The sequence below is a fragment of the Xenopus tropicalis genome, chromosome 1 (assembly GCF_000004195.4).
Source record: "Xenopus tropicalis strain Nigerian chromosome 1, UCB_Xtro_10.0, whole genome shotgun sequence".
NCBI lineage: Eukaryota > Metazoa > Chordata > Amphibia > Anura > Pipidae > Xenopus > Xenopus tropicalis.
Window position 1 is genome coordinate 148768718 of NC_030677.2, and position 72089 is coordinate 148840806.

At 37.1% G+C, this 72089-nt stretch overlaps 3 protein-coding genes across 5 annotated transcripts; 1 reads left to right on the forward strand and 2 right to left on the reverse strand.

The window, feature by feature from the left end:
* Positions 1 to 1872: 1872 nt before the first annotated feature.
* On the reverse strand, positions 1873 to 30411 carry tpst2 (tyrosylprotein sulfotransferase 2). Of its 3 annotated transcripts, XM_012963203.3 has the most exons (8): positions 30247 to 30411; positions 29425 to 29487; positions 16309 to 16397; positions 10103 to 11027; positions 6811 to 7009; positions 5440 to 5490; positions 3822 to 3867; positions 1873 to 2327 (listed from the first exon to the last, which is right to left on the reverse strand). In XM_012963203.3, the coding sequence occupies exons 4-7, from the start codon at positions 10954 to 10956 to the stop codon at positions 3838 to 3840; spliced, it is 1134 nt and encodes a 377-aa protein (XP_012818657.1). In that variant the 5' UTR covers positions 10957 to 11027; positions 16309 to 16397; positions 29425 to 29487; positions 30247 to 30411; the 3' UTR covers positions 1873 to 2327; positions 3822 to 3837.
* Positions 30412 to 36805: 6394 nt separating this feature from the next.
* Positions 36806 to 44885, reverse strand: crybb1 (crystallin beta B1). The gene is made up of 6 exons (NM_001017268.3): positions 44858 to 44885; positions 43781 to 43918; positions 43046 to 43164; positions 40443 to 40575; positions 37739 to 37881; positions 36806 to 37089 (listed from the first exon to the last, which is right to left on the reverse strand). Exons 2-6 carry the CDS (start codon positions 43892 to 43894, stop codon positions 36915 to 36917), a joined length of 684 nt encoding a protein of 227 aa, NP_001017268.1. The 5' UTR covers positions 43895 to 43918; positions 44858 to 44885; the 3' UTR covers positions 36806 to 36914.
* Positions 44886 to 58315: 13430 nt separating this feature from the next.
* cryba4 (crystallin beta A4) lies at positions 58316 to 71410 on the forward strand. Its single transcript, NM_001103017.1, is given in 6 exon segments — positions 58316 to 58342; positions 63405 to 63455; positions 65234 to 65352; positions 66967 to 67108; positions 69446 to 69588; positions 71198 to 71410. Coding segments are annotated over 5 exon segments (591 nt in total). The 5' UTR covers positions 58316 to 58342; positions 63405 to 63416; the 3' UTR covers positions 71346 to 71410.
* Positions 71411 to 72089: the final 679 nt, after the last annotated feature.

A 72089-nucleotide genomic window follows, 5' to 3' on the forward strand; every position in this document is an offset into this window, starting at 1 on the left:
CTGTGCAAAGAACAGTCCCAGGGGCACTGCTGCCATAAAGGGGGTTGAAAAAATTCACCTTAGGTGGCAGCACCCTCAAATTTACCAGGTGCAGCAAAAAGCCACTCCTGATAACTTTAAGGCCACATTTTAGTTTTTTTAAAACAAAAATTTGTCTCTGCTAGTGCAGAGTGCACAATTGCACTCACTACACTAGTGATGAGGCCCCCCCTTGACTCCCTCCGAAGCTGAAAAGGTAAGCATGGGGGGGAGGGGGCACTCAGGGTGGCTCAGCGCCAGAAACGCCCCTGAATAGTCCCCTTTCATAATCATGCTCCCCTAAAGGGGTCATTCACCTTTAAATTAACTTTAAATATGATGTAAACAACCATACCAATTGCAATTGGTTTTCATTTTTTATTATTTGTGTTTTGTTTTTGTTTTTTTATTTAGCTTTTTGTTTGGCAGCTCTCATTTGGAATTTCAGCAGCTGTCTGCTAGGGTATTGTTTAACTTAGCAACCAGCCAGTGGCTTAAAGGAACACCAAAAAATGAAAGTGTATAAAAGTAACTAAAATATAATGTGCTGCTGCCCTGCACTGGTAAAAGTTGTGTGTTTACTTCAGAAAGTCTACTATAATTTATATAAATAAGCTGCTATGTAGCCATGGAGGCAGTCATTCAAAGGAGAAAAGGCACAGGTTACTTAGCAGATAACAGATAATACACTATTGTATGCTACAGAACGTATCTGTTATCTGCTATGTAACCTGTGCCTTTTCTCCTTTTTTCCAGCTTGAATGGCTGCCCCCGTGTTAATGCCTTTAAGAGGGGCCTGGATGAGTTCTTGATCAATCAGAATATCCAAGGCTATTGTGATACTAATATCTACAGTTAGTACTAGTGGTTGTATTTATAGTTTATGTATGTGAGTGTATAGATTGGTAGGTGTGGGTTAGGTGTGCTGGGTTTACTTGGATGGGTTGAACTTGATGGACACAGGTCTTTTTTCAACCCTATGTAACTATGTAATGTAACATAGCAGCTTATTATATAAATTATAGTAGTGTTACTGTAGCAAACACACCAGTTTTACAGTGCATTATATATTTATTACTTTAAAGCTCTTTCATTTTTTAGTGTTACTGTTCCTTTAAATGAAAGATTTGAATATAAATAGGAGGACAGAATAGAAAGATAAAGAATAAAAAGTAACAATAATAATAAAATTATAAGCTCGCAGGGCAGTTTTTTTTTTTTAGCTGCCGGGGTCAGTGATGCCTGTTTGAAAGCTAAAGATGTAAAAGAGGAAGGCAAATAATTAAAAAGACCTTGAAGACCAACGGCAAAGATGCTAGGAATAGGACATTCTCTCATATTAAATGTTAACCAAAAAGTGAATCACCCCTTTAATCTCACTCCTGTTTCTTCAGGATGGGGACAACGGTCATACTGCTTACCATGAGAAGTTCCCCTTGAACACAATCTTTTTTGTCAAATAGGATTGTTTCCCTATTGAGATCAATGGTAAGTGCCAAGGCCAAACAAGCAATTTAGTAGCTGGTTATTCGCAGAGAAGAAGTGTTGTGTTCGGCTCCAGGTCTCACAGGACTTTATAGGCCGGGACATAATTATAACACTGCAGTTGTAATTAGTGGTTATGGCATTTTCATTCATCCACTTTTACTTAATGATGCATAAACTTTATACCAGACACTTGCTTCCTGGAGGGGAGGGTCCTGCTACATTACTGGATAATGAACATATATTTGAAAAAGGTGTATTTTTCTTCTTTTGAGAAGTAATGTCATACATCAATATATTTCTCTTCCCAGTTGTTTTTGGAAAGCGACGGCTCTGTAATCTCTGTAAGGTGAGTAGCACCACTGCCAATACCACTGATAATGTACATTTTAATAGTAAAAACTGGAATATTAGACATGAGACACCAATTTAAAAAAATTGACGCTTACTTTAAAACAATATTAAAAAGGGGGTTTAAAAGGTGGTGTGTCTGTCCATCTGTGCATATGGAAAAGCAATGGGAGTGCTAGTGCTTTGAATGGTGTAAAAATACTTAGAATTCAATAAAAAAAAATGCTTGGTCACACAGTTTCCAAATTGAAGAGCAAGTAAAAAGATCCACAGATAACTTTCACAGTAAATTCAGAGAAGCTGGAGACGTCAGTTTTTACTGTGAGATTGGAAAGATTCCAGCGTACAAACAAGTGCAAATACATTCGCTCTGGGCAGTCACAGTTTGGCAACATCTGACAAGCAATATGCTTGGATATTTAGTTTCCTTTAAGGAGGTTCTTCTTTCTTCTTAAGGAAAAACAATTCACTGTCTAAAAAATAAAATGTATTGATGATTATAAAATAGGCCAGTGCATTCCACCCCCCAGAGAAGTGCAGAAGCAGAGAATGACAGCAATCCTTTACATTACACCATGGAGGATTAGCTTTCATTGCATACAATAAAATTTTTATGCAGCCGACAGTTGAGATTTTGTGTGACAGCTAGGTCCTTTCTGGTCACATTCTCTTGGGAAGTTCAGCCCTTGCTATGGGTCATTTTTTAAGGACAAGGAAAGAAGAATTCTCTGCAGAAGAAAATGCACCAACCCAGGGAATTAGTAAAGCAACGCTGCAGTGCCATCTAACTGTCACTTCCCAAGGATTCCTCGTATAAACTTGCATATTTGCAGTAAATCAAAATTGGAATTGGGCAGTTAATTTAAAAGTTAAAGGGCAGCAGGCTGGAGATTTCCGAGCTAACTACACAAGAAAATATGATTGGATAAATGTATTTGTCCCTACATTAAATTTTGTTGGATGCACATAGCAAGCAAGCGGGGAGACTCGCTCATTATGTATATGCGCTGCCCCAGCTGGGGTGTGAGAAACAATTTCAGGGTGCTAAATGCCCTTTAAGAACAGAATATTCCTATAAACCAGGGATCCCCAACCTTTTATACATGTGAGCCACAATTAAATGGAAAAGGTGTTGGGGAGCAACACAAGTATGAAAAAGGTTCCTAAAGTGCCAATAAGAGCTATAATTGGCTACTTAATAGCCCCTATTTGGACTGACAGCCTACAGAAGGCTCTGTTTGGCATTATACTTGGTTTGTATGCAACCAAAACTTGCCTCCAAACCAGAAATTCAAAAATAAGCCCCTGCTTTAAGGCCAGCTCAAAAGCAGGGAGCAACATCCAAGGGGTTGGGGAGCAACATGTTGCTCATGAGCCACTGGTTGGGGATCACTGCTATAAACCATACCATAATCTAAACATGTTTCAGTTGTCTGAATTTAATTATACACTGAATACCAACATTTGGGCAATCTTGAGTTTGTGAAGTAACAATAAATTAAAATCTTTTCTGATGATATTCTATAAAGCAGGGGTCCTCAAACTACCACCTGCGGGCCAGATCCGGCCCCCCAGGGGAATTTACCCGGCCCCCCACTGCGTCCTCACCCCTGGTAGTGGAGAAGGTGACGGGGGAGCTGAGAGGGAGGACGGACGGCAGGTAGGACTCAGTGGAAACTAAGGGAGCGCTGGGGGGAAGGTTGGGGGGAAATGCAACAAGTTTGGGCCACATTTTGTATCCCCCTGCAAAGCTGGCCATATATGAAAAAAAATGGTTGTTTGGCAAGGTTACCAAATAAGCATATATTTTCTCAATATGCCCACCTTGAGGTGAACAATATCAGGCTGATTTAACGATAACCTGCTGAAACAGGCTAAAGGGGCTGGATCAGCAAATTAAATCTGTCTGTGTGTGGCTCCCTAAGTCTCATAAGTCCTGGAGAATTTCCAGTGATATTTTTAAATACCTGAATTGCTGTAAAATCACCAGTTTGAAGAGTTATTTTGATGAACCTGGAGGAAAAAAAAGGATAGATGTTAATAAAAGCCTGACTTACTATTTTCATATAATGACATTTAACCAACTCTTTAAAGCCATACTTGAATGATTTGAAGCCAAAAAGGCAGTATATAATTAGTAGTGGTTAACCTTCACTAAAACAACTATATTCTAACAATACACCACATATAATGACTAGGTATATTAGACAGGGCACTAACTACAAGGAGTTTGGATGTTCTCCCATGTTTTTGTGGAATTCCTTCTACACTCCAAACACATACAGAATGTTATTTGGCTTTTTATAAAATTGGCTACAGGATTTAAGCAATAGGGACCTTAGACTGTAAGCTCTGTTGGGGAAGGGAATGAAGTAAAGTGCTGTGGAAAATGTCAGTGTTACATAGAGAACAATTAGGACCATGACAGACAGGGGAACTTTAATTTTAACGCGGGAAATTTTCCGTGGGCCACAATGTGCCTGAAAATTAGGGATGCGCTGAATGTTTTATTTTGAGTTCTGCCAAACCCCAAATCCCTCATGGAAGATTTGACTGAATACCGAACCAAATCAGAATCCTCATTTGCATATGTAAATTAGGCCACAGAAGCGTTAAACAGAAGCACACGCATAATTTATTTACTTTTGTAACCAAAAGTCACGTGATTTTAAGGATTCAGTTTGGCCAGACACTTAAGACAAATCCAGATCCTGAAAAAAAGGCAGAATCTTCGGCGAATCCCAAACCGAATCCTGGATTTGATACATCCCTACTGAAAATACCTGCCCGTTTGCACCCACCGAAATTGCTGCATATAGAACACTTTGCATTTCTGAGTAACTTCCTGGGATCACGGCATATAAAGTGTTTTACATGCAGTGATTTCAATGGATGCAGGCTGGTATTTTCAGCTGCTTTATTGCCTGCGGAAGAGAAGAATTCCTAGGAAAATGAAGCGCCTGTCTGTTAGGGCTCTAATAATTTTTTGATAAATATTGTATTACATCACAACTGCAGATAATAGCAAGTCATTTTCTTTTGCATAGCAGGAGTCTCTATTATTCACCTATCAGCATGTAATATATAACTAGCAAACTTAAAAGCTTTCCAGACAAACCTTAAAAAGAAAAATTATACTCGCATGACTATAGCTCTTCTATTAGCTCAGTATAATTTAGACTGAAACTAATGTCTAAAAGACTAAACTCCATCAGTGAGATTAGCTTATGCCATAATGCTGCTGTATGTGCCCAGAGATACCACAGCCCTATAACAGAACAGTTGTCCCCATTTAAACTGCTACTCTGTGTTCATCTTTTTCCTGGGGTAATAATGTAGAGTGTGAGGGGCACGCAGGTACTAGAAAAGTGTTTGCAATAAATACTTGTATGTGCATACAGCCCATCCATGTTGGCCTACAGCTGGCATAGAACATGCCAGTAGCCACCAGCCATAAGATACTGAGCAGAGGCACAGGCTTGATTGTCATAGGGCTGCTGTACCTTGGAGCAGCTACAGATACCACGTAACATGAGCTAATACCTAAACACATATTAACATTAATATATTGATCAAAGGTCAAACCTTCACATATCCCTTTAAGTTGCTAGGAGTTTTAAAATCTCCCTTCATAACCTAGAAAAGATAAAAATAATGTATTAGCGAATGTTCATGTTAATTAAAACATTTCCGATGAACACCATTATTACAGTTATGAATATTAATGCAAAGGAAATGTATTATTTATTTTTTAATAAATGTTTCCCCCATGTAAAGGAATAAGTAAAAAAAAAAAAAAAAACACTTTTCCACCTGACTACGTGAATCTGCAGGCTCAAGGCAAGGTCTGAAATTTATTCTATAAAGGTGTGCCTACACATGGAGTTTGTATGATCTGGATGTGCTTGTATGGGTTTCCTCCACATATACAGGCAAGTTAACTGGTTCCTGATAAATTAACCTTAGTGAATGTGATAGGGACCTTAGACTGTGGGCAGGGACTGATGTGAATGATATATAATCTCTGTAAAGCACTGTATAAAATGTTGGCACTATGTAAATAAATAGTACCCATGGATTGAAGCCTTTACATGCATACTTTATATGTGTTCATTAAACCTTGAACATGCTGTAAGCATCTAAAATATGTACTGTGGTTTGGTACTAAGCAGTAACATGAATGTGGTATGAGCATCTGACACATCTAAACTTAAAATACTGTCAAGAAAAGCCTATAAATTGAACCTCACAACCAATGCAAGCAAAATGGTTACTCCCAAACAAAAGGACAAATAAGGGTAAATACTGTATGCAAGGGATAGTTGATGCGGAAAAGTTTCCCCAGCATTTTTATGCCATACAGCTGCTGTATGTAACAGGATATACATCAGCCTCATGAAAACAATGAAACCTTCTGCAGTGCCTTTTTACCTTGATGTCCTGTGTTGGGCACCACTTAGACAGCATACAACTGAAAATGGCATCATATAAAGGGGCTGTACAATAAGGAAGGTTCCATCATTATAGGGCTCATATGCAGCAGCCATTACAAGTGTGTTAAAAAGTTGGCTCTGCAGTTGCCTATGATCTGATGAATTTCAGCCTGTGCATCAGGGGCAGTCACTATCGGATGTATGTGGTTATCAGTTATCGGTCTGCCCAGTTTTTCATTTTGGCAACTTTTCTACAGTCACACCAGAGGTGGATCTGCTAAAATGTCACAGCCTAAATAACCTTTCAATGACCAGGGTGAAAATGTGCTAACAAAGGGGCAATTTAGTTGTAGCCCATGACTCCCAGTCAAAAGCTATTGCTTATGATTGGTCTAGTGGAAACAGACTAATGAGAGAATGGGAGTGTTTGTACATGTTAATATTTTACACAGTGCTAATTTTAAATCTCTTCCTTGGATAATATGAAGGAGTACATGATAAAATTCTACTCGCATGTACTTACTCTGTGAGTATTGTTGACCACCATGGCATCTGGGTTTCCATACTTTGGTGGGTTTGCAAAGGGGTCGTACCCAAGCCTTGCAAGCATGGGGGCAATACGAGCCATATCATCTACTATATCTGCTGGTAATTTCCCAACCCACTTTATTAGAGCCTCAAGATTCACTGGCTTCATTACTTGGTCTGTTGACTTCTCAGTTCTGAAATGTGAATTAACTTTAGCATTCAGTGTAAAAAATAACGATTCAGACACATATACATCACACATATATACATACATTATATATATATATATATATATATATATATATATATATATATATATATATATATATATATATATATATGGTCTTTTTTACAGTATTGGAATTTTTTTTTTTACCGTGCACCCGAGGTATGTTATATAGCGGTGTGCCATCCTTTGTGTAATTATATATATATATATATATATATATATATATATATATATATATATATATATATATATATATATATATATATATAGGAAGGCACTCACGTATAATGAAGTAATAATTTGCCTGGGTGCAGTATAAAGTGAGCATACAAAATTAGAAAGAATATGCCGCACACTCAGGTCTTAGATGCAAAAAACACAAAAATTTTTTATTTGGATCAAGGACTGACGTTTCGGCCACACAAGCTTGATCCAAATAAAATTTTTTTGTGTTTTTTGCATCTAAGACCTGAGTGTGCGGCATATTCTTTCTAATTTTATATATATATTTTATATATATTTGTATGCCCCTTCGTCAGGCATACAAACTAGTGCAGTGAACTTGATTAAATAGTCTCACACTACATTTGCATACAAAATTGTGCAATTAGCATATTTAACCTTTAAACAGGTTGTGTTATAACTGTTATGTACATCCCAGTTATGTGAGCTTATGTTTGAATAATGAGTTTTTTTTTCCAAAATATGTGCAACTTATGTTTTTTAGTTTGCTACATGAGATAGGGGACACTAAAGCAAATTTGTTGCCCATGTGGCCCCAGGCATGAGTCTGCACTTTTAAATAATGCCATATGTCATTAGATTTTACTACAGATGTAGAGATATCTAAATTGAGCATGTTATTTTACCCTTGCCACTGGATTGGATATTTTATGGCTGCAAACAATACATCTGCTTCGAAAGACAGATTTGTTGGGGGAACGTTAGATATAAATACATAACTGAATACAAATGATGATTTTCTTTGATGGACGGCAGAATAGATAATCCACACTTGCAAAGTAATAGATATGACAATGAAAGATCAGTAGAAAGTAACATATTTGTACCCTGTAGCAAGTTGTAGCTCAGCCAATGTTTTTTTTCAGAAAGGACCATTTATGAAATAATGTATGCAAAGTGTGACATCTAGTGGTTAAGGTACCAAAGTACACAATGCAATGACAAAAATCATATAGTCAAAAGGGAACTATAGACACATAAAACTTTAGTAGGCATACTTTTTAAACAGTACATTAGGCTGCCGTACAATACCCTATTGTATGTAAACCATATATAGTTATGGCCTATTGTAAGTAAACCATATACAGTTAAGGCTGTAGACAAACAATCCCTTCTTTATGCCAACTGGGCCTGCTTTGTTGTAGCTCTCTACAGTATAAAGAGTATCTAGGTGTGGGAGAGATATTAACTAAATTCACAATTTGTAACTATCAATATAGATAATAAAGTCTTTCTATGCTACTACTTTCTACTTCAAACTACAAAACTGGAAAGCTTTATGAAAGTTAGAAATGTTTATGAAAGTTTGAAAAATGACCCCATTCCCAGCTAGCTTCCATTTTACAACCATATTGCCCACACGTGATGCAATAAATCATCATAAATATGAATGCCAGGGGTCTTTCATCACGCTTAGGGTTACCTGTCTATCTATGTGACATGTAGATACCTCAAAATGAAAATACTGCACCAACACCTTTACGGACAAAAAACAAGCAATGAAGAACAATGCAGAATGCAATAAAATCACTAGTTAAAAAAAACGAATAAAAGCAAATAAAACAAACAAAAAAAAAAAAACAATGAAATCCACAGTGCAGTGAATGTTTTTCAGGAACAAGCAAAAAAAATAAAATAAAAAAAAGTAATTTCCCAATGCACTTATGCAAACATAAGCACTAACTTTGACCAGAAGGAGTAACCCATAGCAAACAAGAAGATGTTTGCTTTTAAATAGGTGATTTAAATGCTACCTGCTGATTGATAGCTATGGGTTATTGCTCCTGAGCAAACATAGTACTTAGTGGTACCTAACTCCCTTAGCGCTTGGCTGGCAATAATACACCTTGATACAAATAGCAGTTTGTGTATGTTGTGTCACTGTGTGTCCCATTCCCCACAACAGGTATGTGTGCATGTTAATGTAAACAGAACACATAGGAAAAGGAGACATAACTGTAAAAAAACTATACATGCATAACTGTAAAAACAAGAAGACCCTGTGTCTGCTGGGGGTGGTATAGGAGCCCACTGGAGTACTGACTGAGTTTTTGCAGTATAGAGTTTTTGAAAATAGGTGATAGTCCCCCAATGCCCACTCCCCCCCACCCCCACCCCACTGTGCTCACTGCCTAGAGGTGGGTGAACAATGCAGAAGCCCATAAAAAAGCCAATGATCCTCTGCACCCAGAAGCTCGTAGACTTTAGAATCTGTTTAACTTTATTCCCTGACAGTAGATTCTATGTTGTGTTGAAAGCCAGACTGCTGAGCACTGACAAGCTTTGAATTTTGGATATCAAAAAACACAGAAGGTGCTATTTCCACATCAGGATGCATTCTAAATAGGGAATGGTCACTTTCTTGAAGGAGAAGCTAGGGAACATAACTTTTTTTCTATTTACAAAAAAAAACAAAAAAAAAACCTGTAAATATATTCTACTTTAAAGGTAATATTACAATGAGGGGAATGTTTTTCTCTTTGGTAGTAAACAGTAGCTTACTATGAAATAAGGAAAAGCAAGAAGCTCTCAGGGGAAAGTAAATGCAGAATGTTTTCCTTATGAAGTAAAATATAACAACATATAAATGAATACATAAATACATTTTGTACTCCCTTAGAAACCTTTGAAATGATGGTGCTATTGAATAGGAGAAAGTAAGATAATGTATTTTAGGTAACAATATCTCCCTTCTTGCTGCTACATCCAGTTGCCCCTCATACTATATATATTTTTGCCTTTAAATCTAAATATAGAGAATTAAATTATAAACCCGATCCTACAGCATATGCCACTGGCCCGTTCTTGTACTCACTTTGAAAGTGATACTCCTCCAGGTTTTCCAATCAGCTCCTCGTGATGCAGAACTGCATCATTCCATGAAATACCCAAGAATTCAATAATTGAACGCATGGTTTGCTTAGGGTGCAGAACTAACTGTTCATAATATACTGGAAGGCACTTTCGCTCACCAATTTCCAAGCATTGGGCATACATTATCTCTATTGCTTTGTTCCACTTGGTGAGGCAGTCTCTGTAGCTGTTTAAATCAAACCCTGCAATTGTTATCTTCCTGGTTATCATGGAATGTACAGAGGCACGCCCATCACGTATCATTAAAAGAAACTTTGAATTTGGAAATAATTTTGAAAGATACACGGATGATTTTAAAGTAAACGGGTCCTTGTTGCATAACAATTTGGCAGGTTCTCCATGCTTGGCTATGATTTCTAATATAAATGCTTGGACGGCAGAATCCATCACATGGTCTGTCACACCAGCTTCATCAAGGCGCATTTTTTCACTGCCAGATTTCGACCATGCTTGCCGCATCGCTAAAATACGGGGAATAATACGAGTCTCTTCGCCACAGCGGACATCTGGATGGGCATCGAGCATAGCTCTCATTAATGTTGTACCACTCCGCGGTACTCCACCTATAAATATGAGGGGCATGTCCTTGCTGTATCTGTATTCTATATTATTTGTGTCCACCATGACTAATTCTTCATTCTCTGGCTTCATAACACCCCGGTTTCTTTTGCCATAGCTTTCATCAAGAATTTGTTGGCATTCTAGCATTTGTTGTCCAAGGTGCACTGCTAATGCCACCAGTATTATAGAGGACACAATGAACAGCGCCTTTCTCACTGTGAACCGCATTCTCATTGGTCCACATTCGGGGCAAACATCCAGTCCTTTTTAACTTTTAGCACAATAACTGTTCCACAATTATCAACCTACAGGAAAGAAATATACAGTTATTTAACTGTATAAAAAAAATACAAAGTTACCCTCCAATGGCCATTTGTACATAAAACGTAGAAGATCCAGTACTAAGAATGCATTACACATAAAAAAATTGGCCTAGAGGGCTAGATGAACAATCAGTAATGAAAAAATAAAGGGGGACAATCATAGCTATAAACATGAAGCATGAAGTTTATATGGTTTGTTAACTCCTTCAACCTTTTGCCCTGCTGCAAACTGCTCAACCATTGTGTATAGAAAATGACATTACAACTGCTGGAATTCACTGAATCTCAATGCTTGCACATGTATTGAACCAAAGATGTAGTGATGAATTTCAACAAACTGATTTTGAACCTTTTACTGCTGCAAATAAAGGCTACAATTTTCTGTGCATAGGTGATGCATTGTTAAATGTGTTTAGTTGAATTCATTTTATTTAATATTTGCATGTCCTGTATAATATTTACTGAATTATGTTGAGTCACTTTAAAGGGCAATACACCTTTAAATTAGCCTTACCAACCTTTTAACAATTTATGTATTATTCTAAATTGGTTGTTGAAGCCACTGACTCCAGGAACCTAGAAAACGGATTGCACTGTAAGGTGATATTGTTATTGTTTTTGTTACTTTTTATGGCTTGCCTTTCTATAGAGCCCCTCTCCTACTCATATTCCATTCTGCCTTTCCAATCATGACCTAGTTGCTAGGGTAAAGCCCTAGCTATAGATATTCAAAACTGGTCAGCTACATACAAAACTGTAATCATTTAAAAACCATAAAAAATAACAATGTAGATCAACTACAACATACAAAAAGTTAATATAAGGCAAACTACCCTTTTCAACTAAAATGAGCTTCCTACAATAAGATTAGTATCTTATTAATATTCACCGGACATACACCTTCTGCACAGTGTGCTATACAGAAATTGCTTGATATTCTAGTTTACAAAACCCCCCCAAAAAAAGCCTTTTCTTTTTGCGGGGGAGAAAACCCTATGAAATCGATTATATCTGTCAAATCCAGGTTTTACAGCATGTGTGCAATATAAGAATTAAAATATACACTCTGTGGATCTACTTTCCTATCTCACTTCCCCAAACTAAATCAACCCTTTTCTAGTAATACACAATAATTTTACTCTGACACACAATATAAGAATGGCTATTACAGATGTAGGAGTTATTATCCTTGGGACCTGGGGTTTTTCAGATAAGGGATCCTTCTGTAATTTGGATCACCATATCGCAAATCTGCTAATAATTATTTAACCATGAAATAAACCCAAATTAATGTCTTAGTTAAGATCAAGTACAAGGTACTTTAACCGCAGAGAAAAAAGGGACTCATTTTTAAAAATCACAATTATTTGATTAAAATAGAGACTATGGGAAATAGCCCTCCTGTAATTTGGATAACGGGTGTCTGGATAAGGGATCCCATACCATGGTAAGTGCCATTTTTAAGATAAATCTCTCTACTATACTGCATGCTTATGCCATATTAACTGAATATTGTTTTCGCTTTTGCAGGTTAAATAAGATGTATTGCTGTAAATATATATTTAGAACTTTTTAATGGAGCCTCTTATTTCCCTATATGAGTACAGATGGTAAAATGCTTGCTTTGTTAGACATGGGAAGTAGTAAGAAAAGCATACAGAACAGACAATTTTTTAACCATAGTGAATCAACAATCCTTTTAAATAATGGCCATTAGTGATATATTATATAAGTAGATTTTGTTTTTGAAATTCTGTATTTTGGGTTTACCTATATTCTATAGTATGACATCATCTAAGGAATGATCATCAAGAGACAATTAGAAAATGTCAAAATACAAAATGTGCAGTGGTCTGTGTTAGACTGAAGAAAAACCTTAAGTTTAAATAGAATGACTTATTCCTCAATTCCTACAAGGCAAATCTGCCTTATGTGAAACACATACATGCAAGAAGTGGCTAAAACATGATGAGTATGGAGTGAAGAGGATGTTGCCTAGTGAGAGAACATTGCTTTCCTTGAAGGAAAATCCTTGGTAGCGGTTAGGGAACATTCACTGTTACTTTCCCAACTCCCTGCTATACATGCTGCATAGCCTGACACTTACCACCCTAATGATTTATTTTCTAGTTCTCAGTTATAGCTATCTCATAAAAACATTCTTTCATATGTAGACTTCCAGCATGGTCATCCGAACACATTTATAGTGTACATTGTCTATTTTTAGTGGTTTAAGATACTAGCAGTTTTAGACTCACTGATATGACAGAGAGACAGGGGTTTTAAAACTACTTATATCTTAGAAACTGCCAATATGAGAAAATGATCAGAATATTACAAAAGTTCTCAGAAAAGCTAGCAGCAATGTTTTGAGTTTAGATCCCGGGCCTAGCCTATTTGTTTATAGGGATCTAATTGCCCTTTAAAGCAGAAACCCTCATAAAAAGTATGTATTACTGCAAAATGTAACTTGTGTTATGCTCAAAGAGCAAATTTGAATTTATACTTGTGTTTTTCTTTCAGTGTCTTGACTCGCTATTTAAACATTCTTATTTTATCACAAGTCTGCCATCTGAATATTTAAGAACAAAAAGTTTCTTAGATAATGAATGCAAATCAATAATATATATGTAGACAGCAAATCCACAGAAAAAGACACAAAGCTCTGTTTACTAATCATTTTGCATGTTTCATGTCAAGACTAGATCTAGCAGAGCTGATAGATAGCTCAGAAATGCAAACTTATCTTTCCCCTGCACATCCAATAATATTCTGATACAGTCCCATATCATGTCTAGCAGTAATGCATTCATCAAGTGTCATTGACAATTTAATACAGATTTTCACAACTCTAAGATATCTTTTATCTCCTTTAAACCATATTTTAAACAATGCCGTGCACTGCTCAAAAATTGACCTTTCTTATTTTAATATATCCCATTTCTTCTATTATTGCCTATTTCTGCTACAGCCAAATCTCTTCAAACAACCAATTGCTTCAAATATGTATCTCCTGGTAATGTGTTTAAAAGGAAAAAATCTTATTGGGCGCAAGGGATTACAGCACCCGGGCAAATGCTTAGCCCTTTATTATATATGTGGGCTTGAGTGTTAATGAGTGTTAAAGAGTAAAAAGTATATAAAAAAAAACACATAATATTATATATTTATCAGCTTGCCTTAGTGTATTCAGCTGTGTCCCTGTGTCCATTATGTTCCTACCTGTTTCTTGCCATTATTGCTTTACCAACTACAAATTCATTCACTGACTTAAGGTCTAATAACCCATATGAATAAATGTGCTTTCTGGATTTATATATAAATCAATATACTGGTCTGCGTATATAACTTTGTTTGTACTTTGTTGCAAATTTTGCAGCTAATGTACACCAGGTGGCAGTATATTGGTTTGTTCTTCTTTCATCCTTCCTTTTGGGAAATTCTGTTGCCAGAACAAGAGCCAGAAATCTAATACTCAAACCTTGCAAATAATATATAAATCTGTACTGCGACTGCAGGTCCAATGATACTTTGTGGCAAAAAAACACAACTATTTTGTAATAATCCATGATTCTTTAGAGAAGCCAAAAATAAATAAATAAAACTAGTGTGGTGCAATATCTGGTTCCTTTCCCTTTTAACCAAAGTAAAGGCAGTCAAGAAGCCAACACTGAATAGGGTTCTGCATATGTTCTGGGCACTACGCTTTGTTAGTTTCCTTATTATTCAATGGTATATCCAAACAAAACAACAATGCATCAGGAATGTGCATTACTGATAGAGAAATTAATTCATAAAAACTACATGGAACAGACTGACTATTAACAGGTACTTAAAAAAAATTAAAATGAAAAATAAAACACCCAGTATAGACTGATATTCCTCATTTTAAATCATCTTTTATGAATGCCTGTATACCTGGCGAAAAAAATCTTATACATCAAAAATATCTTATAATTATATTTTTGGAGGATTCAGATTTTGCACTTGTAAATAATAATGTTACAAGGACAGCTAACTGAATTACATTACAAAACTGTAGGCACTGGGCCAATTATTAGTGCATCATAATCACTGCTAAAATCATAGTCCTTGTTGATGATAAACGTGGCTGTAGCAAGCAATGCCGGGCAGCAGCTGCAAGGGCAAACAAGGTTTTGAGCTGTATTGAAAGGGGTATAGATTCACGGGAGGAGGGGGTTATTCTTCCCCTTTACAGAGCGCTGGTAAGGCCCCATCTAGAATATGCTGTTCAGTTTTGGTCTCCAGTGCTCAAACGGGACATTATTGAATTAGAGAGGGTCCAGAGAAGGGCAACTAAGCTGGTAAAGGGTATGGAAAGTCTCAGTTATGAAGAAAGACTGGCCAAGTTAGGGTTGTTGGAGAAAAGGGGCTTAAAGGAGAAGGAAAGGCTAAGTCACTTGGGGGTGCCAAAATGTTAGGCAACCCCCAAGTCACTTTAATCGCTTACCTTGAACCTCAGGCTGGTGCCCCTGTTCAGAGAAAAACCGCACCAGCCCGGGGTACCTGTAGCGAACGCTTCCTCCTTCCGTGTTCGCTCTGCCGGCAAAATCCCTGGGCCGTCGCATGCGCAGTAGAGTGAAAAGCCGACTTTGTTAAAGTACGGCTTTTCACTCTACTGCACATGCACAATCGCGAAGCAGGAAGAAGAAGCGCTCGCTGCAGGTACCCTGGGCTGGTGCGGTTTTCTCCTAACAGGGGCACCAGCCCGGGGTACAAGATAAGCACTTAAAGTCACTTGGGGGGTCACCCCCAAGTGACTTAGCCTTCCCTTCCTTCACCTTTAAGAGGTGACATGATAACTATGTATAAATATATAAGGGGATCATATAATAACCTTTCTAATGTTTTATTTACCAGTAGGTCCTTTCAACACAAGGGCACCCACTTAGTTTAGAAGAAAGGAGGTTCCGTTTAAATATTTAAAAAAAAAAAAAAAAAAATGTACTGTGAGAGCTGTGAAGTTGTGGAATTTTAGCAAGCAAAGCATACATGTACAGATACTGTCATTAGATAATTTGAGTTAGAGATGGGAGATAAATGTCACGGGTGATGTTGCCCAAAGCAACCATTCAGCAATTAGATCTGAACAACCCAAGTTGAAAATCAAAACCAAAGATCTGATTGGTTGCTACAGGCAACATTGCTGGTGTTATTTATCTCCAATCTTAGTAAACACGTCCCCTAAAGCGTAGTGCTCCTGTATTCTACTTCCTGGATACAGAAGTAATGACAAGACTACCTTTTAGGATCAAACATCAGTCAGGTGATCAATGCAGGTGCTGCCATTGGAGAGTTTACAGCCCATTGTTTGGTTCATTTTAAATGAATCTGCAAAAAACAGAAAACACAAAATCCTGAGCAAAGCGTATTATGGAATTACATCAGATTCATGCATTGATTAAATTATTTTACAACTATTATACACATTTCATATACACAAACTCATAGATATATAAGTATGTACAGGTATGGGACCTATTTTACAGAATTCTTGAAACATTAAATAAGCCCTAACAAGGACAAGGAACAGTTTTATTATTAGAGGGAATAAGGAAATCTGATTTAAAAATAAAATTATTTGCTTAAAATTGAGTTTATGGGAGATGGCCTTCCCTTAATTTGGAGTTTTCTGGATAATGAATTGCCATAAAACAGATCCCATACCTGTATCTATATACACAGGTATAGGGTGTATTACCTGGTGTGCTCTGGTTTTTTCTTGATAAGGAATTTTTCTGTAATTTGGATTTCCATACTATATCTGCTAATTTAAGACAGCTAAGATATAATTTATATAAGTAAGCAGATCCAAACTGTGAAATGACCCTCTTACTGGCAAATTTATTTACCCCAAAAAGTGTACATGTGGCATACCAAAATCTTTGTATTAATAATATAACATAAAAGTTATTACTATGTCATTGGTTTGAGTCTCTTGTCACAGGCAGCAGATAATGATGGCTTAACCCTCCTCCACCATACCTTGAAAGTGTGGGATAGCAGAGTAACCCTATACTGAAGAAAAACTTCAGTAAAGGGTTACTAACATTCTCTTATATATAAACACAAATGAATAAGAAAATAATTATTCATCTAAGCTTATTAACCCCTTCATTGTCAGCTGCATTGGGGCATACATACTAGCAGAACATGGGTACTTGGCTGCTAGAAAGTTGATAAATCCATTGTAAAATCCTGTAAGTGGCAACCATAACTGGCACCCAACATCCAGTTCACTGCTCTTTGCCAGTTAAAGAACATTTTGTTGGGGGGGGGGGGGGGGTAACCTCTGGTAAAACATTAAACCTATTTAAGAACCTTTTCATCAAGGCCTCGCAAAATGGAACACTCCAAAGCAAGGACCTGGAGTATAAGGATTATACCGTAGGTCTCCTTATGACCTGTACACAGAGACACCCTAAAACTATGCCAGCATAAACATGATCCTCTGCTAAGCACAATACAGATATAATATGAGGTTATGGTGACATTTTTGAATACTGCCAGGTTAAATATAAAAAGTATATTAATAAATGATATACATATTCACTGTATTTGACATATTTTGCCTCTTACAATCTGTTTCCAATAGTTAAGAACACTAGTGCTCTAGGCAGAGGCGGTCATATTTCCCCACCAGTTGCATGTGTATGTCTCGAGTTGGTTTGTGTGTTTGTTCAAGTGTTCTGCTGCTGTTTCTAAAATACTGGAGAGGAATAAGTATATATTTAGTGTTACTACCTCTAAGCCTGCAGAAAATGAATTAGTTAACACTACTGTTTAAACTTCTACTTCAACATCGAAATAGCGTTATTTACACAACGTATTTGTCCATGATTTATTTAAATATGTATAGGCATTATGCTATTAATCTGTAAATTTTTACAAAATTGATCTATAATGAGCACAACTATATGGCAATTTTAAAGTTTTCTATATCAAAAAATATATATATATTTTTTAAACCTTAAGCCATAAAGCTAAATTAAAAAAAAAATAAAGAAAATCAGATTTATTTTCACGATAATCACGAAATCCGATCATTTCTGATGATCGCAAATGTTACATAAATTCTTTTCGTTTGAATACGAAAATTTTAAAGTTCCGAAATTTTCGTATTGAAACGATCAATACGTTGAAATTTTCGTATCCGAACGATTGCAAACGTTGAGAAAACCTTTCTGACTTTGAACTTTTAGTGCATGAGTTTGTAAGCCTTCCATAGGACTCAATGGGACTCTGCAGCTCCAACCTGGCCCAAGGAAAGTCACGATCCCGAAGCTTAAATGAATCCGAAATTTTCGTACTCGTGACAAATACGATTTTGTCGCGCAAATTGTTGCAAAGTACGAAAAAGTTGTGCAAATTAACGCCAAAAAAAACCATAGAAAATACGCACAGTTCTAAAACTTAGATAAAATACTATTTTTTTGTATACGGACTCAATCAAGACATTTAAGCATAGCCTAGGATTAAGTGTCTCTTAGTGAGACGAAAAGCTTAAAGGACAAGGAAAGGCTAAGTCACTTGGGGGTGCCAAAATGTTAGGCACCCCCAAGTGACTTAAATCGCTTACCTTGTACCCCGGGCTGGTGCCCCTGTTAGGAGAGAACAGCACCAGCCCGGAGTACCTGTAGTGCAGCTCTTCCTCCTTCCGCCTTCGCTTTTGGAAGGACTAAGGACAGGCGCATGCGCAGTAGAGTGAAAAGCTGACTTCTCTGTTAAAGTTCGGCTTTTCACTCTATTGCGCATGCGCGCGTGACAGAAGATGGTAGGAGGAAGCGCTACAGGTACCCCGGGCTGGTGCTGTTCTCTCTGTACAGGGGCACCAGCCCGGGGTACAAGGTAAGCGATTTAATTCACTTGGTGGTGCCTAACATTTTGGCACCCCCAAGTGACTTTGCATTTCCTTGTCCTTTAAGGCTAACTCACCTAGGGTTGCACAGCTTGTTATCCACGTTTAGTGTATAACCCATATTTATGTTATTTCCTTTAACAGTTTGCTGCCCAGTTTTCAAATTTAGTGAAACCCCTCTGCAAAGTGGCAGCATCCTGCATCAAACATAGTTTTGCACAATTTAGTATCATCAGCAAAAATAGAAACAGTTCTTTCTAAGCCCACCTCCAGGTCATTAATAGAAAAGTTAAAAAGCAAAGGACCAAGGACTGACCCCTGCGGTACAACACTGGCCCAATTAGAAAATGTTCCACTTACAACCACTATGTAATCTATCCTTTATCAGGTTCTCTATTGTTTTCTAGGTCAATATTCCTTAACCAGTAACTTTCTGTGTTGTACTGTATCAAGTGCTTTAATGAAGTAGATCACATCCACAACCACCCCAGAGGTTCCTGCTCACCTTCTCATAGAAGACATGATTCTGGCAAGATCTATTATGCATAAACCATGCTGGCACAAACTCATTGTATTATGATTTGTTATGTATTCATGCATCCTATCCCTTATTACCCCTTCCAAAAGCTTTCTTACCACTGATGTCAAACTAACAAGCCTATTGTTTTCAGGAATTTTGAATAACGGCACCACATTAGCAATTTGCCAGTCTCTCGGCACCATGCCAGACCTCAAGGAATCCTGAAAAATGAAGTAAAGAGGTTTGGCAATCACAGAGATAAGCTTGTATAGTACCCTGGGATGACTTACCATTAAATATATATTCTTGCACAGATAGAGTTAAAAAATATTTTTAACCCCATATACAAAGCCTAACGTGTTTCATGCTTACCCAGAACTTAGTTATTATAACACTTAAACGTCTCTGGCTATAGCCATAGCTTACTGGCTTTATTTGTTCTGTTTAAACCACATGAGATTTCACCCAAGTGAAATATGAAATATTAAGTCCTGGTCGCTATCTAAAGCTAATGGCATGAGGCATTTAGTCGTAAATGTTGTATAATCTCCCCATGTGCCACAGCCCTAAGACAACTGCTCCTCTTGTTGACACATAATTATGACTCCAAAATGCTCTTGGCACTCTAAGGCACTTATTTGTTTTATGTACCATAAGCAAAGCAATAGACCTAGAATCTTTCCAGACAACCCTTTGGGTTTTAGATTAGGAACTTTTGCTGAAAATTCACAGTGATAAAAAGATTCTCACGTCTCTAAGCTGCTTATGCAAGTCTAATAGATGGAAGAGTGGTGAAGGACTGGAAGTGAAGAAATATAAGAATAACTGGTCAGGAAAAAAACACAGAAAATTTCATTTCTCTAGGGACTATGTACTCACAATTTGCCCTGCACACTGATGTACAAGAAACTTTTTATTAAGCAGGGCTAGAGCCAACCAAAGGTGTATAAGAACATGAGGATATCCAGAGGGCTAGAACAACTGGTTACCAGCCATATTACACATTCACACATTTTAAACAGGTCTGACTGCCAGATGCAATACAAAAATAAAATGTCCTTTTTCTCCTTTGCACTATACATGCTGTATAACTGCATTTGATTTGTGGATGTAAGCAAGATAAAGTTATCAGTATATTAATGTGTGTCCTGAAGTTTTTCCTTATCAAATAGCCTCCTATTCCTTAAGACTTATTGGCTTCAAGCATGGCCAGTCTTTAGCCTAAACATAGAGGCCAGCTATTAGCAACCCCATTCAAAGATATGTACAACATGACTTGGCACACATGCAATCCCAATCACACAAATTAAACAAAAGCAACAACACACATAAGGGCAGCATACAAAGTTTTTGCCATGTCTCTAACATCCTTCCTTTCAACAGCTTTCGGTTCAAAAGCACAAACTATTTTACTGCAGATTCACAACAGAGATCACACATCCTCCCCCCCCCCCCCACTGGAGGCAACACTTCTGCCCATATTGTGGGCAGTAAAATCACCCACACACGGGCAGACTTTCAGGCATTGATTAATCCCTGATCAGTCCATTATCCATAGTACATGATATTGGTCAGGGGCAGCAAGTCACCATACAAGTACCAAATACTGTATGAAACCTTGCTTTGTATGACAGTATCAATATGTGTACGACCAGCCTATGTTTAAAATCGACATGTATGTCCATCTGTACTGTAAAATGCTCATTAACATACAGTGGAGGAAATAATTATTTGACCCCTCACTGATTTTGTAAGTTTGTCCAATGACAAAGAAATGAAAAGTCTCAGAACAGTATCATTTCAATGGTAGGTTTATTTTAACAGTGGCAGATAGCACATCAAAAGGAAAATCGAAAAAATAACTTTAAATAAAAGATAGCAACTGATTTGCATTTCATTGAGTGAAATAAGTTTTTGAACCCTAACAAAAAAAGACTTAATACTTAGTGGAAAAACCCTTGTTTGCAAGCACAGAGGTCAAACGTTTCTTGTAATTGATGACCAAGTTTGCGCACATTTTAGGAGGAATGTTGGTCCACTCCTCTTTGCAGATCATCTCTAAATCCCTAAGGTTTTGAGGCTGTCTCTGTGCAACTCTGAGCTTGAGCTCCCTCCATAGGTTTCTATTGGATTAAGGTCCGGAGACTGACTAGGCCACTCCATGACCTTAATGTGCTTCTTCTTGAGCCACTCCTTTGTTGCCTTTGCTGTATGTTTTGTGTCATTGTCGTGCTGGAACACCCATCCACGACCCATTTTCAGTTTCCTGGCAGAGGGAAGGAGGTTGTCGTTCAGGATTTCACGATACATAGCTCCGTCCATTTTCCCGTTAATGCGAATAAGTTGTCCTGTGCCCTTAGCAGAAAAACACCCCCAAAGCAAAATGTTTCCACCCCCATGCTTGACGGTGGGGACGGTGTTTTGGGGGTCATAGGCAGCATTTTTCTTCCTCCAAACACAGCGAGTTGAGTTAATGCCAAAGAGCTCTATTTTGGTCTCATCAGACCACAGCACCTTCTCCCAGTCACTCACAGAATCATTCAGGTGTTCATTGGCAAACTTCAGACGGGCCTGAACATGTGCCTTCTTGAGCAGGGGGACCTTGCGAGCCCTGCAGGATTTTAATCCATTGCGGTGTAATGTGTTTCCAATGGTTTTCTTGGTGACTGTGGTCCCTGCTAATTTGAGGTCATTAACTAACTCCTCCCATGTAGTTCTAGGATGCTTTTTCACCTTTCTCAGAATCATTGACACCCCACGAGGTGGGATCTTTCGTGGAGCCCCAGAGCGAGGTCGATTGATGGTCATTTTGTGCTCCTTCCATTTTCGAACAATCGCACCAACAGTTGTCACCTTCTCTCCCAGCTTCTTGCTAATGGTTTTGTAGCCCATTCCAGCCTTGTGCAGGTCTACAATTTTGTCTCTGACATCCTTGGACAGCTCTTTGGTCTTTCCCATGTTGGAGAGTTTGGAGTCTGCTTGATTGATTGATTCTGTGGACAGGTGTCTTTTATACAGGTGACTAGTTAAGACAGGTGTCCTTAATGAGGTTGACTAATTGAGTAGAAGTGTCTAACCACTCTGTGGGAGCCAGAACTCTTAATGGTTGGTAGGGGTTCAAAAACTTATTTCACTCAATGAAATGCAAATCAGTTGCTATCTTTTATTTAAAGTTATTTTTTCGATTTTCCTTTTGATGTGCTATCTGCCACTGTTAAAATAAACCTACCATTGAAATGATACTGTTCTGAGACTATTCATTTCTTTGTCATTGGACAAACTTACAAAATCAGTGAGGGGTCAAATAATTATTTCCTCCACTGTGTATATATATATATATATATATATATATATATATATATATATATATATATATATATATATATATATATATATATATATATATATATATATATATATATATATATATATATATATATATATATATATATATATATATATAACTCCGGGATTTCTTGTGAAAAATCAAAACATGTATTCAAAGTAGCATAAACAGCCGATGTAATGTTTCTGAGAAAGGTCCCAATGGGGACCGAAACGTTACGTCGGCTGTTTATGCTACTTTGAATACATGTTTTGATTTTTCACAAGAAATCCCGGAGTTGCTGGTCTTTTTTATACTATTGGAACCCTTTACCGAGCACCCGAGGTATGTTCTGTAGCGGTGTGCCATCCTTTGTGTGTGTGTATGTATATATATATATATATATATATATATATATATATATATATATATATATATATATTACATATACAGGTATGGAACCCATTATCCAGAATGCTCGGGACCAAGGGTATTCCGGATAAGGGGTCTTTCCGTAATTTGGATCTCCATACCTTAAGTCTGCTAAAAAATCAATAAAACATTATTTAACCCCAATAAGATTGTTTTGCATCCAATAAGGATTATTTATATCTTATTTGGGATCAATTACAAGGTACTGTTTTATTACTACAGAGAAAAAGGAAATCAGTTTTAAAATTCTGAATTATTTGATTAAAATGGAGTCTATGGGAGACGGGCTTTCCGTAATTCGGCTTTCTGGATAACGGGTTTCCGGATAAGGGGTCCGATACCTATATATATATATATATATATATATATATATATATATATATATATATATATATATATATATATATATATATATATATATATATATATATATATATATATTGATAACTGGGAAGGTCATTATCTAATTTAGCAAGGAGACTAAAAAAATGAGTATTCTCTTAAAATAAACCACAAAAAATCAGTGATATCCACCTGTATTTTAATGTCACATGGGGTGCTAGTCAATCACAACACTTCAGCCAGTGGAAACGTTCCCCTGATCACCTTTCATAGCACATGTTAGTTAGAAAATATTCAGAAGAGTGCATACATGAGTGCTTCAAAGCCCAAAAAGGCAAGAAAGTGCTTACACTTGGGGGCAGGGTGCACAGGTTATCTTTCCACTAAGAACGACTGGATACAAACTATGAAAAAAGTACCAAACACAAAATGTTAATTAGTTTCATTCTTTCCTGCAGTTCATGTAGCTAGTGTCTTTTTGCAACGCCTTGTATTTCTTCTGGTGTTTGTTTTTAGCCACAGAATTAACCAGAGGAAGTTGTGTAATATGTAGGTTTCAATATAGTTTCTGGAATGATTTGTAAGGTAACCCATGGGTAATGTTACAAAACAGAACAATGCTTAGTTTGCTACATAAGCAACTTATAGGGGTTGTTCAACTTAAAAATGTACTTTTAGGTCGGTACAGGACAAATAAAACACGTAATAGCTTATGTGTCTTTGCCACGACTTCTGCTATGAACATTATCTTCACACTATCAGAGAGATTACCATCAGGTTGCATTTTCAGCCAAAAAATGCAGAGAAGCATGATGACATGAGAAAGAGCGATAAGCAATTTTTTTCACCAGGCATGGATTCAAAGCAAAATTCGGCTAATTTTTTCACAAACAAAAATTTGCAGAGAAAAAAAAACACTCATTGACTTTACTGAGAACAAATCCCACTTGTAAAAAATTGGCACACCTGAAAAGGCAGCACCCTGCAATGCTATCCCACCGGATAGAATGTAAATCGCCAGTAGGATGGCATACGCAGCGCTGCGATTTCCCACAGTCGCCTAAAGTTTCCTCTCAAAACAACTGCGGGGCATCGCAGTGCTGTGTATGCCATCCCACTGGCGATTTAAATTCTAGCCGGTGGGATGGCATTGCGGGGTACCACTGCCCTAAAAGCTGTCACGTGGTAGCTGCGACACCCGCATTTTGTGAATTTTACTTTGCTTCATGAAATTTTGGGTGAGGCAAATCAAAATTTTGATTTTGACCGAACTGTGGCTTCTGTCAGTTAGAAATAATTCTCTATACATGAGTAAAAACTAACTATACATTTTTTTTCTCTTCACATTAGAGCAATATAGTGGAAATAAACTAAAAAGGCTGCATGTCATAAAGGGGTAGTTCACCTTCACCTTTTAGAATGTTATAGAATGGCCTATTCTTATCAACTTTTGGTCTTGATTTTTTATAGTTTTTGATTTATATACCTTCTTCTGACTCCTTCCAGCTTCCAAATGACCGCAGCAGCCAAAAAAAACTATTGTTTTGTATTATCCTTCTAAATAGGTCCTCCTCTATTTATATTCCTGTCTCTCTTTCAAACTGCTGCCTGGTTAATAGGTGAAATTGGTCCCTAGCAACCAAAAAGCTGCTGAAATTCAAACCTGGAGATTAAGATGCCTCTTCAGTATCTAGACCAGTGATTCCCAATCAATGGATTGTGAGCAACATGTTGCTTGCCAACCCTTTGGATGTTTTTCCCAATGGCCTCAAAGCAGGTGCTTATTTTTGAATTTCTAGTTAGGAGGCAAATTTTGGTTGCATAAAAACCCAGTGTAATTGCCAAACAGAGCCTTCAGTAGGCTTCCAGTCAACACAGGGGCTACCAAGTAGCCAATCATAGCTTTCATTGGCACATCCAGAAACTTTTTTCATGCTTGTGTTGCTCTCCAAAACTTTTTCCATCTGTATGTAGCTCAGGGGTATAAAATGTTGGGGACCTCTGATCTAGACTGAAAACCTGTTTCTCCACTCCTAGCAAGGCAGAAAAGCATTCCTGCTTGTCTTTGGTTCACGCACTTGATTGGTCAGATCATGAGAAATTTGGCATTTCAGCAGAATATTTAACAAGCGCCAGTTAATGACCAGAAGAGGAACAATTAGGCTAATGCCACACCAGGCGTATGTAGGTGCGCATGGCGTGTATTTTATATATATGCCATACGCGTGATGTGGCATTAGCCTTAATCTACCAAATACAAACAGCATATTTTGTAAGCACTTAAGAAACAGACCATTATTTAAATACTACTAAATTAGAAACAAAATATATGCTTTCTGTACTTTATCTCCTTTACAAAAAACCAAGTCTCACAAAGCGAACGTTTCTAAGGTAATGCAAATAACAGCTTGTAGGGCTCGCTGAAGGGCCCATACCTTATTATAATAAGAGGATTTGAAAAAAAAAAAAAAGCCAACTCTGGGTCTTTGGGTACTGAAAACTTATCCACTCCCAAACTAGTAATAAGGTGGTACAGCCTTATGGCCAATTAGGGTTAGATAATATGGATTAGTTATACCCATGTCTATATCTCTGTCTAATTACTTTGTTTTTTTAAGAGATGTTTGGAATAGCTTAACAGACTAATAATATACTGATCAGGTTAGAAATGCTATGAATAGTAGTGCTGGGTGCTGACTGAGCTAAGAACAGGAGGGAAGCTGCTAAATGCAAGAGCCTTTTGCTTTCCTCCACTTCATTGATGCAGGAGGGAGAGGGCACTGCCTCTGTGGGGTACCATACCTTTTACATCCTATCCCACTGATGTTGTCTTCATGGTGGCTGTAACTGTACAGCCAAGTCTTCCTATTCCAAATTTGCCTTTAAGACTTTGTCACTTTGATAGACACAAAGGGGCCCATTTAGTAAACAATTTTCAGATACATTTTAGAATATTTCAGAATGTATGTATTTCGTTAAAATTCCACTAGTTTTTCGTGGTTTTCAGTAAGTTTCCGCGAAAACATTTTGCGCAAAGAATACAAACATTTCGGAATTCGTTAACGCTTTGGTTACACATTCATTGGGACTATCTTTTTCGCCAGGTTTGATCTGTCGAGTGCCATTGAGTCCTATGGAAGGCTTTTAAAGCCAGAACTGTTTTTGTGGCATTTACAAACTTTTCGGCCCGAAAATTTTGTGACTTTCGGAATGCAACTGCGATACTTTCGTATGAAAGATAAAAGCATTGTCGAGACATTTTAAAACTACAGAAAGTATCGTGGTTACTTCGAATTTATACCATTCCAAATGTAGCAGACACATAGTCTAAGTATTTCAGCAGTATACAGAGTATAAAGAACTCTATTATTACAACATCTGCAGGCGGCTATTTGCTGCCCTTGAAGAGATAACCATCTCTGTCTCTTCACCTTGACCCTTGGAATAAGCTGATCATATTTTATAATGGAGCTGCCCCTATAAATGAACTGGATAGTGTTCTTATGCAATGTTCCACCTATATCGTGACTTTGAGCATGGTGCTATCGTATGGTCATTTTGCAAGAATGCATGGTGCTAAAATTATGATGGAACTGCTGTTGCTGAGAGAAAAAAAAAAGAGAAAAAGGTGTTTGAAATAAATACACTTCCCTGGGCAGAAATAACATTTAAAAAACTTTAAGATATTGGGGATGGGTGTAGTAGCTACCCATCCCCAGGAGACAGGATATTATGGCTCCTAAAAGTATAATTTAGAATTTCACATTTCCTGTGGAATTAACCATATATAATCATCTATAATATTTGTTTTGTTTCTGGCTTAGTCTCTATTGCATATCACAAAGGCTATTTTGTGTGTAGTATCATGCAAGCCTGACTGATGTGACTGTAGTGCCAAATCCTGCCAAGCTGCAACCAGCATCAGGTTAAACTATTTGGATAGTAAAAATAACCATTAAAGCTGGTTTGTAAACCAGATTTTACACTCCATGCAGAGAATCCTAATCCAAACACAAACATACCACTTTGCCCTGAAACACAATTTTAATCTTTGTGGGAATGTCGTAACAACAGTTCAACCTAAATCCACATACAGCCATGGAATGTATTATCCGGGATGCCTGAAGCCTGAGTTTTCCAGATAACTGGACTTATTCATTATGGGCAGGGTCCCAACTGCTGGAGAGCTAAAACCACACCCCTTAGAGCCCATAAAGTCAGCATTTACACCCTTCGCCATTGTAAATGCAAACTAAGAAGACCTGTGCCAAATTGAAAATCAATCCTAAGCAGGTTTTTTGACTTTGCATCCCGTCACTCCTTCATTTCAGTATGCAGAACTGCATGCAAAGACAGGCACATTATCTGTATGCAAAGTCCAAAGAAGAAAAAAAAAGAAAAAGAAAGATGCTTCGTGCCAGTTATTTGCACTTTGCAACTTGCACCAGGGCTGTGGAGTCGGTAGATAAATTCTTCGACTCCGACTCCTCAGTTTCTGATACTTCCGACTCCACGACTCTCCAGGAGTCAGAGTCGGTTCATTTTTTGCCGACTCCGACTCCAGGTACCCAAAATTGCCTCCGACTCCACAGCCCTGACTTGCACCCATAGTACCTAAGCTCCCAACTCTAAATGATCTTTCAGTCCTGTGAAGCTCCTTGTTTTTAAAGCTATTAAGAAACAGTTAAAACAAGAAATCCATTAAATGGACAAAGTGTTATGTAGGAAAATATACTTCTAAGCAACTTTTCAATTTAGAAATATAACATATCTGTATTTGTATCTTCCTTTTTTCCTTTGTAAGACAAAATAGCAAATATCAGCTACAGCAAAGACTATTTCCAAAAATGTCATAATGTACATGCTTGTATGTAGGTGTTTTAAAGGTAAAGGAAGCCAACATCCACTAACCTTGGACAACAAGACGGTGCTACTGTTTGCTAAAATGGAAAGGATACATACATACATACATGACCAAATAATAAGTGATGCCATGCAGTGAAGTGCACACAGGGCATCTACAGAAGCAGCCAATCATGGATACTGTAACTGACACAAGAATGCAGCTTTTTAGGCAAATGTAGCTAAAAATCACTCTTGCACTGGATTTTAGACTCTAACTTCCAGAAAAGCATCAGTGCTTCCAACAGGCATTTCTATTAGGGCTCTGGCACACGAGGGAGATTAATCGCCCGCGACAAATCTCCCTTGGCAATCTCCCCAATATGACATCCCACCGGCGAAAATGTAAATTGCCGGTGGGATGGCATACGCGGTGACGCGATCGCTGAAGTTGCCTCGAGAGGCAAATTGCGGCACCGTGTATGCCATCCCACCAGCAATTTACATTTACGCCGGTGGGATGTCATATCGGGGAGATTAGTCGCCCGCAACAAGGGAGATTTGTCGCGGGTGACTAGTCTCCCTCGTGTGCCAGAGCCCTAAGGGCCCAGCATGCAGTAGGACTTACTGTATACAAATTAAAATAGATATAACAAAAATGTGTTGTTTTGTTACCCACTTAAATACAAGTCAGCTTTGTGTCCCAAGATTTGATTAAGAAAAGGACACAATTGTGATAATTAAAATGTAACATATTCTTCAAGAAACTTTCTAAATATAATCTATAAAAAAATCAGTACAGGTATCGGACCCCTTATCCGGAAACCCATCATCCAGAAAGTTCCGCATTACAGAAAGCCCATCTGCCATAGTCTCCATTTTAATATTTCACATTTCTAAAAATGTTTTCCTTTTCCTCTCTAATATTAAAACAGTACCTTGTGCTTGATTCCAACTAAGATATAATTAATCCTTATTGGAGCCAAAACAATCCTATTGGGTTTAATTACTGTTTAAATAATTTTATAAGCAGACTTACAGTAGTGGATCCCAATTACGGAATACCCCAGGTCCCGAGCATTCTGGATAACGGGTCCCATACCTGTACCGTTGTTAAAAATAATGGTGTCAGAGTTATCTTGCAAGTGTGAGCTCTAATACATGTTCTAGGGGCAAAGCGAGCCTACCAGAAGATGTACAGGACCTGTCAATCAAAATTGGACTCCGACTCCTGCATGAGGAGAGAAAGAAGAGAGACAGATGCCAAGAGGGAAAGAGTGAAGAGCAACTTGATTATTTTAGAAACAAATCAGAATAGATTAGATTTAGAAAGTTCCTGATTCCCATAAGATGAACCTTGTGTAACGTTTCATTTGCAGCATAGTTCCCATTTTATTTAATTAGCAATCTCATTCTAAAACCTACGTATAGTATTGATCTAGGAAGAGCCACTGGTTATGGTCTATGTAAGGTACATGGAGACCCACAGGTTAAAAAGTTCTTCTTATAAAAAGGCAAGATATTGCTACTTCGTCAAGTTTTTGGCCATTTTGCTCTATTGCCATTAGCAATGATATGTCTACAGCCATGCCTTTGGGTTAACTCTCACAGGCAGCCATCGGGGTATATCTGCCACAAGTGTGGAAGAGAAAGCTAAAGGACAGTTTGTGTGCAACAGCAGCATCATTGCCCAATCAATGCCAGTCACACGCAAGAAAACGACTAAGAGGCCAGCATTATCATGTAAGTACCGAAATGACATTTGCAGCTGCAGTTTAATCAGATTCACTGTAGATGTACTGAGATCTAGCTTCGTGGCAAATCTCAAGCTAAACTAGTGGCAAGAAATAGGAATGCATACCGCCCGACAGTCCCGCTTCTCCAGGGACAGTCACGATTTCCGTAAGACAGCCCGCAGCCACGAATCGCTGTTTAAAAGTCCCGCAGCGCCGTTAATATCCAGCTCCTCAGTTCCCTGGCTGCTGCTGCCGGACAGCTAATGAGTCGGTGACGTCACATCACACGTATATAAGCGCAGTGACGCAGCACGTAGCCGCCTTGGGGGTGTGACGAGTCAGTGGGGAGTTTGTGTGACACAAGCCCAAGCTGCTAGTAACATGTGCTAGATGTTCTAAGAGCTATTTTATTTTCTGTCCTGGCGTGTGTTACTTTTGGCAGGGAGAAAAAGAGACGTGGTGGTTGTAAGCTTGCCTGCTACCGCCAATGTCTGCCCAAGTAGTTTATTGTTTTTTCTGCATATAAGGTCTTATGCCAGGAAAAAAACACCCAAACTTTTTTTTTACTGGTATCTCTGCTCTTTATAGTTCTTGTAAATTGATGGTTACCAGAAATAACAGCCAACACAATATGTAAAACCTAGGGCCAGAATGTTTACAATTTAGAAACAAAAAAAAAGCAAATTTAGGAGGCCCATTCATTAAACCACATTTTTTGGGTGGTTAAAATCCGTGTTAGACTGGGACCCCAGGGGCCCACCAGAAAACCTTAGACCATAGGCCTACTCTCTAAACTAATTTTCCTCCTTTCCTCACCCAACCTCTTTATTCTCCTAGTCTCTTATTTACATGCTAGCATCTATTCTATTTCTCCTCTTTCTTCCTATTCCGTAATAGGGAATGACCATGAAACAGGCCAAATGATCAGGTGCAGGAGGGCCCACCGGGAGTTTTCCTGGTATCCTGGTTGGCCAGTCTGACACTGGTTAAAATCACGACTGGAAAAAATTCGGAGTAACCACGATAATTTATGATGTTCGAAAATGTCACGATAAATACGAAAATAATGTTGCATTCCGAAAGTCGTGAAGTTTTCGGATCCAAATGTTCGTAAACGACGAGAAAACCTTTCTGGCTTTGTCATTGCGAAAAATAAGACTTTTTCGTGGAAACCACAGAAAAGCTGTGGAATTTTAACAAAATTATCGTGGACATTGTGAAAAGTTTTATAAATTAGAAAAAAATAAAAAAATTTTCTCAAAAAAAATTTGTGGGTTAATGAATGGGCCCCTAGGACAATATAATGGGTAAAATAAATCAATAATAATCTATTAGGCTAATTTCTTTGGGGTGGCAAATTGTCTTATAATTGCTGTAAGATGCCATAGACAGTCACTATTTAGTGGGCTGGTGGGGCTGTTTGAGCCTCTGTGTACTAGAAATGCTGGGGCCTATTTTCAATCCCAGTCCAGGCCTGGCTGTCATTAGGGTTGCCACCCAGCTGATATTTCACTGTCCTAACCATTAAAATACCAGATGGGGTCAGTATTACAAATTTACCAGCATTGTGCTTGCTGTTAAATTTGTAATTCCTAATGTTCTGCCTCTGGTAGACCCCAATTCTGCCCCCCACTTCCCCTTCATCCTGCCCATTACCTCTTCCACCTTGCAGTTCCCTCTGGTTTTCCTGACAGCTTAGCAGCTCCACCCCTTCGCACCATAGTCCTGCCCATTTTTGGTCCCACCCTCTGCTCCCACAATGTCGGCTAGTAAGGGGCAACAAAAAAGGTGGCAACCCAACCTCATCAAACCAACACACTTGCCAGATTAGTAATAGCCGTTTTGTTTTGGCCTTTTGTTTTGGGTAAAATAAGTCAACACCTTTCTTTGCGGTGGCAATTTGTCTTATAATTTTATTCTTAACTTATACTTGACCTCCTTTGTCCTTTTGCTTAGGCGCTGCATACATATCATGTACAAAGAAACTTGATCCAGAAACACCACCGCCTTCTCTGAGCCTAAGCTCATTTAAAACAGTGTGAGGTGAAGTGAAAAACTGTCCAGTGGTCTGACCAATCAAAAATTTTCATTCTTTATGGAAATCATGGACGCTACGTCCTCTGGTCTAAAGAGGAGAAGGACATATGTGATGGTGCATTAGTAATGGTACAATAGTGAACATGGGTAGCTTGCATTAATGCTGAAGGATATATACAGATTTTGGAGCAACATATGCTGCCATCTAGATGAAACATTTTCAGAAAAGGCCTTGCTTATTTCAGCAAGACAATGCCTCACTATATTCTGCACATATTAAAAACTGCAGGGCTGCCTGCAGTCCAGACCTGTTACCCACTGAAAACATTTGGCGCATTATGAAATAAAAAATAAGACAAAGGAAACCCTGACTGTTGAACAGCTGAAATCCTATATCAGGCAATTAAATGTGTTGCTGGCATCAAATTCAAAATAAGCATATATTTTTCATAAAACAATTACATTTCTTACTTTCAACATTCGATATGTTGTCTTTGTACTATTTGCAATTGAATGTAAGGGTTAAGTTATATGCAAATCATCCCATTATTTATTTATTTATTTAAATTTAACACTGTTCTAATTTTTTGGGAGTGGGCTTATATAATGAATTTGTGTCCTTTGCAAAATGTAAACAAACACCTCTAAATAGCAGGATGCTCTCTGTAATATCAGATTAAAATTTTTCTTATTTCCATTATCACCCCATTTCCCTTCGTGTTATTCTTTATTTTGCTTTATCCTTCACTGCTTGTATCCAAGCAGTAAATAAATAAGGCCAATCTCCTCTAAGGAATATTTTTGAAATATAATAATTTATTGCCAAAGATTCAGTGAAAAGCATATTTTCAACACCTGAGAGCTAAAGCCTATATTTTTATTCCAAAATGTCTTAAAGTAACAAAGCACATAATTCACTGGATATTGTGCTTTTTATTATTATCCTGTACTTATATCAACACATATTGCGTTACATATCATATTTAATTATTTACATTACTTCCTCCGCAGTAAAGTTTACAGTCTGATTTCTCTAGCACAGATATACAGTACAAACATTGCATCATAAGCCAGTTAACCTACCAGTATTGTTTTGTACTGTTGGAAAAAAATGGGAGGGCCCAATAGAAAGCAAAGAGAACTTCTGGTGGGATTTATCAAATATCAAACTAAGAAATCTTAAATGTTTCCCAGCGGTTTCCTCCCCCCATTCAAAGGAGAACTATACCCATGAAAAATGTAGGTTTCTATTAAAATATATTGCCTATATGTTACACTGCTTCATCTTAATTTAACAAACCATTTTCATAAAAATATAGACATATAACAGAATATTTCCATTTTAAGTACTATGGGCCACGCAATAGCTCATACCATTTACAGTGCACACAAATAAACCAAGGGCATGCATACATGCTAGGTTACAAAAACATTTATCAAACCTGATATCTTTGTCAGTTCCAAGCAGTTAAATGCCATACTGAACTATTAGGTGGTAGTGCTTTGTGCTGCTCATCGGTGTCTCTGAGCAGTGAGCACTATCACATGCTCAATTCCTTGCTTCCCATGCATATTGCATATTAAAGAGATTTTGAATCACTAGGGGTGCCAAAATATTAGGTAATTATAAAAATGCACTAGCCCAGGGAAAAAGGTAATGCAGCACCACACTAACATCTTACTTACCTTTCCCAGGTATTCATTTTACTTTACTATGCATGTGTGAGTCTAAGGGGCTGATTTACTAATCCACGAATGGTCCGAAGGCGTCCGAATGCGTTTTTTTCATAATGATCGGTATTTTGCGATCTTTTCGTAAATTGTTGCGACTTTTTCGTAGCATTACGACTTGCGCGAATTGTCGCGACTTTTTCCCTGGGACAGTGCATTTTGTTTTCTCAAAGGAGAACAAACCAGGGGAAAGAAGCTGATATATGGGATAGTACCTTACATACTGGCATCTCAGCGAATCTGGCTTTCCTTATCAGGGCCAGCCAAAATAGGCAGTGCGCTCCAAGGCACACAATGCCTACCCCTGTTCCTTGTTCTTTAAATTTTAATGTTTTATAAAATTACAGATCTCTAAACAAATAGTGCAGAGTGCCAACCAATATACAAACTAAAGAAATAGTGCAAATAGTACAGAGTGACAACTAATATACAAACTAAACCAAGAAAAACCCCAAACTGCTGAAAAATGTTTATCTTTATTCACTTTTAAAATTTCTTTTCTGTTTTTATTATTCTTCACTTTAAATATGCATTTGTTATTTTTACGGTTCCCTTGTATTGTACTGGAGTTATGATGGCCTCCTGAATATGAATATGAGAGACAATTCCATGCTGCCACCTAACTGCTGCCCAGTACACTGAGCTTATTGCATTGTGACAGGGAATGGTGTTTGATTTGGACCATCACACACACACACATATATATATATATATATATATATATATATATAGAGAGAGAGAGAGAGGCTTCATCTCCAAGGGAGCAGTTATGTCTCACCATCAGCAGGGCTCCTGTTTACACAGGTGAATGCCTGAAGGCTGCAAGGGGCTCATTTGTGAACACTGGACAAATCTTAACCTGGGCACTAACCCATAAGCCCATAGCATTCTATAAATGATTGGCTTTTTCAGCCAGCTGTAGGTAGAACAATGAAAACAAACATTTAGTTGATTCCCATAGGTTACTTCCCAAGTGCAAATTTGCTCAGTGTTAATAAATAAGCCCATGTAATCTTGAATGTCTAAAACATTTTGTAAGACTGGTGATTGTTTTTAAGTGAATGCTTAGCACTGAGCACTGGACACAAGCATTCAGTGTATGCCATTTTAAAGGCGTACCAAAATACATTTTATTTGATCCAACCATCATTTGTACTCATTGTCTAGAGCTAGGAATATATTCATTCTATATGGCCTGCAGGCATGGTACTCCAGTTCATTCTTTTTTTTCCTGTTTATTGTTTATGCTATGCTATGCCAATGGCACTGCAAGGATGGATTAAACTGCTATAATATTTAAGGAACTGGAAGCCACTTTATATAAAAAAAAAAAAAAAAAAAAAAATATATATATATACATTATTATGGTTCGTGATCAGTATCACAAAATAACCTGTTATTTGGAAACCCCTAAGCCCTTGACATAATAGATCCCGTAACTGTAGCAGGGCCCCATTTAATGTTTTCAGTGCTGCAAGATTTGACATGATCTAGACCAGTGCTGTCCAACTGGCGGCCCGCGACCCCCCTCTCTGTGGCCCCCCACCTGTCTGGCTGCTTTGATGACTTACCTTTGAGTAAGCTTTAAATGGTATCAGTACTGAGATTAACTGGCCCACTGCATGGTTCTCACCTCAGATTCAGGCTGTAATCCCTCTGTATTGTTTAAAAATGTAATCCCCTGTGTTTTTCACACCTTTTAATACCTGCATTGTTCTACCCCTGCAGTGTTCACCCCCATTGTTCACTTCTTCACACCTCAGACATAGGTACTGTAGGCAGAGTATGGCACATACAGCCAGCATAGGGCAGGTAGAGTATGGCACACACAGGCAGCATAGGTCAGGGAGGGTATGGCACACACAGGAAGGGTAGGGCAGGCAGAGTATGGCACACACAGTCAGGGTAGGGCAGGCAGAGTATGGCACACACAGGCAGGGTAGGGCAGGCAGAGTATGACACACAGAGGCAGCATAGGGAAGGCAGAGTATGGCACACACAGGCAGGGTAGGGCAGGCAGAGTATGGCACACACAGACAGCATAGGACAGGCAGAGTGCTGCCTGTGTGTGCCATACTCTGCTTGCCCTATGCTGCTTGTGGGAGGTGAACCTGGCAGGGGTTTGTTGTGGGAGTTTATTAGCAGTTGGATGGTCCTTAAGGTGTGTAATTATGTACTGGGGGTTGCTCTGCTATCCACAGGGGAGGAGGAGGCATATGGAATTTAAGGGTATATCTTAATATGACATAAGGACCAAGCATTTGGGATTTTGCTGTGCTACCACCATTGTGATAAAATAGGTGTGGTTTGAAGTGTGTGTGGTTTCAAAAAGGGGAGTGGTCAAAACTGGCTTCCATTAGCGGCCCTCCACCATGTACGCTAGAGAAATTCTGGCCCTCGGCACCGTAGAAGTTGGACAGCACTGATCTAGACTGTCAATTCATGGTATTCTAAGGCAGTGGTGTCAGGTAGAAAAACCGTGCCCCTGTAAAAAAGTCTCACAATGAGTGGGCAGACAGCTGAATTAAAGTGGCAGAAGAGGCTGGGGAAGGGGACTGAGTAGAGCAGAATGCACAGTCAGGGACCCACATTGTGGGGTCTGCTGTATCGTAGTTACGCCGCTGTCCCATAGATTTACCCCTAATTTAAAAAGTATGATCTATGGTGCTGGTGAGCTGGTGCTGTGTCAGCACCATCAATTCTATGATCTACAGCAGGATCTACAGTAGAAAAATAATAGTATGTTTTCTGATGCTTGCATCCATAGCAATCCAGCTTAAACCTGTGATTGAGCAAAATTGTGCCTAATATTAATTATAATACTAAAAGTAGTTTTGAATACAGTATGTATTGCCATGAAATTCTCAACATTTTGATATGTAAATGAGATTTGTGAGTAACAACATAAGCTCTGTGTATACCTCAGAAACTGTTTTTATTTGCATCATAATGTAAAGTACATCAAGTAAATATTTAATATACAACTCTCTTTGCTGTCATCTTAGAGCCACTTCTTGTTTTGTTTTTACTTGGTTGCTGCAATAACGAAGCATCCCTTCTGGTGCCACTGCTTGTCTCTAATACGACGGATGGACTGGATCTGGGGTTGATAGGCACTCCATTCGTTCCAATGCTTGTAATCACAGGTCTCAAACAGATACTGGTAGCCTCTGTATCCTGGATATTGATATCCAACCCAACTACAAACAAGAGGAAGATTACATTAGATACAGTATTTCCAGTGATGTGCATTCTGAGTGCCATTTTATTACAATGTAGAAAGGGCATTTTGCTCGCCTGAAGCCAAAGAAGTGATTTCTGTGGAGTAAAAATGGGGTTACAGAGCAAATGCATGCTCTTTTCATTCCCCATACTATAAAATATAAATAGCATGCCATTATAATATTATCTAGAATGCTGTGTACATACACATGGAAGAAAGCTGGAAAATTATATATGCTAAATCCCAGGGTTTTCACATGCATTGCTTGTATTGTGACCAAGACATCCAGTTAGTTTAGTGAAGAAATGAACCAGGCTAGCACATGCCTGTGTGTCACCCTGTTTGGTAATGCAGCTTGTATACCTAAATTTGGCCATACCACAAGTAATAGATGGGAATCTATTTTATCAAATTCCTGTGTTGCATGTATATGCTGATAGGTCAGACATATCATATTATGCAAGGACTCCTTCAAGAATACTGCCCAAAGGAGCTGTTCCATTCTCTAAACTGGACCTTAAGTTAGAAATGATATATATTTTATATTATAAAAAACAGTTATATGTTTTATGAATAAGTACTGCTTTAAGTTGCCTTATATTTTTGAGGGAACAATTACTACTCACGTTCCACATGGTACTCTCACACTTCCCACCCGGTCATAGAAACCATAGGCCCACAGGCTGGGCACATCATCCTCAATGATTTCCATCTTGTTGCCCTTAAAGTCGGTGCATTCATACAAGGAGATTTTATGTTCCTGATTGTCCTACAGGTATTCAAAGAACAAAAAATGTATCAACAAGTTGAACTGGGGTAGGGGATTTCAGTTTTCACAATTCACATTCAGTTTGCTTATTTGTTTGGGTCAGTTGTGTCCTTTTCCATTATACACTATACAAATAAAAGCATTTTAATAGTCACTTTTGTAAGGTACTATGGTTTATCACACATAATATTTGTATTAAACAAAATAACATATTTGAAAATAGGTGCATACAGCATAAAGGGCAAGTTCAACTGAAATTTAAAAACTGTATGGGAAGAAATAACACTTATAAGAAACAGTGTATATTTAATCTAACCTATGTTGGATTTTGCAATCATAAATGTGCCCCTTAGTGTGTCTTAGAAAGAACATACGTTTCAGGGGCCCATGTGTTGACAATCTATTGCCAAGTAGCATTTCCATCAAAAGGAACACTCTTAATCTCCACTTATAAGCTTTGCCTCTGTAACAACAAATAACCTCTTACTTTACTAGAACTGAAAAAGGAGCTGGTTACAAAAACAGGAAGTAGGAGATTTTCACTCACTTTTGTGTATATTTTCTAGGGAGCTGATATTGAAAGGATTTATTCTGATTATACTGATTTACAGCATTGCTTACTAAGTATTCTATTTCCAGACTACTTTGCATTCTCAGTTAATTTACTGTTGGGAGAAATGCATCTGAAATGCTGTAACCTTTTATATAAAACTGGTTATAACCAAAGTGCTACTTCCCATGTGAAAATGTTATCTATAATATTTGGGTATTTGTTAAACCTAGTACAGTACATATTATTCCCCAGACTTTTCTTTTATTGCATTAATTTAATTTACCTTTCTATACCATGGCTAAACACTGACACATGCCTTGAACTTTAATTTCTGAACTCCAGTTATATTAATTTCCATGACAAACAAAAGTGCTTCCACTTTGAATAGTTGTCCTTCCAAAAAAACTTATATTTGTTCCTTTTTTTTTGCTCATAATACATGCTGTACTTTTCTCTATAGATATATGTAGGTCACTGTAGCTTACTCTGCTTTGGAACATAAAATCATTAATAAAAAATAAAATATTGATTTAGAAATTACTTTGGCAAGGAACCAGTAATGTTTTTGCTGTTCTCATTCTGAACCTAAATTGCAGTGACCTAAAAGCAAGAACTGGACTCCTTAATCAAATGGGTTTGGAACAATGGCCAAGAAAATTCAGGCATAATAACAGTCACATTTTTTATGTTAAATTGAATTGGTGTCAAAGAATCTTATTTTTTTAACTGAAATGGAAAGGAGCCATGTAAGTGAAATTTAACCTTATCCTTAAAAATGTAGAGATGCTGTGGAAAATAAATAATTTACAACTATGGGGTTTAAAGGAACAGTAACACCAAAAAATGAAAGTGTATAAAAGTAACTAAAATGTAATGTGCTGCTGCCCTGCACTGGTAAAAGTTCTGTGTTTGCTTCAGAAAGACTACTATAATTTATATAAATAAGCTGCTAAGTAGCCATGGAGGCAGCCATTCAAATGAGAAAAGGCACAGGCACATAGCAGATAACAGATAAAACACTATTGTATTCTACAGAACGTATCTGTTATCTGCTATGTAACCTGTGCCTTTTCTCCTTTTTTCCAGCTTGAATGGCTGCCCCCATGGCTACACAGCAGCTTATTATATAAACTATAGTAGTGTTACTGTAGCAAACACACCAGTTTTACCAGTGCAGGGCAACAGTACATTATATTTTTATTACTTTAAAGCTCTTTCATTTTTTGGAGTTACTGTTCCTTTAAAGTTATAGAACAATTTTATTCAACTATAAATACTATTAATTTGAGAGTATAGAAACTGTAGCCTTCAGTACATCTATATATGGTAACAGCAGATATAAATAGATTTACTTAGATGTCTCAACCTATGTCTATTTGATATTTGATTTCATCATTGTTTGTGGACAAGGGTGTTTAAAATGAAGTGCTGACTGGTTGCTGAGGGTTATTAGATAAGGGCACATAGAAAGGTACCTTTTCTTTCTTTTACAGTGCTAAGGCCCAAAATTAAACTTGAAATTAGGACCTCAGGTCAGATGGATTTAATATATCACAGAACTTAAACTCTCCTCTTTTTTCAGAGTGAAATTTTTTGCATTATTATGGCATATATATGCTATTTATAAATGTAATAATATGTGTAATATAATGGTAATAAGGTTATGCATGTATTGTGGTTTATCAGAAATAAACTCCTAAGGCTGATGGCCCACAGAGAAATGTAATGGCCCATGATAGATCTCTGCTACCATGGGAGATTAACCGCTCCAACATGAATTTCCACCGGCAACAATAGGAGTCACCTATGCATCACTTTGGCTTTCTGAAGCCGTGCAAAGTGTACTCCTGCAGGCAACTTCATGTGAGTTCGGAAAGCCAAAGCAATGCATATGCCTTTCCACCGGTATCTCCTATTACTGGTGGAAGGGCATTTTGTGTGACTCACGCTCCATGGGCCAACAGCCTAAGAACATAATGTAACAAAAAGTGTTTGATTAATGACTTACCATTCGGATGGGGCGGGCTGACATGAAGCAGTCACTCCTGTAGCTGCTAGACCAGGTATCCCAACGAGGATACTCGCCCTTCTCAAGGATAAACATCTCACCACGGAAGTTGGACTGTTCATAGGCAACCCAACTGAGAAAAAATATAAACCACTTAATATGCCAGTCCTTATTAGAAATGTCAAAACTAGAATAGCACCACAAACCACAGAAGCCTTGAGTAATCACAAAAAAAAAAAAAGAGAGAAAACTAAGAAATTTGAATGTATGTACTAATTGATAAGATCATGCACTAGATCAGAATAGGAATAAATAGAAAGTGGGGTGAGCTCTAATTTGCCCCTTATTTAGTCTTGATAGTCGAGTATATGGTAAAAAAATATATTCTATTTCTTTAACCAAAAATCGTGCTGCAATAATAGTATTGCTTGGGAACTGGAACTGAGCAAGCCTTTAAGGAACAGTAGCACCAAAAAATGAAAGAGCTTTAAAGTAATAAAAATATAATGCACTGTTGCCCTACCCTGGTAAAACTAGGTTGTTTGCTACAGTAACACTACTATAATTTATATAATAAGCTGGTGTGTAGCCCTGGGGGCAGCCATTCAAGCTGGAAAAAAGGAGAAAAGGCATAGGGTACATAGCAGATAACAGATAAGTTCTGTAGAATACAATAGTGTTTTATCTGTTATCTGCTATGTGCCTGTGCCTTTTCTCCTTTGAATGGCTGCCTCCATGGCTACATAGCAGCTTATTTATATAAATTATAGTAGACTTTCTGAAGCAAATACACAACTTTTACCAGTGCAGGGCAGCAGCACATTATATTTTAGTTACTTTTATACACTTTCATTTTTTGGTGTTACTGTTCCTTTAATGAATACAATTTTCACAATGAATAGAGATGAAGGCAGTTATCCAGTGCTATGCTTGTTGCCCCCTAAACATTATTATATATCTAGTATATTTAGGAAAACACAGTGCATTTATTTGTGAAGGAAATAACAGCATGTGTTTAGAAACAGAATGTATCTAAGGTAATTAATTAATAGCATTTCATACACCCACCGAATACGCTAATTTAACTGCAGCCTTATCCATTACACATAATGCAGATTAATCAGTGTTCTATTTTGAGAAACCCGCAGCTAATTATTTCCCAGAACAGCACAGTTTGGGTAAAACACATTTAGATAAATAAAATGAAAATAGGTTAGTTACATGGGCCAGCTACAGTAGTGCTTATCCTTGATTATATGGTGTTTGTTTTCATGTTCTGCTATAGTTTAATGACATAGCTTACCATTAATAATACTGCACTTGGTAGCATCAGATATCTGAAATCTGATGGAACACAGGACCTACCAATTGTATGTTTTACCTTTGGCTTTGCCAGATAACCCTTAAACTAGATTTAAAACAACATATTATCGATAGGCTTGTGGTGATTTAAGGACGTTTATAGATAGGATATTATAGTTCATACTTCTTTTTAGTTCTTTTATGCTCTACCTTATGTTGTTCACTGTAGTTGGATATTTTATCATTTCTATTCTATTAGTAAAAAGTGCTGTACAGATTAAGGCTACAATAATAACTTGGGCACCATTTTCCCAGGAAATTTAGTTTTGTCTAGTGATGTTAGAATACTAAAAGCAATTTCTTCGATTGGTCACTCTGGATTTTTGAAACAAAGCAAATATTTATTCACGTTACTTTAAAAGCCTGTAGGGATTCAATAATGCACATTGCTTTTGTGTGCTGTAAAGGGTTATCTATCAAGGTGTATCTTGCACGGTAGGTTGGTGTATCATGCCCTCAGTTAATGAATCATTCACTGCCATTTCTTTGTGCAAACAGGCTGATGTAAGTCATGCTGCAATAAAAGCATTTGCCCACTATTCAATTTCCATTTCTCTCGAGTGTCAAAGTCATAAACCAAAGCACTGCTCATAAATCAGCTGAGGACATCCTGCACTGCACTGTCACTTCCAATTTTCTGTTTACTGAACATTAGCCCCTGGCTGTAGCTATTGCGTTTCTATATGGTACGTTTGATCTCTCCAAGTTATAGCTACTTCTTTGCTCAAAAAAAGAATAACCTATTGCTCACAAATATTGGACATACAGTGCCTGATTGATGCCCCTTTGGAGCTTAGAATCAAAACACTAGGATTCTGCCATTAAATCCTTAATTTTATGCTGTTACTTCCTGTTAGTATAATTTAGATGTCAGCCATAACACAAATAAACTAAAATAATTTCCTTTATATGTTAAGATAAATTACTATAGGGATTTCCTTGGAATCTATTTCTATTTACCTTTTCAAGATTTCAATTAAAATCATATAATGTATGTCTATTAGAATACACTGTATACAAATATTGCAGTAGGAATGCAGAGTCATGAAACTGGCAACCCACTTCTTTTTTTAGTTTAAATCTTAAAATGCAGTAGTAGTTGTAGACAATATGGTCATTGTTAGTTAGTTAGTAAGGTGTAGATATTAAGATCTGGTGTTTACACCAGTTCCTAATATCTATACCATAATAACTGTCTGCTTTCGACTTTAATAATGTCCTGTAGAGTTTATAGTACTTACGGTCCTGATTCAATAATAACACTGCGCACTCTGTCAAAGCCTCTTTCCCCAAGGTTTCCACATTCATTCAGGAGTTCCACGTGTCTACCCTGAAAATTCTCCTGCTCAAACAACACAATCTGCAGAAAAGAAAGTTTGCTTTTACAGTCAAGTATGGGTGCTTTAAAGATTAAACAGAAATAATGTGCTCAGTGTGCCCTAATAAGCTGCAGCAAGCCTTATGCAAGGTCCTAGGTCTCTTAACTTTTTATGGTGTTTGACAATCAAGAAACTCCATGTTGTTATCCTTGTGGTTATCAGTATGTTCTTTGTATATTAAATATATATTGTACATAATATAAATAATAAATATTATATAAATTATACTTTAGATACTTTAAATATTTACTTTATATATTATTTATTTTTGGCATGAGAATTGGGTTACGGTATACCAGACCAATGTACTCTATCATTATATAAATATATATACACACACAGTGCCACTTTTGCATCTGCAGCTCTGGGAATGCCAAGACTAAATATATTTTTAGTAATCCTACAATTACTCCCATTTAAATAAAGAAAATTATCTCAGGCCCATATAGTCCTAGCTTGGGGGGATGGGGGTGGGGGAGAATAAAGATTAGTGTTGCCTTTTCTTGGATCTTGACCAAAATTCTTCAAGAACATTATGCTATTATTTAGTAACATTCCCATTAGCAGTTCAAAATCATTAATGTATTAAATTCTTACTTTGAATGATCCCATCATGGGGTCTCCAGTTCTTGTGGGCTTGGCACTGGGAACTGGTGCTGGAACAGTTTTGTCGCCATGGCTGGCAGGAGCAGCTTTAGATGTGTGAGACATTTTGCAGTGCAGAAAGTTGCAAGTCTAAATTCAATTGCAAAAGATATCATGAGTAGGTAGAAACACCATGTTGATCACTTAGTTACAGGATATGCCATTATAAGCAATGCAATGCAGCAGTTTTAATTCTTACTAGTTCCAGAGCTGTGATCAGAATTCTACTCTTGCCTCTGGGGCCCAGTATTCATGTAACACCTCTCTGATATACCCACCCTTACAAACTATAGACTTTCAGACTTTCAGGGCCACAATAATGACTGTTTCATATAACCACTTACACCAGCTGCCCTGAAATAAAATAAATTTCTTTGTCTTAAAGTTAATGTAATAAATGCATAGGTTATGCAGTTATGTGATGTATTATATGAAGTGCTTTTTTCTGGGTGTTATCTAGATATGAGGATTCTCTGTAACTTGAAGCCTTAAAGATACTAAAACATGTAAATATGAACAAAAAACAGGATAATTTTGATTTATGAAGACTAAATATAATTAAGTATAACACAGTGTCCAAATGTTACAGATAATAAGGAGACTGGTAGACTTGCTTGTTTAAATACGACTCAGTGGGGAAGCTTTTAGAGCTTCCTGGATAATGGGATTTCCTGATATAGACTTCAGACATGTACAAAAAAGATAAATAGTATATGCAAAAAACATTTAAAACCATATGGGACCATGTAAACAAGATATCTACAGCCTAAGAACCTGTTAATGATTTTTATCTTTCAGTGAGTCTTTGACCAAAAACTATAGAAGCCCACAGACTGGGCCTCAAACAAAGCACAGATAAATTCCAATATTAAGAGTAAATCTATATTGTTAAAAAAGTTGTTCAGCAACAACTAAAAAAATTATTTTGTTGCTATGTTTTTGGTAGATCTAAAGTTAGTCAATTATATATTTTTGTCATTTCTTTTCAACCCAACTATACAATGTGTTGGCTACTTCTTCTGCTCTTACCTGAGGAGCTTTTTCTTGTGGGGGCTAGCAGGCTTGTTGTTGAAGGTTCGGTACAGCTCACTATTTATACTCTGGCAAGAGCAAACCTAGAAAAGCTGAAGACAATAGAACTCATAGCTCATCAGTATGTTCTGAGGAAGCCCATAGTCATCACATATTCTAATGTATCAAGTCAGGGGGAAATATTTCCCATTGACAGCAGCTGAACCAAGCAGTTTGCATTGTTGGCGTGCAAGAGTGCAAACATGTAGAGGAGAAATTCCTGGGGTTATTTTCCATCCTATAGAATTTTACATGTAGAATGTAGATAAAAGTTAAAAAACATTATTTCAAACCTCAGATTCTCTACAGTAAGATCACTACTACTTTCCTGTTTGTGTGTCAGAAATTGTAGCAGAAAATGCATAGCAGAGGGGAACGTTTACATGTTTTAATTGTTTTATGTCCACATGTAGTGCATTATTAAAAATAAGAAAGAGGAAAATGAATACATAGAAATATAAGGGTGTGGATTCAGAATGGGGCATCGAGATAAATTGTGTTTGCATGTGTTGAAATTTTATCTCTGAAACAATACAAGATTTGTAATATATGATTATTTTAAGTTTCCATGACTATAGTATATTTATTAGAAAATATAGGCTGATTTAGGCAGAAGCTTGAAAATTTCTTTATATAGCTTGGCACAAGAGTACAATAATTGAGAAAATTATCACAGTTCAGGATCTATAAATACATATGCAACAACAATAACCACAAGGAAGAGATTAATTATTCAAAGAACTTATAATTGAACTATTATTATTATTCTATGGTACTAACATATTATAGAGTTTACTTAGCATTCATGTCATTCTCACAAGGCAGAGGAAGGTGCTAGGGCCAGTTTTCATGGGCTAGGTTAGGGCCAGTTTCCATGTGCTAGGCTAGGGCCAGTCTCCATGTGCTAGGCTAGGGGCAGTTTCCATGTGCTAGGCTAGGGCCAGTTTCCACGTGCTAGGCTAGGGCCAGTTTCCATGTGCTAGGCTAGGACCAGTCTCCATGTGCTAGGCTAGGGCCAGTTTCCATGTGCTAGGCTTGGGCCAGTTGCCATGTGCTAGGTTTGGGCCAGTTTCCATGTGCTAGGTTTGGGCCAATTTCCATGTGCTAGGTTTGGGCCAGGTTCCATGTGCTAGGCAAGGTCCAGTTTCCATGTGCTAGGCTAGGGTCAGTTTCCATGTGCTAGACAAGGGCCAGTTTCCATGGGCTAGTCAAGGGCCAGTTTCCATGTGCTAGGCTAGGACCAGTTTCCATGGGCTAGGCTAGGGACAGTTTTATTAGCAGCTAGTATCATCTATTGAAGATTTTGCCCTGAACTGAGAAAATAGCCAGCAGATATTATTCACCACTGCATGTCAACAAAAGTAGAGTAGGATGTCCCAGAGATAAAGGCCTGTGTACAACATCAGGTATAGGCCCTGGTAAGACAGTGGGTGAGGAAATAAGTAAATTTCCTTAGGGCCAATGCACAAATGGTGTTTTGACTGCAATTATTTATTGTTAGTAAAAGTGCATAGCTTATTAACCTTGATAAAAAGTCATGTGGGCTTGAAATGTTGCATCTGTCCCCTCTGTGACTTTCTTACAAATATTGAAGATTTTGATTCAGTTTAAATGACCAACAGTGCAGCACGGTTACAAGGCTGAAACATTTTACTTTGCTTTCATGCTGGTCTGTTAACACTAGACTAGATAATGTACCTGACTGAAACATCTATTATAAATATGGTCTGATTTATTTAGGAAGTATAATATTTGTTTTTAGGTTTGATAACTTTGCATGTTAATTATAGAAATTAATCCCCTGTATAAATCAATCTTGTTTAAGCTCAGAGAACTGCTCAGGCAAAACCAGAGGTCTGTGGCTGGAGGTGTCTATGCTAGGGAGTAAGTTGTTTCTCACCTGCTCTGCTAGTATTTAGCAGATACTTGAGACCAACAGGATCTGGTCTTAAAAGTCATGCACTAGTGCTAAGAAATGTTAACAAGAGCTAATTTTATGGTTATATGACATTGTGTTTGTCAGTCATTTGGCTTTCATGTAACATTTGTATTAGCAGGTCATACTAGTGTAGAAGAGTAAAAATATCAAGAATTAAAAGAAGCACCACATTGCACTTTAATATGCGTTGTACACAGGATATGTCTAGTATTTAAGGTATTGAAAATACCTAGTTTAGATCATAGGGGCATTTGCTAACATTTATTAATGTGCCAAATTCCACCATGCGCCATTGCAATTCATTGGTTACATGAGAATAAAGTATTATAATATTCAGAGACAATTTGCATGCTATTGGCCTTTGTTTTTTATTATTTATGTTTTTTTTTTTAAATTATGTTACCCTTTGTTCAGCAACCCCCAGTTTGGAATTTCAGAAGCTATGTGATTGCTAGGGTCCCAAATACCTTAGCAACCAGGGAGTGGTTTGAATGAGACCCAGGAATATAAATAGTAGAGGGCCTGAATAGAAAGAAAAGTATTAACAAGTAACAATACAATTGTACTTCACAGAGCAATAGTTTTTTTGCCAGGGTCTGTGACCTCCATTTAAAAGCTCGAAAGAGTCAAGGAAGGAAGGCAAATCATTTAAAAACTGTGAAAAATAAATAATGAAGACCAATAAAAAAGTTGCTTAGAATTGGCCATTCTATAACATACATCAACAGTGTTGATCATCTTTCAGCTCATACTTCAGGATCACTGAATTTCTTTAGAGTTTTTTTTTTTTTTTATTCTTCTTCCGAGTTTCATGCATAACCACTTTTTGGATTAAGCAATCCCTAGCCATAACCAGTTCATAAGATGGAAATCACTATTCATATAATCGTAAAAAACAAGGTTCTCTCACCTCAGTGTTTACTCACCCCGAGATCTGGTTTCTTAATTTGTGCTTTATATTAAGCCCTTTCTGCATTTGGCCATCAGGCTATTATAGAACCCAGCCAATTTTTATAATGTAATATAATATATTTTAGAAAAGAATTAATGCACTGATGATTCCAGAGCCTGGTACCTGTACCTACAATTTGACTGTCTGACAGTCATCTGACAGTTAAGTAATTGTAGATGTTACACTCGTGTTTTACAATAAATTATAAAGGCACACTGGCTGACACAAAGATGACACACGAGGTAGCAGGAATATTTATTTTATGGATGTTTCACCAATCTCTGTAGTTGCTGCAGGAGAACAACCCTGATGCATTGCTGTCCTTGAATGTAATAATATATTTCCGCAGTACATTTATTTCATGAAGAGGCGAAATAAACATGTAGGAGCTTGTGTCTGCCTGGCCTGCATATTTTATTTTAATAAAATGTGGCTAGCTATGTGAATGTATGCTGCAGGGAGGCACATGTAGTATGGCCCATGGATCTGTAATAAATCAGGTTCTTGCTAGAGCAGTTATAATTTATCAAATCTCCTTTCAAAATGAAATATTTAAAGCTAGTTTGCACAAATGCCATTTATTGAGCTGTATTTATATATATATATTGCTTTAACATGCAGATATTAATATTTCTTGACCTGTTTGCAAAATGTATTTTTAAGCGCCTGTGATACCTCTAAAGAATGCATGCTTGCTTTATTTCCTTTTGTTATTTATAGACCACGCTGTAAGCAGGGTCTCAAAATCTCATTGCAAGGGTAAATTATTTTATCAAAGCATATACAGTGCACAGGGGTGAACAGATGAAAGTAAAGAACGTACTCCACATCCTGTAGCTTCTTGTAGACACTGCCACACTGTCAAGGTAGACAATGTATCTGGTTCTTAATATGCAGTCAAGTTTAACTGATTAGGAGCTTTTATACATGTATGTATTCATTACATTACTACAGGTATGGGATCTGTTATCTGGAAACCCATTATCCATAAAGCTCCAAATTATGGGAAGGCTATCTCCTATAGACTGCATTTACATCAAATAGATTAAATTTTTCATCTGGAATAATAAAACAGTAACTAAAGGCAAAACAATCCTATTGGGTTTATTTAATGTTTAAACGATTTTAGTAGAGAAGAATCGAAATCTAAATTACAGAAAATTCCCTTATCCAGAAAACCCCAGGTCACAAGTATTCTGGATAACAGGTCGCATACCTGTACTAAACACTAAAAGGATGGATACATAGATATAAAACACAACAGTACTGTTAAAGGACAGGTAAAGGCTCTACTCCCTGAAGCGAACCCCAATAAGTTAATAACTTTAAACAGCTTTTATATATACTTCACAGTTTTGCAGTTCTCATATGGTAAATGCTCCCTAGTCTAGTACCCTGCACCCTAGCAGCTGCAATGGTCATTCCTTTACCTAGAGAAAAGAGGACAAGGAGGGCCATGTTGCAGGAACTTAGGTACCTCTCCATTGATATCATACCCAGGGTGGATTTACTCCTATCACCTGTACTTCATGACCCTTCTCTCCCACTTAGTCGAGGCCCAGTATATTTGTGGTAATAAAGTGGTTGTGATAACACAATGGTAGCTGCATACAGAACCACTTACCAGCAGGGAAAATTGTCTCTTTCATCATATAACTAGTTTTAAATGTATTTTTTTGTTGTATTCCATGAATTTATTTTATTCTATATGCACAACATCCAGATCCTTTGTATAGTCAAATAGATTCTTTGATTCATGTTCTCATGTCTTTTTATCTAAAACTTTGCCATTGAACAGATAGATGCTGCTTAGAGCACTAAATGTATTCCCAATAGAGAACATTAGGATAGCAGATATTAGGATCCTTTATGACCACTGTCTGTAGCATTTTCTTTAATGTGTTATTAAGCTGTTTGACTAAACAGTCAGACTGTTTGCATTACCCTGTGCTTTAACCACCTATCACCATGGGACTGTTTTGTTCATTTGCTTTTAGGCTCCATTTAGGCTGCTTTAAATTTTTAAAATATTAACTAGCCATTCTTGTATATAGAATGTTAATGCTTACCGTGAATACAACTTTAGTTTAAGTATATAAAAGCAATTATTCAGGTCAAGGTTAAAGATAGGGACCTAATATAGATTTTTCTTTGCTATTTATACATAATATTCTTCTTGAATACTCTTTGCCTTCATTCGTATTGATTACATAATTTGATATGATAACATATCTGTCTCTTTTTATATTTATAATAGTTATAAAAGAAAAATCAAGAAATATGATGGTGGGCCATCATTTACACAATACATGAATATGCGAATGGGAACAATGTTCCCAAAAGTCAAATGGGTAGGAAGGTAACTATGTTACTCTGTAACCCTCCTTTGAAGGTAATGTTGTTTTTTTTACTTAGGCTATTGTACTCTCTAGCAATTCTACATTGTACAATTTTTTTTATCTAGATGTAGGAAGTATAATAAAATTATAGACATTTTTTATAAATCATTTTTCTAATTTAATATATTATAACATACCTTACAATAGTCTTACATTTGGCAGGATATTTCTTATTCATAAGCGTCAAAAGAGACAGGGTTTACCCAACAGATGGATGGCATGTCTGATGTGGTACAATAAACCTTAATGTCTTTGTAACTGGGCAAATTTATGCTTTGTTGTTGTTTAGCAACACTCTATATGAATATGTGTTTGCATACATATATATGTACTTGGGTACACTAGCTGAATATCTACTATATATCATAAACTGTATGCATTTTGAGGGATCCTAAATGCTTTTCTAAATATAAAAATGTTGCATGTGGCAGAGTTCTATAATATGCCGGGAAATGCCGTAAGGCTTAATATGAAGCACAAGGTAAAAAATGTAGATCTGCGTCAATAGGTGCAGCACACTGGCGTTGAAAGAATAAATGCTGAACACCAGAAATGACACCAAACCAACTGCAAAAGTATTCAGTGCAACTGTACCTGATTTGTGATGAAGCACACACACAGGTGTATCAATTCTGGCAAACCTGTCACAATTGTAGACACAGAATTGTGCTTTGATTGTGGGGAAAAAACATGTTTGCGCTCAAAATGGCACTTTGCTCTCTGCACTTGCGGACATAAATAAGGCCTTATTTCTGCTGAGTTGCAACAATAACACAAAGAAGTGGCCTGAAGTTAAATATGGTGTTTTACAGCAGGGTTGTCAATAGCTCATATTAATAACAATACCTGTAATACTAATGTTAACAACAATATTTTAAAAACCTAGTAAAATACTGCATTATCTATCGCATTACCTCATAAATAATACATCTCTATTTAATATACCATACAGGAGAAAAGTAATTACTCTTCTGCTTTTTTAATTTATTATAGGGTAAATGGTAAATCTAGAGAAAAACTGCCAAATTTGTGGTTTAAAGATAGGTACAGATGGGGAAATGTAGATTAATTTAAATGTAAACACTATTGTACTTTCAGGAGTTGTGTATCTGAGCAGTCTTACACAATACCATGCATTTTAAACAAGCTTCTTTCTAACAAACACCACTTCACATTCATTGCTTTGGTGTCTCCTCGTGAACAGAATAAATTAAATTGCTCCCATTGAGTAAAGGGCCCAGAATTCAAATATAAAATATTTTACCAATATATCTTGGCTTTTCATTTTACTAGTAATACATACACATTACTGGTACCTACTGAGTTAACGAGGATTCAGAATTTGCATTGCATTAGAGCACCAGGCAATGTCAAACTGCAAAATATACCCCCTGTGTAATGTGGTTAATTACGTGAAGTGAAATGTTAAAACAAAGACCCCTGCTGTCACCTTCTTCACAGAAGATTCCCTCAAAAACTCTCACTCTTTAGCCACATGTATTTATTATTTACACGGCTCATTAATTTTGCATTGCCGCCAGTATGTAGATGCACATCTTTTTATAGCTTCATCTTTTCCTTCAGACATCTTATCTTGAGATGTGTTTTTTTATGCTTCATCAATTAAGGATGAGTCTCCTTAGCTCAAGTAATCTCGGTATAAATCTAAAGAACTATTCTGATACTGTTCAAGGGAATAGTATCTCTGGACCACATTGTTATTAATAATTCATTCAGGTTCTATAATCCTCAAAAGTGAGATGTAATGAACTCTGTACCTTGGGGCGAGGCATTATGAAGGCATCTGATTTATGTGTGTCTACTCTTCACCTTTAATGCACGGTATCCTAACTAACAAAGCTTATAAAACAAGGGCAGCTAAACAGGCATGAAGTGACTGAACAGGAATCATGCTAAGTGCTATATATATGATGTTTGTTGTATGGGATATGATTTAGAGTACTCCTTGATTCTTTTTCTGATGTAGAGTACCTAGAGGTACCCCCAGCAGCATTATCTTTATTATAAGAATCCAACCTTAACTTTGCTAGCAGAGTCCTTTAATATTTTTGTGTTAATCTTTTGCTTTTTATATTTTATATTACGGAGCTAAGAGATAGTGTAGTTTATGTAAAGGGTAGCAAACATAATGCTATTTGTGCTCTGGGAATATCTAGTTTATTCTGACTAGTTAGCCATATTTTAACATTGCTGTCAAGGTGAACTGGTTTGGATAGAAGAATGGATTTGTCCCTGAAATGGGGTGTTTGGTTTTCAAGTCTTTTTACCAGAATTAGCAGTGGGTAGAGGCCTTCAGCATCTTAGACCATTGCTCAACGTCTGGTCCAGATATACATGTGAGCTGTCTGTTCTATGCTGTAAAACCACTACTCCATCAGCATCTCATCAGCATTTGAGATAAAAGAATAGCTTCCAAGTTGTATCACCAGAAAAATAAAAAACAGGGTAACCAATATCATTTATGTCATTTCATCAGTCATCATTTAGGGGCAGAGTTATCAAAATATGAGAAATAAAATGACCCACTTTCTATTCAATCCTATGGTATTTTTAGAAGCGTATTCATCAATGGGTCAAAGTTAGGGTTCACCGTTTAATAGATACGCTTATGAAAATCCAATAGGAATGTTCATAAAAGTAGGTGAATTTTTCTGTGGTGAGCTCTAATCTCACATTTTGATAAATATGCGTACCCTAAGGGACACATTTACTAATCCACGAACGTCTGAAAAGCGTCTGAATGCGTTTTTTTCGTAATGATCGGCATTTTGTGATTTTTTCGTAAATTGTCGGGCCTTTTTCGGAGCCGTTACGACTTTTTCGTAAATTGTATCGACTTATTCGGAGCGTTACGACTTGTGCGAATTGTCGCAACTTTTTCGTAGCCGTCGCGCCGAGTACAAAAGTTTCGGATTCATTCAAGCTTCGGTATCGTGACTTTCCTTGGGCCAGGTTGGAGCTGCAGAGTGCCACTGAGTCCTATGGGAGGCTTCCAAAATCATGCAAAGTCTGAAAGGTTTGCCCGCCGTTTACGAGCGCTCAATACGAAAAAGTTGCGACAATATACGAGCAAATCGTAACGGCTACGAAAAAGTCGCGACAATTTGCGCAAGTCGTAACAGCGACGAAAAAGTCACGACAATTTACGAAAAAGTTGTAACGGCGACGAAAAAATCGCAAAATGTTCGTTTCCAATTCGAATTTTTCCCATTCGGATTTGTGAATTAGTAAATGTGCCCCTAAGAGTAAGATACATTAAAGAGGCCCCCAAATTCTTGAACTAAATATAAAATATATTTATTGAAGGGGAATGTATAAACTAATGAACAGTTTTAGATTAAGGAAAACAAGTGTTGTATAATTTCTTCCAGGACTGACTGCTCAGGGTGATGCATGTGATTTTTTTTTTTTTTGTTGTTTTTTTTTTTACAAATATTCCTACAATAGAAAATTTACCAGTACCAAAGTTTATTGGCCTTTTCCACAGGGATAAATCTTGGGCGAGACAACAGACCAGGAAGTAGAATTAAAACAAGCTTCAACAGACTAGAGAATACACGTACGGCACTTAGAATCTAATCAGATACCCAGCTGGCAAATATGCAAAATCAATGCAACAAACATGCACTCACAATACTCATAAGAATAAAAACATTTTAATGGGAAATACCATTTAATGATCAACCACAAGGTCAAAAAGGTATGAATGCTTACATTGCGGTGTGCATGAAAAATATATTTTGCACTGCTTGAAGACTATTTTCATTGATATAAAACAATGTGTAGAGCAGATACTAGGCTTTTGGTGTGATGGACAGTGGTCAGAAATATGGAGCTGGACACAACAGATCAAAACTTCTAACCAAACAGTTTTATACAGCCTTTTGGTTATTAGCCCAGGCTAATTTATTTTTGGACATGAAGTTACCAAGAAATGGAATTTAAGTTCAAACTTTGCAGACATGCTTTTCAATTTATAGGTAAAAGGCTAGACATGCACTATATGAACTTTGTAATATGAGTTGATCTGTGAGCAACTTGGGCCAGCACATAAATGCCCAATTTGTCAGATGTATTAGTAAATTAAAAGCACAGATAAGGTCATTTAATGTACAGAGACACTCATGTACTAATGTACTCTATGCCACTGGCTCCCTGATTCCACTGAATAATCAAATGTAATCTGAAAAGTCTAGAATGACATATTTTGTTTAAATCAAACCTGCAATGTGGTTGAAAATTGCAAAATCATCTTACTATTTCTAGACTGTGTTTATATGTCTATTTGTTCAGCCTTCTTAAAGCAAATAGCATTATAGACATAAAGTTTAAAATTACTGGCATACCAGGTTGCCTTAGCTTCAGTGACCCATTATTTGACGCTCAGAAGCAAGAGGACATGTATTGTAAGTTTGTAAAAGGTACACAGAGCACCCATTAGTGCTGCATGTCTGCACTGGTATTTGTGCACAGTGTTCATGCAACCTGCTTCCTGCACCCAAAGATTATAAAGGTTTTCTTCCAAACATAATAGTGTAGTGCTCTTAAACACACATATGTGGGGGAAACTGGAAAACTTTATTGAACAGGACCCTCTGCCTCTGTTATTATTCAGTATTTGTACATCATTTTTATGTAATTATATATGTGCTCCCCATGTAGTGCCAACATATTATTTAGCATTTTACAGAGATTATACATCATTCACATCACATCCCTATCAAATTTAATGTAAACAACATTTTATCAGAAATCATAATATGGGAACGAAATGTGTCCTCTGTACAAAGTTGACTCCACCCCTTGATGGCAGTTTGAGAATTTCACACTTTGCTGTGCTTTCCCTTCATCCACTCCACCACATAACAAATTCCCAAGTCAGAAGTAGTGTAGACTAATTCCACTGTTTGGAGCATCTAAAATACAGTTAAAATACCCAGTTGTGAACATGGAAAGTGGGCCAGCATATGAAAGCTTCCTTAGCATGAAAGTCTGACCACGACCTATTTACTTCCAACACTTCTTTCTTTGACTCTCTCTGATGATCTTAAAAAACTTATGACATAATGATTTTGGCTTTGTGGTAATAGCTACCCACCACATAAAAAGGAAGACACCAAGAATATTTAAGAACGACATGAAAGTTATTTGCAGTATTGTATTGTCCAAAAATTATTCATATAAAAACACAGATACCTTGTTGTAGTTCTTACATTGCTATGTTTAATGTAGCATATTTCATGTACTATATCAATTTAATAATGTCAACAGATGCATTGGAGCTTGATTGGAGCTTTAAGAACTAATAACATTTTTTAAAAAATAATATATTGTAATAAGGCATTAAAAACTTAAAGTCACCCCTAAGCATGGGAAGAAACAAGAAAAACTGCATGTTTTCAAAAATGAGTAGTACTGATATAATATGATTCATAATATGAATCAGAGAGGAGATAAATAGAAAGAATAACAAACACCTGGAATGCCCTGTTTTGTTTTGCCTAGCTTCATGTTTATATTCCGTGAATGATTCTCATTTAAATCCCAAAATGTGTGCATTACTGACAGTAATCAGTATCAGCACAGAAACTACACACTGGGAGAATGGGTTTTATATCACCATGCACAATTTCAGGCATCACCAGTGCTGGAAGGTCTCTGCCATAAAGCATTTAAAATGAATCAGGCTTCACCGTCACCCACTCCAGGTTTGGCAGAGGCCAGAACCCCACGTGCCATCATTTTCTGGAGCAATTTTACGTTTGGAAGCTTACTCCTTAAACTCCCTTAATATGTCCCCCAACACATCCATAGTACACTGGTGGTTGTAATGGGGTAACCCATTACAGCATATGTTTGCGTAGCTTCTATTTTTTATACTTTTGGATGTTGTGACATTTGGCTGGTTAAACTAGCACCACTGCTAATACTATAAAACCCCAAATCAGTTTCATATCAATAAAAACACTTTACCTATGGCAACGTGTGGCACCGAACTGCATATGGGGGAAGAGGGGGCTGTCTCATCTGAATGGAAAGTGGAAAACAGAAAAAGAGTATATTGGCCATTATCTCCGAGAGGACCACAGTAAATAAAGTGGCATTGTGCTATGGGTCTTATTCTGCACTTTATGTTGGTATCAGTTTTGAAATAAATCTATCAATTTAGTGCACTGTATACATACCATTAATCGACAGTATTTTAGAACAATAGAATGTAATTTACACATATACACGTATAATCCTATTTGTTACTAATTTTTTTTTTGTAACTTCTTTTTTTATTAAACATAATCAATAATGACAGTTTATATAGTTTCTTTCAATAAGAAAAGCATGTAATATTGCTGTTTTTGATTTATATATTATTGATAACAAGAGATATATAGGGATAGGTTGGAGGTGTATGGTTCACCTTTATTGATAGTTAGGTTTTAGTTGGGTAAGAGATGAGAAGAGGAGGATTAGTAACTGAGGAAATAAGTTGAGGTAAAGAGAGAACAGGTAAGTCCATTGTCTGTAAGCCTTATTGCCTTATTTTAGAATGAAGTATTGGGTTTTTTCCTTTTTTGAAAAAAGGATCTTGGAAATGGTCAACGCATATACAACAAGCTTAAAAAGGCAGTTAAAATAATCCCAGTTCAGAGACATTTGAGGGCTCATTTAATACCCCTGGGGAAAAGTAAAAAAAAAAAAAAAAACAGACACAAAGCCAAAAGGACTAGGTGGGAGAGCAAATGGGCACGCACCCAAATTTCACTTAACTGGCCTCACTCTGCCCCTTCTCCCAATTCTCTGGAGCCAGTCCCACAGTTTGGGAACTACAGATGTAAGACCTAACTCAAATAGAGCATCAAGTCAGTTTATTTCTGATCCTTTACTAATAGGACTTACAATGGGTAATTGGAAGTTAAGTTTCTACTTGCCAGAAATATATGGAAAAACTTGATCTTAATAAGGATATCTATCAAGCTGGCCACACAAATAAAGCAAAAAATATATTATTTGTATCCTTGTACTTCAAATATATCAGTGGAATCAGTGATTTTTATCTTGAATGCCTGTGGCAATTTGATTCCAAACCCAGTCTATTATTTATGGATTCCTGAACAAGAAGTGCTGAGCAGGGGAAGACCATGGATGTTAGGAAGGTATCAGCTGGCTCCATGCACCTATTGTCATGTCAGATTATGTCTGCTGGAACTGAAGAATTCTACTAAGCAAACAGCATGAAAAAAATCCATTAGAAAAGATAATTTTCTTCATATAACTTGATTAAAAGAAAGATATTCTTTCTATACCAAACAGGTTTGATGTATATGTTCTCTGCTATATTTTATGCATTAGGTTTAGAGACACCGCATAAACACGGAAGCTGAAAAATTTTAACCGTGCGCTGCATGCACAGTTTTCTTTAACCCTTCCTTGGCCTAATTTACATATGCAAATTTGAATTTGATGTCAGTCCGGTATTTGGATGAACCTTTAACAAAGGATTTGGCCAGATCCATTACCTGCACCTTTTGCATTGTGCATGTTACGTTTATTTATGAAATCACTTTTTTGGCCTCCAGTGATGCCGTTTGATAAAGGAATGTAGAAAGCAATCTGGCTGTGTATAGCAGCCTAGACCTTCAAACAGGGTCTATTTTCCCTAAACCAAATGGGATAATATACTAATATAATGCATACACAATGTTCTCATCATGCAGTATTAATTATAACAGTGTGCCAGGGCAAGATCATCGTTATAAACCCTTCTGTGACTAAGCATGTGACCCGCACTTTACGATAGCTGATTTGACCCTCAGAAGAATTATTCTACCTCCTGAGTCTTAATTTAAAAAAATAACAGTGTCCCACTTGGGGGTGTAGAAGTCCTGCAAAATGTATTTGACTGCTAAACAGAAAGCTGATGTGTTTGCGTTTCTATACATTACCATGTCCTGTATAGATTATACCCTTTGTTTGGTAGCACATCTCCTGAATGAGGCCTCCGTGCATGTGCTGACTTAGGGCTTTCAATAAAGCTATTGCCATCATTTTGCCACTCAGTCAGCAGGCTATATAAAGCCCAATACAAAGGCCACTCAGCACATTGCCTTCCTGGGACTCTCGGCTGCTAGTTCAAGGTAAGCACTGCAGTATCTGAAACATCTGCCCAATTTAAAGCCTTTTGCATATGCTCCTGTTTTTGGCACTGCTAATCCACCTAGAGTTAAAACACTCTAGTAATATGTATTTTATATTAACAATTTCATAGGAATAAGCAATTTCATATCCATAGCCTCACCTAGATATACTGATTGGATACCCACACACTTCCAAGTGAAACTATTCTTTGCACAAACACTTTCTTTAAGCCCATGCCCTAGGAACACACTGTGTACTAAAATTCAGAATTTTCTGGAAAATGATGGAAGTTTTCACCCAAAGTGAATCACTGCAACAGATCCTGGGATTAATCACAGCTGCCCATTTAAAAAGTTGTAACAAAAGTCTAGAGTAAAATGTAATTAGATTCTTAGCCATTTTGATGCTTAGTAAATCTTGAAAAAGTTTTCTCAACTTTTTTGAGTTTTGGTGCTAAAAAATCTGAATTGTAAAAAAAAAAAATCGTTTGTTAAAAAAAACCAAAACATCAGTAAATGCCCCCCACAGTGCAATTTATTTCTATGAATTTGTGGAGTAAAATGTAATTAGATTTTTAGCCATTTTGATGCTTAGTAAATCTTGAAAAAGTTTTTCCGACTTTTTTGAGTTTTGGTGCTAAAAAAAATCTGAATTGTAAAAAAAAAAAAAAATCGTTAGTAAAAAAACCCCAAAACATTAGTAAATGCCCCCCATAGTGCAATTTATTTCTATGAATTTACTTCCCTTCTTCCAAGGAACTCCTGGCAGCTGTTTTAGACTCCCTAGTTTTATATTATATTCAGCTTAAATGTGTTCCTATGATTTGTTATTAGGGGTCTTTCCCTAATTTGGATTGCTTACTTGAAACTGTCAACTAAACAATAATTTAAACATTAAATAAACCCAATAGGATTGTTTTGCCTTCAGTAAGGGTTATTATTTTTGTTGGGATCAAGTACAAGGTACTGTTTTATTATTATTGAGAAAAAAAAATGTAACTTTTTTTTATTAAAATGGAGTATATAGGAGATGGCCCGTACTTCTGAACAAGGATAACAGGTTTCCAGTTAACAGATCCCATGCCTGTATCCTAATGTTCAGCCTGTGCATGGATCACTGCAATAAAGGGAAGACTAGCAATGCCACTCTGTCCATATAATCCTTTGTATGATAAATACAAATACTCACTGGAATTTGTCTGTGTGGGTGTTTTTTATTTCCCCATCATATCATAATTGCTATTTCTTAATGATACAGAAAAACAAAGCAAAACAAAAAACATACAGGCGGTTTTGCTCGTTTGTTTTGGATCCAACTTATTGGAAATAATTAGGGAACATTTTATCTACGTTGTTTTTATCCACGTGGTTGCAGCTAGAGAAGATTAACATTTTCACTGCCTCAGTTGTCTCAAGGGCATTGTTTCTCTGGCAGACGAGTCTTAGAAAAACTTCCTGTCAGATTTCTTTTTCATGACAAACTGCAGAAAATAATCAGGTACAAATTACAGAATGTACTGTACTCACAGCTGCAAGATTTGGCAGCTATTTAAAATAGACCAGTTTCTGTCCAAACACACAAACCTTGTCAGTGCAGTGCTTTAAATGTGTAGTTTGTCTTTTTGTTTGTCCTATTCATAGCAACTTTTCAATTTTTTATACTCTTTGAACCATTTGCCTTCTCCTTCTGTCTGGCAACCAAAAAACTATTGTGAGCCTACAATATTGAGGACCCTCTCCTATTCATCTTCCAGTATGTCATTCAAACCACTGGTTGCTGGCGCAAATCAAACCCTAACCACCAGATGGTGAATTTCAAACTGGAAAGCTGCTAAACAAAACATAGGAAAAATTAGGACCAATTGCAAATTATCTTACAATATCACTGGCTACAGGATACCACAAGTTTGTTTTAGAAGGCCAGTAATCCCTATGATTTTTCTGGACAATTATGTTCAGTTTCTTTGTAGACTACAAGAAAACTCAGAGGGATTTCCTGACCTAGTTTCTTGCTATGGATTCATTCTTTGCAAGTAGATATATTTTTGAAAACAGCATTATATAGTTACAAGATTATAATCATAAAGTTGCTAAGTCACCGTGTTTATCTCTAGGTAAACACCACAAGGTAATCTTATTTCCTTTTAGCTATATTTTCCATAGGCTGGAGCCTTCCTGTTTGGTTGCATTATCTTGGTTAAAGTTTCTTTTGACCAGTGCATAAAGGTTGTAGCTTTTTAAAGGGGAGAGGATCCCAAGATCAACCCCTCGACCACCATTAAAGACATTGGTTTGTGTGGGCTACAACTACATAGAAGGTTGGTCTGGCTTCTTTAGAAAACATTGGTACAATACAAAAATAAAAACAGGGTTTTGGTAGTGCCCCAAGGCTGATTAAAGTACAAGTATGCCAACTGATCTGGCCAAAATTGCTCCTATAGTGCACTTCATGGTTTCAATGGTTCTTCAGTGGCTTTACCATTCTTTATTAAGCAGCATTAGATGGCTTTATCTAAACATCATAAAAACGTACTAAACTTTCAGCGACAACAAGATAGCGGAATAAAACTGTTTTCACTTCTCTCTACTTGTATCAGATGTCAGTGGCGTAGCTTTACTATGGATCTTCCTGTATGGTGTAAGCATGAAATTTGGAACAAATTATTACTGCCTGCATGGAACACATTATACATCACTTGCCAAGTTCTGATAGTGTGAAAAACGTTTTCCAAGTATACTTGGAAACATCTGAAGCAATTCCTTTAACTGAACTTGCATTTAGCTGTAGTTTGCCATTAAAGGTACAGTTCATTGTACAGCCAAATTAAATAGATAGATAGACAGGCAGGCTGATCATGGTAGACAGACAGAGAGATAGACATATGATATTTTTTACATGTTAGTGTTGTGTGATAATATAAAGCCCATTTTCAACTAAAAAGAGCAGGCCCTAGCTAGAATGCGTCACATAAATTATGTATAGTGATATTAATATATACAGCACCTTTAAATACACAGGGTAAATAAGGTTATGTTACCTGTACCTGGAACATAATTTCAAATGCAGGATTCCCAAAATGAATAAACCACCCCTTGAAAGCCACTTTGAATGTGCCACTGTCCTGAGTGAGGATAAAGCAGGCTGCACATGGAATGAGGCATGACCCATTTCTAGAGAAATAGTCAATGATTGCTCCATGTACGAGACCCTCTGCTCACCACTTTGAATGACTACCATCACATATGACTGGATGTACAGGTATGGAATCCATTTTCCAGAAACCCATTATCCTGAAAGCTCTGAAATCAAATTCAATTTTTAAAAAATGATTTCCTTTTTCTCTTCAATAATTGATCAGTAACTTTTACTTGATCCCAAATAAGATATAATAAATCCTTATTGGAAGGAAAGCAACTCTATTGCATTTACTTAATGTTTAAATCCATCTGCAAAACAGCTCTAATATCTGTATTATTTCAGAACTGAAAACACATTTGGGTGCAGGTCTAACTGATTTCATTAGTGTCCAAATTATTCATGATCCAGTAATTTGGTAATTTAACCATGTGTGGCAGATTGTTAAAGTCATACTAAAATATACATGCATGCCTATTTAATACAATGTAAAAGCAGTACACAGAATTGTGGGTGAATGGTTTAAAACCTCCTTATTGTTTCATGAGTAATTTACACTGGTGCATTCTTGTGAAATTGTGTTGTGCTGCTTGTATATTGTTTTCAGTAGTGTTGGCTTTCCCTGTTACAAGCTTCCACCATAGAAAGGAAGTTTGTCTGGCCATCATCTTACCTTCTTCCTATAATAAAGCTATATGCCTTGAATGGCCAGCACTGTGTTTTCTTCCAAATTTTCCCTTAAGAATTTCATTTGCATACATTATCTATCGTTACTATTCAGAGGCAACAAGATAGATATACATACATGTACATATGCACACAATGGCTATTTCACAATGAAAATAGGATGGATTTACCCAAAAGATATCATTAGAGCCTTACTTGTACGAATGCAAAGAAAGGATTGTTATGCCAGATTGATTACTTAATGCAGTGGTTGGCACACAAGCCGGGCTCTTGAGTGCAGTCATCTGGGACAGCCTGTGAAAGCATTCCAATACAAGCAACATTAACAGAGCATTCTTGTAAAGCTCTTGAAAAACAAAAGACTTCTATTTATTAAATCACTTAAATGGGTTTTTAAGATGCAGAAACATACCATACACTATCCCACACCATCAGCAAAACAATCTGCAGTCCAATATTGCAAGCTGTTCTTTCTTAAATCATTATTGTTGTATATTTATGGCAACAGAGGCTTTCTAATGTTATCCTTGTCTTGATTTGTAGTTGTACACACATTAGGGTTACGTATAGCAATAATGGGTCAAGCCAAATTTTGATGCAGATAATGACATTTACAAGAAATGTGCAGTGGCTAAAGGTCCCCTACTTTAGACAAGCCTCCTGCTCCTCTTATACCTCAAGACTTCCCATTACAGGTATGGGACCTGTTATCCAGAATGCTAGTGACCAAGGGTCTTTCGAATAGGAAATTGTGTTTAAAAGCTCAAATTATTTGAATAAAAAGGAGTTTATGGGAGATTGCCTTCCTGTAATTCAGAACTTTAACGGGTTCCTGGATATTGAATCCCATACCTGTATTAGTCATTTGTTACTGACCAAAGCCCCAAAGGCATATTGCTATGCCCTCTTGGACACCATGGCATGCACCTTAGAAAACACCACAGGGGGAATTTCAGTGAAAGGGGGAAAGAGTATTGCATATAAAATGTTACAATTTATGTGTAAAGAAAATCAGCAGATTAAAAGTATGAAAAATAAACATTTATGTGAGGATAATAGGAAGGATAAGAACCAGCTCATGTAGGTTAGTTGTGTTATTAACTAAACAAGGCAATATTTCTGGTGAATTAGTAATTCTCAGTTTATATGATAACTCACGTGAGGTTGTTGGAATAATAATGTTTGAAATAAAGAAATAAATTACATTTCCATTTACATTATTAATTTATTTTTGTGTAGGACAAAGACAGAATGACTCAACATTGTACCAAATTTTCTGGACACTGGAAGGTAATCATACATAAGCAAATAACATTTGTAAATAAAGTAGAGACCCTTATATATTTTTTTCATAAGTTGCTGCTTCTTAAATCCTCATCTGCACAAATAAATATTACTGCATTGTAGGGTCCTTCCTTACCTGCATCTCCGCTGTACCTGGTGTATTGGTAACACAATGTTAATGAATGAAATTGGCCTGCGCCCATTAGAGAAAGTTTAAACAAATATTTATTATATCTATCAAGGCTATTTTATAAACTCTTGTTTTAGCTTGGCATGTATGAATATGGGCTTAGGCTATGTTTGAACCAACATTATGTAGCAGGACACATTTGAGATTTTTACCATTTTTCATTTTTGAAACACATCAGCAACTAGGAGACTTATGTGTAACAGCTGGAAAATGGTCACATTTTTCAGAAACTGATGCTTTTTTAGACTTTTCCTGATTATAAAACAGTGGTCTCGGTGGCAATGCATCTATGCCACCTAGTTTACTCGCTTCATTTATTTTAAGCACCAGACCTGGCGAAATCCCATTATTTCTTCTAGGATGATGGAGAACTTTTGTGTGGTAAAGTGAGAGAAGAGGTCATTGAGTTTATTTCTGGGCTATAATTTGGTAAAACTCATTGACATGGCACTGAAATAATGGGATTTGAATGCCTTTTGCCTTTTCAATACCTAACTTAAACTGACACTGACACATTTTTAAAGTTAATAAATAGCCAATAACTATACTGATAGAATAATAGGCTGTGCGTGCACACCAGTTCTCACCTCCTGAGTCTCGATGCAGTTGAATGCTTGAGAGATACAAATGGAACCGTTATAATCCTGCTTATATAGTCTGCTCTAAATGTCTGTTCCTACCATGATAAACATGTGGAACTTCTTACTAGAAATCTATGGAATCTGTGGGGGTTGGACATATTTGTATGTCTGGATCACACCCTTATATTACAGTATACCTCTTCTGCATCCCTCTATAATTAAATCTGCTGTGAGAATAACCCAAACTGTACCCAACAGCCCATTTATCCTTCAGTTTCCACAGAGTTCTATATCTTTTTCTAGTTAATCAATATCTCCAGTTATATATTTAGTCTGTTGCAAACTGCTCATTGGTTTGGTTGATTCTTTACAGCAAGAAAAATACAGTTATGATGTGTTAAAGCTATATTATTCTGATCATTGGGTGCATACAAGAAACAATGCTTCAACGTTTTTGAGGCACAAAACAGTATATTTTTACATGCCGAGGAGGGAAATAAGTGGATTACATATACATGTAAGAAATATTAAATCCCAAAATGATATATGTGCTCACAAATACTGTATATGAAAAAGAGAGAGACAAAAACTTTGGTTGAATGAAACGGACCTTATAAAGATGTGATGCCATGATTAGTATAATTGTGCTACTGGATTCACAGGCACAGACAATAGAAGTGCAGCTGAACAGTAGGTAGGCCCTTTATTCCACAAGTAAAGATGCACATAAATTAAAAAAAAGAAAAGAAAATGATTCATGAGCATATTGTGAACATATAAACTCATATATGCTCCACTGCAAACATTTGCTATATACAGAATTACTAAAGTACCTATTTTCCTATGCAACCAGGTTGAAAAGCCTGTAATATAATGGTATATACAACAACAAAAGATCTCTTGTAACAAAGGCAAGAAGCCTTGTGTTGTTAACAACTTCTATGTATACTGTTACCTGTCTAGAATTGCTGCCAAGATTCTTTCAGGCTAGACTTTTTTTTTTTTGCCTTCAGATAATTGTATGGGATGAAGAATGTTTTCAGGGACGGAGACACGAGTTTACAGCTGAATGCTACAATATTATGGAATGTGGATTTGAAACTGTTCGCTCATTTAAAATAGAAAGTGGAGCGTGAGTATACTGTTTTTGTCTTGCAATGCAGTTGAAAAAAGGCAGCAATTACAGGTATGGGATCCGGGAACCTGTTATCCAGAAAGCTCAGAATTACAGCAAGGCCGTCTCCCATAGAGTCTATTTTAATTAAATAATTCACATTTTTAAAAATGATTCCCTTTTTCTATGTAATAATAAAACAGTACCTTGTACTTGAGCCCAACTAAGATATAATGAATCCTTTTTGGTGACAAAACAATCCTATTGGGTTTAAATCAGTGTTTATATAATTTTTTAGTAGACTTAAGGTAAGGAGATCCAAATTAAGGAAAGATCCCTTATCTGGAAAACTAGGCCCGAACAATCTGGATAACAGGTCCAATACCTGTACTAAGTTTGGCAGTCATCTTATGAAGTTTTGTTGCCTTCTGCAAGGCTAATGGCACAGGTGAAGTGTTCTACACCAGTATTTTTTTTAGCTGGGGCCTCACCTAGCTGTTTCAGTTTCTTTTATAGAATAAACCAATGGGCAGATTTCTGCAAAAACAAAACACACAGAGTAGGTACAGGTATAAAGCTGTGTAATAATGTTAGGGAAGTGATATCCACAAGCTTAATGACACAAATTTTGGGGATTGAAATAATCCCGGGAAGTCCTCTTAAAAGCGTGTAAACATGGCAGAGTGTGAGTACTGCAACCTAGCCTATAGTGAAAAACCTGTTCTGGCTCTGCTTAAAAAATACAGACCCCCACGACACACTGATACATACACTTTTCATACCCTGTGGTACTTCATTGTCACAAGCCCATGAAAACTTTCCGCAGGGTATGAAACGTGTAAGGCAGAGTATCATGGGGTGTGTATTTATGTATATTTTTTAATAACATGTTCTAAATAAATATTTTTAAAAATGTTTATGAAGTATATTGGAGTCATAGGATTATTTTAATCTTTTCGGACTTTGTGTTTGCCCTTTGGTTTTGAGGGCTTTATACTGTACTTTTTGGCTTTTTACAAGTCATCTGTACTCCCCACCAATAGCAATTTTGCAAAGTACAATTACGCCACCATTGGACATGCAGTATCTGTGATACTACATACTAATACATACAAAGAAATGGCCCTGACATATGTGGTAAGTTACTAAAGTTACAAAATTCTTTATAGACCCTTCCTTTTAACTTTTTATTTTTATTATTAGTAACCAGGAAAATGTTACTGTGGATTAAGATTCTTGGAAATAGATGCATTCACACACAAATATCTAGAGTAGCAGAAAGCAAATAAAGTACATAAATGCTATTTCTATTTATACGGATCTCTGGTGTAAAGGCCTACGCATCACTTCTGTTTTCCAAAGTCATGCAAAGTTGCCTGCAGGTGGAGGCTTTGTGTAATTTTGGAAAACCAAAGTGATGCATATCGTAGCTGGTGGAAAGACATTTTGGAGAGATTAGTTGCCCGCCGTAGCAGAGATCTATCCCAGGCAAATAAATCCCTCCATGGGTCATCAGCCTTAAGCAGATTTACAGATACATAATAATGATAATTATTTTTACTTATTCTCTTATCAACATATATATATATATATATATATATAACATATCCCCCTCTCTTTCCTGACATGCAGATGGGTTGGCTATGAGCACTTAGGATTCCAAGGCCAGCAGTTTGTGTTGGAGAGAGGAGAGTACCCCCGCTGGGAGGCCTGGAGTGGCAGCAATGCCTATCATGTTGAGCGAATGACTTCTTTCCGACCCATTGCCTGTGCTGTAAGTACACATTTTAGATTTATGCTACAAAACGCCACACAAAAAAATGTGCATGCTTGGGCTAAGATCGGCAAATGGCACACTTACAGGCAGATATCATTGATATAAATGCTTAAATAGTGGATTGGAGCCCACTGGCATTTTTAAGCCAGTGTATGATCTACAACATAATGTACAATGTTGGTCAGTGGTTTATGATCTGGTTCTCATTTATCAAATTTTGTTTTTGCTTGCTCTTTTCACTTCCTGGGGCTCACTTATAAACACTGGGCAAATTTGCACCTAGGCAGTAAACCAAAGCAACCAATCAGTGGTTAGATTTTTCCAGCCAGCTGTAGGTTTAACACTGAAGGCAATCATGTGATTGCTTGCCATGAGTCAAAGTGGCCATACACTGGGTCTTCTCCCGATATGCCCACTTAAGGTGAGTGTTATCGGGCTTATTTGTTCCCTACAGCCAAACGTTCAGATTACAACAGCGGGCATAGGTGCGGACAGGCTGAGGACTGCATCAACGACCCAATGCGGTCTACAATCTGTCAGAAAGTCATAACAATCGAGATCTGCCCAATTTTAGGCCAGATCTTGGTCGGGTAGCCTGTTGGGGGTGCCCATATACCGGCACATAAGCTGCGGAATCAGTCACGAATCAGCAGCCACCTTTACTGCCCAGTTGCCCATTGTTAATAAATGACCCCCGTGTTGTTTACACTTGATTGCTATATAGTAAGCAGCTTGATTTGTCCAGGAAGTCCCAAGTGCTTCAAAAATTCTGCATCTCCATTCTTCACTTTCCACTTACCCTTGACAACAGTTTATATGTATTTGTATATATGTGTTGGGTTTGTTTCATTTCTCATTCCACTGCTGCCATCCAGCTTGCAAATTGTTTTCACATGGATTTATGCAACAGAACAATTGAAACTAGTGAACTTGAATTCTATTCAAGTGCATTTAGCAAAATAAACAGCACACAAGAATCTCTGCATTAAAATGGTGAACATTTAAAGGTTTAGGGCAGTGATCCCCAACCAGTGGCTTGTGAGCAACATGTTGCTCTACAACCCTTTGGATGTTGCTCTCAGTGGCCTCAAAGCAGGTGCTCATTTTTGAATTCCTGGATTTTGAGCAAGTTTTGGTTGCATAAAAACCAAGTATAATGCCAAACAGAGCCTTCTGTAGGCTGTCCAGTCAACATAGGGGCTATTAAGTAGCCAATTATAGCTCTTATTGGCACCGCAGGAACATTTTTCATGCTTGTGTTGCTCCCCAACACTTTTTCCATTTAAATGTGGCTCACAGGTATAAAAGGTTGGGGATCCCTGGTTTAGGGGTATTTATCAGGGACATAAAAGAGCACCTTAATGTACAATATATTGTATACTATTTATAAACAGGATTTACTTTTCATTTAATGCCCCTTATATAAACAACCACCAATGTGCTCTTTTCTTTTAAACCATATGTTTGCTCCTTTGGCCACAGCAAATATACTAAATTGGCAATTCCTCAGCAGTGGACCTTGAAATTATGGCCACTAGGAGTACAGGCCTAAGGTGGCATCTGCCAACACAAGCAATATGGAATTTCTCACTTATGTGTAAAACTGGAAATATGCTGAACTGGAATGTTCTCTGCACACAACAAATATAAATACACTCCTTAGCACTGTTTAAGGGAAAAGAGTAGTTACACACAAATTCAGGTATAAGGTTTAAGATTTCTATTACCCAAATTCTATTTCATACATGTATTAGGAAAAGGGAAAAAAGTTTATTCTGATATTCAGACCTACCTCGCCTAATCACCACCAAATTAAACAGAAAAAGCTGATAGACCCGTGATTCTAAACTCTAGTATATCCAAAGTTATCAATACACATTAGGACATAATTATGAAACCTTGGGAATGGTGCAAAGTGCATGTTGTGCACTACCTGACACTGGATTTTTAATCTAGTGCAAAATGGAGAGCACAGCCTATAAAGACCATTGCCCCAAATACAAGTGCCACGTGCATTAGTCCTAAGTATTGCACGTAAATACAAAGAGATACTACAGTGATGTATAAGAGGTGTAGCAGATTTATTTATAACTGAGACAGGGTCCTATACTGCATAGTTCTTCTGGTAACCACAATCTGTTGATAATTAGGATCCCAGCGTTCCTTTAAACATCTGGTGGCCTTCCTCAAATTTCTATCTATGTGGATATAATTAATGCTGCTTTTTAAAGAAACTTACATCTGATCTGAAACAGTCGCTCTGTAATGGGCAAAGTTCTATCAAAGATGTGCGCGGTTATAAGATCAAGGCAACAGCTTTTGGTTTTTTTCCAGAACCATCGTGATTGCAAGATGTCCATATTTGAGAAGGAAAACTTCCTGGGAAGGAAAGGAGAGATAAGTGATGACTATCCCTCTCTGCAAGCTATGGGATGGTGCAACAATGAAGTAGGCTCATTCCGTGTTCATTCTGGCGCGTAAGTCATTGGGCATACCTTGCCTATTGCACTTTATTAAACAACCAGTGCATTATTCTACATATGTATGAAGAAAAAAATAGCCACAATGTTTTAATATTTACCTAATTTAATGAAAAAGATGTTATTTAGCTTTGCTCTTATTATCTCTTCTCATTGGTTGTTGCTGGAAAGACCTAATTGCTCCCCTACTTGATCTGTGCATTTAAGCAACAACCAAAACACCTAATCTGTGTGTGAACAGGCCAATTTGGCACAATGGAGCATATTTACTAAAGGGAAAAATATAACACACGACAATCTGCCAGAAGGAAATGTCATAGCTCTCTACTCACTTTTAAAGGGCTTTCAGATGATTTATTGCATTAAAAAAATCATATATGGTTACAGGCTATACTTCTTCTTGTATATATATATATTACAAAGATATAAAATCACTTTAATTAATATTTATAAATATTCAAAAGAATCTGTCAGTGTGGAGGAACTTATACTTTAACTTTAGAAATGTAGCTTTACTGAGTGAGGGTTTGTTAGAGATAATCATCAGTAACTTCCCGTGGTCAGATATCCTGTTGCAAGGCAAAAACCACAAAGCACTAACTAGATAGATGAGATTAATCCACTTGTCTAGTAATGCAATAGCACAAGGCTGTTTCTTCTCTGAATCATGATTTATAGTAGAATCCTAAACTGTGATTTCTTACATGCAAACGGCAAGCATAAGGCAAATAAATATTATTATTCCAGAATGCAATGTACCAACAACTCCCATGATTCACAGTTCTCCTTATTTACAGAAAAATGTGTGTAGTCCCTGACACTGTGGGTGGAGCACCCCTACAAAAAGTCAAAGTTTCCATTTCAGTCCTAATGTGGCCACACACATGGCGATTTTAGATCTTTCGTGCGACCATCGGTCGCACAAAAAATCGTACAATCTGCCACTAACCGTGCAGGATTGAAACAGCAGATAAGGAGGTAGAAACAATAGGATTTCTACCTCCTTCTGCCGATTCAGCCCTGACGGCAGATTTTGCTCAGGCGCCTTCTATGGCGCCCGATCAAAATCTTTTAACCGGCCCGATTGGCGAGTCGACCGATATCAGCAGCCTCCTGCGATATCGGTCGACTCACCGACTTGCCATACACGCACCGAATATCGTATGAAACGAGGTTTCGTACGATATTATCGGTGCGTGTATGGCCAGCTCTACAGCCACCCACATTTTCTATATAATATCAGTCTGTTATCTGTTACATGTATTTTCTGAGGCTGGTCTGGACACTTGCTCATAATGGAGTTTGTAGAGTCAGTTATCTGTATACTTGGGGTTGGAGTTTAGGGACATACTATATAGGCATTTGTTTTCACTGAAATGTGTTACAAATATTTGTTGATAATGTGTGTACTTATTTCTACTGTAAAACCAAACAGCATTGCTAAAGTATACATAATATGTATTTTAGTTATGCCTAATTATTTTCTTTTTTTTGCTTTTGCTAGTATATACATGACTAGTATATAACATGATTAAATGTCCTTATACATCCTCTTACCAAATGTATATAGCTACCAATTGTTACAAATATTTGAATCCCTCTACAGCTGGGTGTGCTACCAGTATCCTGGTTACCGCGGATTTCAGTACATCATGGAATGTGACCGCCACTCTGGAGAATACAAGCACTGGAGAGAATGGGGATCCCATGCACAAACCTTCCAGATTCAGTCCATCCGCAGAATTCAGCAGTAAAGAAAATATCACATCCATACACATTCTTGTATTTTAACCTGAAACAAATAAAGCATAAAAAGATATGGCATGTTTTTTATCAGTATATTGTTATGGCATGTAATGGTTGTTGTTGGTGCACCTCACCAAGATGTCAGGCTTCCCTGAGGTGGTGTGTCTGCAGGGTAATATAACACCAGGTTCCAGTCTTCTGTTGTATATGCAGTTTTCCTCTGCAAAAGTAGCGGCAGGAAATATGAGGAACCTTCAAAGAAAGCTTTCCATTGTGGACATGGTTATTGCTGGAAATAGAATACTTTTTTTGCACACAGTTACAATTACCATGAAGCACCTGGTGCTCACCACACCCAAAAACCCCTCTAAGGTGAAATCTACTAACACAAAAGATAGTGGAACACAGATTTCTCTTGATTGGCAAAATAGAGCCCTGGCTAAGAGACAGGAAAACACACAGCATGGTTCCCTTGCATTCAATTTATAAAATATGTTTGGCCCACCTATAGGAACCTGGTGCTTCCTTTCTTTTTTTGTAATTGCTGGAAATATGGCACTCCTGTATGACAGAAAAGGTTTGGTTCAAATGTGTGCTCCATACTCTCAACAATTCCTGTCCATAACTTGCCAGTGACAGAGATATTCTCAATGCTTTTTTTCCTGAGAAAATTTCTCCTAATGCTGGCCATACACGTGGCGATCTGACGATGTTTCGTGCGACCATCGGTCGCACGAAACATTGTCAGATGT

Excerpts from the sequence above, each read along its gene's own strand:
- crybb1 (NM_001017268.3), bottom strand. The coding sequence starts at position 43,894 with ATGTCTCACACATCTAAAGCTGCTCCTGCCAGCCATGGCGACAAAACT. Across the intron at positions 40,576-43,045 it reads GTTATTATTGAATCAGGACC|TTGGGTTGCCTATGAACAGT; the intron begins GTAAGTACTATA and ends ATTTTTTCTCAG. Across the intron at positions 37,090-37,738 it reads GTGAGAGTACCATGTGGAAC|TTGGGTTGGATATCAATATC; the intron begins GTGAGTAGTAAT and ends TCTTGTTTGTAG.
- tpst2 (XM_012963203.3), bottom strand. The coding sequence starts at position 10,956 with ATGAGAATGCGGTTCACAGTGAGAAAGGCGCTGTTCATTGTGTCCTCT. Across the intron at positions 7,010-10,102 it reads GGAGGAGTATCACTTTCAAA|AACTGAGAAGTCAACAGACC; the intron begins GTGAGTACAAGA and ends TTCACATTTCAG. Across the intron at positions 3,868-5,439 it reads ACTTAAAGGGATATGTGAAG|GTTCATCAAAATAACTCTTC; the intron begins GTTTGACCTTTG and ends TTTTTCCTCCAG.